Here is a 58413-nt window from a genome sequence, read left to right on the forward strand (position 1 = left end):
GTAACCATAAACTAACATTTCCAGAACGTTGCAGGGAGGTTTTTTAACAACCTAAAGAGCACCTATACAGAACGTTCTCTAATGGTTATTTTTAGGTTGTATTTATATAACCATAAGGCAGTTTGTGATACAGAAATATTTTATGTAAACAATTAAACAATGGATCAACAAAAACATGGATTGTTCGCTGATTATTTATTTTTATAGACTGATTGTTTTATTTATGATTAATGATGCATGAATGTATGAATATATCAAAAAATTGAGGGTAAGAGGACATTAAGAGAACATTGGGAGAACGTTATGCAAACTTAAAAACAACGCTCTATTTCTGTAAAGAAAACTTTCCAGGATAACCAAAAACAAAACTAAAAATGTGTGTTCTGAGAACCAAAAACAAACGTTACTGGAACGTTTTGGGAACCAAAAATCATTAGCTGGGTAAACTCTAAAAGCTTTCTTTCGAGGCCTTTACTTGATATTATTTTTGATCACGTGAGTGAAATAATATGTTTTTATTCTATTCGTGTTCTTTCCGATCAGCACGATGTTTTGTCCACATGTTTGACAGTATGGATTCAAGAGTAAACATACAGTCATTTCCTCACTTATTTAATAAATAATGTGTCTAAATTTCAACATCATCACATACTTTGAACTCAATAATTTCATAAATACTTTTGAATCCAGGAAATTCCTTGCTTGGATTACTTTTGTTTATTTATGAATCATGTAGTTAGCATTTTGCTTGTGCACTCACAGAAGCGTCAACGCAGAACTATAAATGCAAACCAACATGTTGACCACTGCTCAAAGCCCACACCATATATATAATGCTGAAGTATAAATCAGCCTTTGTTTTTACAGCAGCTATAAGATTATCTTTGGGAAGTGTGTAAAATGATGCTGATCTTGTTCTCTCCTCAGCTGTTTTCAGTTTATCGGTTGAATGTCGATTTCACTTTGTGAATCAGAAAATGAACTGGTATGATGCTCAGAGTTACTGCAGAGAGAATTACACCGATCTGGCCACCATCAACAACATGAAAGACACAGAAGATCTGCTGAAGATACCTGCCTCAGATACTGTCTGGATCGGACTGAAGAGGACATGGGAATGTGTTTATATGGGAAGCTTATGGAAAGTGCTATGATGCTGATTGCACTACTAGACATCCTTTCATCTGTTATAAAGGTGAGCTCAGCTGTTTTCTAACAGTGTCTGAGTAAAGTATATTAATCTGCTATAGACCATTTCAAGGAAGTGATATTTTTGTTCCTTGACCATTTCCTGCTAGTTGTCATACTCATTCAAAACAACAGCGGCGGCGCTTCATTCATAGTGACTCTAACACAATTAACACTATTAACGCTTACCCGATTGTCATAAAATGTCATTATTAAAATGTGTACCATGTTGTTCAGTGGCTGGATCATCCCTGGATGCCTGAACTAACGGAAAATAAAGTGTCTATATCTCCCAAAAGAAACTACTAATGGACGATGAACCGCTGCAATGAAGCTGAGACAACTGGATATGTGCATTACTAAAAACTGTAGCACATATTTTATCTCTGGTAGATGAACGACGCTTATGCCAACTAATTAAGATTGAGAGACTATAAGATCACATAGACTTAAAAATGAAGAACATAAGCAATTTATCACTCAAAAGGCAACAATATACAGTGGGGCAAAAAAGTATTTAGTCAGCCACCAATTGTGCAAGTTCTCCCACTTAAAAACATGAAAGAGGCCTGTAATTTTCATCATAGTTACACTTGAGAAAATGAGAAAAAAAAAAATCCAGAAAATCACATTGTAGGATTTTTAATGAATTTATTTGCAAATTATGGGGAAAATAAGTATTTGGTCAATAACAAAAGTTTATCTCAATACTTTGTTATATACCCTTTGTTGGCAATGACAGAGGTCAAACGTTTTCTGTAAGTCTTCACAAGGTTTTCACACACTGTTGCTGGTATTTTGGCCGTTCCTCCATGCAGATCTCCTCTAGAGCAGTGATGTTTCGGGGCTGTTGCTGGGCAACACGGACTTTCAACTCCCTCCAAAGATTTTTTATGGGGTTGAGATCTGGAGACTGGCTAGAGCCACTCCAGGACCTTGAAATGCTTCTTACTGAAGCCACTCCTTCGTTGCCTGTGCGGTGTGTTTGGGATCATTGTCATGCTGAAAGACCCAGCCACGCTTCATCTTCAATGCCCTTGCTGATGGAAGGAGGTTTTCACTCAAAATCTCACCGATACATGGCCCCATTCATTCTTTCCTTTACACGGATCAGTCGTTCTGGTCCCTTTGCAGAAAAACAGCCCCAAAGCATGATGTTTCCACCCCCATGCTAGTATGGTGTTCTTTGGATGCAACTCAGCATTCTAGTTGAGTTTTTACCAAAAAGTTATATTTTGGTTTCATCTGACCATATGACGTTCTCCCAATCCTCTTCTGGATCATCCAAATGCTCTCTAGCAAACTTCAGACGGGCCTGGACACGTCTGGCACTGCAGGATTTGAGTCCCTGGCTGCGTAGTGTGTTACTATTGGTAGATTTTGTTCCTTTGGTCCCAGCTCTCTGCAGGTCATTCACTAGGTCCCCCGTGTGGTTCTGGGATTTTTGCTCACCGTTCTTGTGATCATTTTGACCCCACGGGGTGAGATCTTCGTGTGGAGCCCCAGATCGAGGGAGATTATCAGTGGTCTTGTATGGCTTCCATTTCCTAATAATTGCTCCCACAGTTGATTTCTTCACACCAAGCTGCTTACCTATTGCAGATTCAGTCTTCCCAGCCTGGTGCAGGTCTACAATTTTGTTTCTGGTGTCCTTTTGACAGCTCTTTGGTCTTGGCCATAGTGGAGTTTGGAGTGTGACTGTTTGAGGTTGTGGACAGGTGCCATTAATACAGGTAACGAGTGGAGGACAGAGGAGCCTCTTAAAAGAAGAAGTTACAGGTCTGTGAGAGCCAGAAATCTTGCTTGTTTGTAGGTGACCAAATACTTATTTTCCCCCATAATTTGCAAATAAATTCATAAAAATCCTACAATGTGATTTTCTGGATTTTTTTTATTTTAATTTTGTCTCTCACAGTTGAAGTGTACCTATGATGAAAATTACAGGCCTCTCTCATCTTTTTAAGTGGGAGAACTTTCACAATTGGTGGCTGACTAAATACTTTTTTGCCCCACTGTATCCAAGTTCTCAGAGTAGCAGAAATGGACAAGAAAAGTCCTCATGTGTAGATGCTCAGTATCAACAACATGTCTGGATAAGTCACTTTAAAGGATCTGGTAATGATGGTCAGTAGCGTTCTAATTCTTTTGTTATTGTTTACAACCTTGAAATGGTCTAAAACACTGTTCATAAACACACATTTTTTTTGATAAAACATGAATGCAGTTGCTTGTCTTTCTCATGCACACACACAAAAAAGTTGCAGTTTCCCCAAAAAGTATTTGCTGACTTCTGTACACTTATTACTAGGGATTTGTCCCTGAAGCTGAAAATCATATTTGGAAAGGCACAAATAATGACTTCTGAAATTCATCTGAATAATAGAAAAAATATTCGATTGACTGATTATACAAGAAGTACAAGTTTAAAGCTACATTTTAAATAAACATCCAAAATCGCAACAACTGTATTAGTCGGTGAATCCAATTTTAGTAGTGTAAAACTTATGAATGAAAGTGTGCACAGTATGATTTATAATTGGATAAGAGTGGTCTCGACTTCATTTACAATTGTGATTAATTGTGGAGTCGAGACCTCGGAGACCGTGGATCTTGACGGGAGAAACAATTGAGTGCAATGATGATTTTACAGTGGAGATCATCAATCCACCTCTTGAAGGAATATTCTGGGTTCAATACAAGTTGAGCTCAGTCAACAGAATTTGTGGCAAAAAAATATTTTTGACTTCTCCCTCCTTTTCTATAAAAAAATAAAAATCTGGGCCTGTATTCACAAAAAGCGTCTTAAGGCTAAAAGTAGCTCCTAATCTGGCAATTTAGGAGCAACTCTTAAAATTAGGGGCATATCACTCTGAATTTTAGGACTAGTACAATTTTAATCTAAAAGTATTTCAAGAAGCATTTTAATGCTGAAAGTACAACACAACATCTTAGAAGTCCCCTTAGGACTGCTAAATCTCTAAGCAGGAGGGCACAAGGGGCAAACAGGCAGTCCAAGGGGGGCACAGAGGGCAAACAGGCAGTCCACGGGGGGCACATAGGGCAAACAGGCAGTCCAAGGGGGGCACAGGGGCAAACAGACAGTCCAAGGGGGGCACAGAGGGCAAACAGACAGTCCAAGGGGGTCACAGGACAGGGACTGAGTCAGCAGGCCTGGGAGATGGCCACAGGACAGGGAATTTGTCAGGAGGCCTGGGAGGCGGCCATAGGACAGGGACTGAGTCAGGAGGCCTCGGAGGCCTGGGAGGCAGCCACAGGACAGGGACTGAGACAGGATGCCTGGGAGGTGGCCACAGGACAGAGAGACTGGGTCAGGAGGCTCGGGAGGTGGCCACAGGGCCACAGTCATGGAGAACTCCGAGGGCGGAGCCATGGAAGATTCAGGTGGCGGAGCCATGGAGGGCTGAGCCGAGGAAGACTCAGGTGGCAGAGCCATGGAAGGCTCAGGAGGTAGAGCCGTAGAAGGTTCCAGAGACAGGGCCGTGGTAGGCTGAGTCATGGAGAACTCTAGGGGTAGAGCAGTAGAAGGCGGAGTCATGGAAGGCTCAGGCGGTGGAGCCGTAGAAGGCTCTTGAGACGGAGCCATGGAAGGCGGAGCCGTGGAAGGTTCTGAAGATGGAGCCTTGGAAGGCTCAGGAGGCAGAGCCGGTGGAAGGTTCTGAAGGCAGAGTCGTGGAAGGCTCTGGAGGCGGGGTCCTGGGAGGCTCGAGAGGCCGAGCCCTGGAAGGCTTGAGAGGCCGAGCCCTGGAAGGCTCGGGAGGCGGAGCCCTGGGAGGCTCAGGAGGCGGAGCCCTGGGAGGCTCGGGAGGCGGGGCCCTGGGAGGCTCGAGAGGCGGAGCCCTGGGAGACTTCGAGAGGTGCTAGCTCTGGGGCCGGTCGAGGCTACAGGCTGACTCTGGGACGGTCGAGGCTACAGTGCTGGCTCACTGGCCGTGGCAGGTGTGGGCTCTGGCTCGCTGACCATGGCAGGCGTAGACTGGGGAGCAGAAGCCTTTCCTCTTCTCCTCCTCCTCCGTGCAGACGAAGCTGGCAGCGCTGGCTCTGGGACGGACGAGGCTGCCAACACTGGCTCTGGAACGGACCGAGGCTGGCAACACTGGCTCTGGGACGGATGAGACTTCCCCTGAAGAACACCACCAAGGAATACTCAGGGAAGTCTGCCACATTTGCCAGCTCCAGAAACTCACGAACTTGATCCTCCACTGGGCGATCCTCCTGCTTGAGGTAGAGAAGCCTGTAGTTTGCCTGGTGCACTGCTAGATCCATAACGTGGTCGGTCGTTCTGTTATGAATCAGACGAAGGCAGACGAGGAGTGAGGATCTAAATGCAGTTCATTTTAATGAAGGAATAAACGGTGAAGAGGACAACTAAAAATAAAACAACACAGGGAACAAACAAAATATTTACTGAGGGAAAAACAAAGTATAAACATGAAAAACATCCACGGAGGGCACGGGCAGGAACACAATCAAGGATCAACCATAACATTCATTAGACGACTCGACAATGAATGAACAAACAACAGGGTTTAAATACAGAAGGATGATGATTAAATTAAACTCAGGTGAGAACAATGACAGTGATGAGGGCAGGGGATTATGGGAAGTGTAGTTCAGGACAGGTGACAGGGGATAAACACTGAGCAGACAACGGGGATCGTGACAATAACAGTCTGAGTTGAGTCCGAGTCCAAAAGGTGCCAAGTCGGACTCAAGACTGAGTCCAAAACAGGCGGATTCCGACTTGAGTCCAAAAGGGCAGAATCAGACTCAAAGAGTCCAAAAAAGGCAGAGTCCAAAAGGGACTGAGTCAGACTCAAGACCGAGTCCAAGTCTGATTCGATAAAGTGCCTTACTCTAGCTATTTATTCTACTTCTTTTCACTACTTCTGCAAGTGTAATTTAACTAAATAATGATGTCCTCCACATTATGTTGAAATATGTGCGCACAAATCAGACTTGAGTATATCATAAAAATTCCTGATAGATAGACTCACGGGACTTTTTTCTGTAATAATAACTTCATAATAATGATAATAATAATAATTCATAATAATATAAATGAACAATAATAATATTATTAGGCTATTAATAGGCATATTTTATATATAGAAACAATAAAACATTTTTTTTTATTATTAAATTAAAAGTTTTACTTAATTTCGATGCACTTCGGGTTTAAGCACCGCCCACATCGGTTCTGTCCGAATACAGATACAGACAATGGCTTGGTGTCCTAACAGAGTAACAACAGGTGGAGTTCAGCACATTCACTGACAAACACAATGTGTCTTATCTACTGTTTTAGCATTTCAACTAAATTCTTTATGTATTTGCTTGAAACGTGAAATATGTATTTCTGAACAATGTGCATCAGCAGTCAAAAGCCTTGAGAGGGTTCTAGATCATTTAAAAGTGCCACATACAGTTAATTATCCTAGTCAATACTGGTTTTCCAGCCCGATGGACTTCTGCAAAAGCACATGCACAAAGGCTACAGCTGTTCAGTAATTATGCATTTTAAAAATCACTCGTTTCCAAATCCCAACAATCTTCCCAGACATTAAGTTTGCTATCAGGGTATCATCTGTGGAACATGATATAAGGTCATGCAGTATGTTAGTCTCAGTCACCATTCACTTTCAGTGCATCTTTCCATACAGTGAATGCAAGTGTTGACTCTGGAAACGTTTTCTCCTCTCGCATTATTGTTCGGTTTATCAATATGCCTATGAACAAGGGCAGGAGAAATAATGGCAATTCATTTGTCCTATACAAGTGGAATACTAAAAGTTCTAAGAACACTAGATAATGAATCTGGGACGGTCATTAATGTAAACGCTGTTATAATCCAAAAACACATTAAAAATACACAAGCTTGAAATGACATGAATTATACAAGACCTAGCATTAGCCTTTAATTTAATACTTTACATTCTAAATTCAGAATAAGTGCCTTATAGATCAAATGACAAATGGATTTAAATATTACCCAATTCAAGATTAGATGAATTATCCAGAGACACAGGGCTAATGTAACTGGCACCTACACAAGACAAAGTAGAAACCGTGCAAACAGAGCCGGCATTATAAACTATTGAAATTGATGAACGGTCCTTGGACCCTTAAAGGGTAACTAAACCCTAAACCAACTTTTTTTAGTTAATGATCTGTAAGCATGGGGCTTTATTAGTACTGGTCATTGATTCAAGTAATTTTTTTGACATTTGTGTATAAAGTGTTTTAATTCTACACTATATGGTGTAAAAACGTCTGAGTGCTGCCCTCTTCAGGTTGAACGGTGGCTACTGCAGTTGAATTTTCCTATTGACTGTTGCGGTACTTCGTGACGTAAGCAGGTTCCAGCTCACCACGGCAGATTCATGTACATGTCGTCTTGCGACCGTGTGAGGAATAATAATAATATCTGACAGCAGCTGTCAATTAATCCCCCCCCCCGCTCAGCCCCGCACTCGGTTCGTTCCCTCCATCCCCCCTGGGGTCTGCCCACTTTTCCTGGATTTTCAAATATTTCTAGTGGGTGGAGTCAGACTATAAGCAGGTGTTTAGTTACCCTTTAAGCACAACCTACTTTCATAGCAGTGTGAATACAAACACATTAAGGTTCACATCAGCTCTGTGGCAGATGTTTCAGGCTGAAAACCAAGAGAGGGTTAATAGTAAGAGTGTAAAACACCCTTACGTTACACAAAAAGGCTTCCCTTCTAGAAGAGCCGGTTAGAACTGGAGGCATTTGCCCGACAGAGTAAATCATGGACAAAGTTGCATCTGTATTCAATAAATTGAGACAGATTGCGATCAGAAGTGTTTGAACAGTCACACTAGTACAATGGGTTTGGATAGTGGTTAAGTGCCACAATACTCAACCCCAAAAAAGGGGGGGGCGTGGCAGTTTTAAAGGGACAGATGATAAAGTTGAATGAAAGTGCAAGTTGAACACCCACCACAAACACCTGTGCCACAAGTTTAATTTACCAGAAGCAAGAGGAACACAAGCTTTGAGCAAACCATGGTTTATTATACGCATCAAGAATCTACAGATCAGTTGCAGAATGTGTCCTGCCTCATACTACTGACAACACTGGGTAAAGATGCACCAGAAGAGGGCTCTTAAGCATCCTGTCCAAAGAGTTATACTGAACACTCATGGCTGAAGAGCTGGTCAATAGAATCAGATCCTACAAGGAAAGTCCTGCCTCAAACCACCACTGACAGATGCTGTAGAATTGGTCTGGGTTAAGTCAACATTACCAGGCCCACCAAGCTCTGCCTTCAGGAGCATCAACCAAGGTGGCATTGCTTTCAGAAGCATACTGGTTCAGGGTAGCGTTGCCCTCAGCAGCATCATGGACCAAGGTGGCATTGCTTTCAGAAGCATACTGGGTCAGGGTAGCGTTGCCCTCAGGAGCATCATGGACCAAGGTGGCATTGTTTTCAGAAGCATACTGGTTCAGGGTAGCGTTGCCCTCAGCAGCATCATGGACCAAGGTTGCATTGCCATGGGTCCAGGTCTCATTGGCAGAGGAATCAGGACCTTAATTTAAAAATCACAATGAGATGTCTTCAAACCAGGACTTATTAAAATACAAAGTGCAGTGTAATCTTTATCCTGGGAGTTACTGACTGTAGGGGAAAATTAAACCCAGCACATCAGATGGAAGGAACAAATACACACCTTTATCTTCTCGGACAACTCGCCTAACAGCACTCCAGGATGAGTCAATAGAAGAACCATGTTCAACTGAAGAACCAAGAGCTGAAAACACAGAAGCTTGTAAACACAAATGTGGCATAACAGAATCAGTTTCAATATTACTCCCTGATAGCACACATTAAATCACCCAGATGTCCATTTGATGTGCATGTTTACATCTGGAGAGGTTTGGGTTTACATGGTTTGCTCATCTGCAATACACTTCCTCTTGGAAGTCAAGACTCCAATGTCTTGTACACATTTGTGATTTAAATGCAGAACAGCTCTTCACATGTTTAGTAGAACACAATGAGATCTGGTACTGCTTCAGACACAAAAATAAACTCACCATTCCACAGCAACTGATGACAAAGAGCCAGAACAATGGCAATTTTAACAGCACTCATGTTTGACCACAAGATGAACTACTATGAAAACCAATCCAGCTATACTGAAGTTTCAGTCAAACCAGGACTTTTATAGCCCAACAGAGAAATATTTGCATCACCTGGATGCCTCGTTAACTCATCCAGATCACCACTAATTAATGAGAGCCTTAATTGAAGTGTCACTTATTGTTATCCCATTTCTCTAACCTGAACTGATAGAAATATGATGATGACCCACAGTTAACAGCTCATGTATATGACTTTATTTATGCTGATTTGTTTCCTGTGGAGCATGTGTGTATTCTCTGTCTATGTTCTCAATGCTCATAAATTGTATGTTTTGCTTACTGCACATTTCCTGCAGCTTTACAGGAAATCATGCATAAACATTTATTATTAATGAAACTGTCATATCTATAATGTCTCAGAGTGATCATTGTGTAGTTGGATTAAATATGATTGTGAATTGTGTATAAGTAATGAAATAATAATTGTATTAATAACCCCAGTGAGCAGCTGAAGGTGACTGAAGGAACACAAATCTCCATAAGATGTTGATTAATGGAGAAAATGGAGAATTAGTGTAGATTTAATACAGTTATAGATCATGATAGATGTTTCTGGTTCCAGCAGACCTGACTAAAGCAGTCTAATTGTAAGATGAAGGTTAAATTAGGTGTACACTTGGCTAAATAGATGATTCTTTCATCGTCATCAGTCCCTTAGTCTTTAGACCGTTGGGGCACCACATGATCTTGCAGCTATTATCACTCTCCACGCCTCTCTGTCCTCGGCCTTTCTCATTGCGTCGCATTGTTTCAAACCCGTCCATTCATTGATGTTGCCCTCCCATCTCTTCCTTTGGCCACCTCTTCTTCTTCCTAATGGCACAGTCCCCTGCAGGATTGTCTTCGCAAGACCATTGGAACGTATGACGTGTCCAAACCACCTCAACTTTCGCCTTTTCCTCACTTCTTCGTTTGTGATGTGGTCCATGTAAGAGATGGCGAGGAGAACGCGAAAGCATCTCATCACTGTTGCCTGTATTTGCTTTTCAATTTCAGCTGTCAGGGTCCAGAACTCAGAATCAGAATCAGCTTTATTGCCAAGTATGCTTACACATACAAGGAATTTGTCTTGGTGACAGGAGCTTCCAGTGTACAACAATACAAACAATACCAAAAACAGCAGCAAGACATAGGTAATAATACAAATTAAAAAAACTCACATCCAGAACTGACCAACCAAGCTGCATGATGATCTGCAGGAGTTGATACGCGTACTCGGCTTGCTGCGGAGACCAGGCCTCCAGTCCTCGGCATCGCCTGATGCCGGTGCCCGGGGGAGGGGATGTCGTAAGCGGTGTGCGAGGAAGCAAAAATGCGGCAAGAGGGTGGGGGTCCATGCTTGGCTAAAAACAAACCCTAGCCGGCCGGCTTTCCCGTCTATTCTGCTCTCAAATATTTGCTCCCTGGACAATAAACTGGACTACATCCGACTCCAGCAGGATACGCAGCATGAGCTTAGAGACTGCTGCGTCTTTGTTTTCACGGAGACGTGGCTCAGCGACCGAGTTCTGGACAGAGGCATTCAGCTAGACGGGCTCACCTCGTTTCGTGTTAAAAGAAATGCAGCTCTGTGCGGTAAGACTCGCACTTGTGTGTTTACATCAACACAGAATTGTGCAATAACTCTATGTTAGTCTCTAGTTACTGCTCATCGCTGTTGGAGCTTGTGACTGTTAGATGCAGACCTTTTAAATTACCACGGGAATTCACCACTGTTTGCATAACCGGAGTTTACTGTATGGGGCTATGTGCAAACTGCAGAACGCTCACCCTGACGGACTGTTTATTGTCGCCGAAGATTTCAACCAGGTGAATCTCAAGACAGTGCTCCCTAAATTCCATCAGTATGTGGAAGTTGCAACAAGAGGCGCAAACATGCTTGATCTTGTTTATACAAACATCCCAGGTGCGTACCGGGCGGAGCCCCGCCCCCACTTCAGCTACTCAGACCACATCTCTGTTATGCTAATTCCAGCATGCAGAACGTTCTTCAGATGCACAAAACCGCCTCAGAAGCAGGTGAAAACCTGGCCAGCAGGAGCATCTCTGCTCTTCAGGACTGTTTTGAGTGTACTGCGGAGGTGCATGTGTAGCCGGTCGATTTAGACATTTGAGTTTAATTTTATATATTTTTTATGTGCAAGGAGAAATGTTGTTTAAACTGTTAACTTCAGCAAAACTTGTGTTCAATTCATTATTTTCAATAGTTCGGATCGGGAGTTGTATGTGGGGCCTTAATTAGTGGGACACCGAAGGAAATTATATCGCTTGAGAAGACAGCAGCTTCAGGCTAACTATTGGGTTAACTTGATGGGTCAAAAGTGTGATCACCCAGTTAAAGCAACAATTCAGGTAAGCTGGGAGAGAGAGATGGCAAGTCCTCAAAGTTTTGGATGGACAGGGGAGGCATTGGCCCAGGAAATGTCTATACATGATAAGAACTTTTGTCCAGGAGTACTGTGGCCATCAGTTCCTGTATGGCAATTGGAGGTTCCAAAGATTGATTTAGAGATACTTAGGATTAAGTCAGAGAATCCTGAATCAGATTTGGTGCATGAATTTCACTGTCATATAATAGAGAGATATCAGGAGCACATATTAATCTTTACTGATGGTTCAAAAGATCAGGAAACAGGTGCTACAGGAGCAGCTTTTGTTGTTCAGAAGTGGAATACCCAAGTTTGTAAGAGAACCTCAAATTTCCTAAGTGTGTTTTCAGTGGAATTATATGCAATCCTGATGGCAGTGCAATGGACTGAGCAGATTCAGAACCATAAAGTGTTGCTATGTAGTGACTCTGTGTCAGCTATTAATAGTATGGGGAAAGGGACCTCAAAGAGTCGACAAGACCTTGTATATGATATTCTTCTGGCAATTAGAGATGTGAAAAGGAGAGAAGTAGAAATATCATTTGTATGGGTCCCAGCTCATGTAGGTATTGCAACAAATGAAAAGGTTGATAAGTTGGCCAAGGAAGCTGCTCAAAAGGAAACAATAGATATAAACTTAAATCTGTCCAAAGCGGAGGGTAAAAGTATTGTGTGGCAGGGAACAATTTTGAAATGGCAACAGTTCTGGGAGCAAGAAAATAAAGGTAGGCACCTATTCTCTATTTCTAGTAGGGTAACTGATTCAGTTAAGGTTTGTAAAGGAGGAGAGGTTAGACGTAAGGAAGAGGTTATTATTTCTAGAATGAGGATTGGGCACACGTTTCTGAACAGCACTTTATTTATTTTAGGAAAACACCAGAGTGGCTTGTGTTCATGTCAAGAACCTGAGACAGTGAGTCATGTTTTGTTTTTTTGTAGAAAATATGACCACCAAAGACAAGATCTGCTCAGAGAAATGCGAGTAATTGGCTTGGAAGAAGTATCTCTAAAAAATATTTTAGAAGTAGGGTCAAGCACAAGGGGAAAGCAGTGTCTTTTTAAATTTCTTAAAGATACTGGATTGTATAATAGGATATAGTGCACTTAGGTGCTAATAACATAGATGGCAGCAATGCAACTTATTGGATGCCGGCTGCCGTAAAACCCCAAAGAAGAAGAAGAAGAAGAAGAAATTATATCGCGTCTCCTTTAAGCGTTTGCGCGCAGACGCATAGTGTATGAGGACGGAGAAGCAGGGGTAATTTTTCTCTCTCATATTTGTGTTGCATTTACTGTTTTCTTGTAATGTAATCACTATATTTATGATGTTAAAACGCTGTTAAGGGTTTATGTCATATTGTGTATCAGTGTGATTCGTTTATTTTCCTTGAAAGTGGCTCTTTTAACCGTGTTAAAGCGCTTCATTTTCACGTGTATCCTTCAATGCAGGAATGAGAGAGTAGGCCTTCCGATGTCTGTATGCTAATATTGCCTCACTACTCTGTTAAAGGTATGATGTTTGTGATTATTAATTTGACTGTTTATTATGTAATTTGTGAACTTAATTTGATAGTTGTGTACCTCAGTATATATTAGGCTATATTCATACTAATTGCCTTGAGGTATATTTTCATGCAATGAGACTTGTGGGAAAAACTTTATTATACGCACAGTAGTTCAACAATCAAATTCTGATGCACTTAAGAGTTTACAGTACATTTATTAGTGCATTTCTGAGAATTTACAGTATATTTGTATGTTAATGTTTACAAATATGTTCCATTTATGTTTTCTGTGTGTACAGTCCTGTTATGTGGGGTAATTCAGCGTCGACATTTACACATTAAATGACATGTATTGCCATTGTTAAAGCTGCGTCGCAGACGATAGTGTATGGGTTAGGGTTCCCCGCCCCGGGAAGCAGACCCCGATCTATCCTGGTAAGATTTTTGTGGTTGGCTAACAGCGACTTTATTCTACGAGTAGTCATCATGGCTCAGTGTGCGCGCACTATCTCAAGTGTGATAAGATCTCATCTTACCGTCCAGTAAGTTTATTAAATGTATTATATTTATATAAATTCATTTTGCATTTCGAATCCATTCGCCCTTCGATTATATCTAAAGATCCAGATCAAACAGGTTTAATTTGTAATAGATATTTGTTATCCAATCATACACAACCAGAGTTTTATTTAATATAATCTACACTCCCTCTGTCCCAAATACCAAAATAGCCCTGAACAAGATTAGATGACAAAAAGGCATTTGACAGGGTGGAGTGGAAATAACTTTTTATACTTTGGAGAAATTTGGATTTGGCAAATCAACAGATGATCAACACCACCAACAGTTTGTAGATCCATCGGAGAATCACTAAGGCTATCTGAGAGATGAGAGAGATGGATGAATTTGTGTGTTGGAGCATGTGCTGTGATGGACAGGTAAAAGCTATGCACACCTGTAGCGTAACCCCGCCCTATTATCAGTGGAAAACCACCTGGACCGTGAGATATCTTTGGAATTAAGTTTTGGCAGATTTGCTCTCATAATACTTCAATTTTAGGATCATTTTCTTGAATTAATGAATGAACGTTACATTTATAAATCACCTTTTCAGACACTACACTCAAAGCGCTTTACACAGTGAACGGGACTCTCCTCAACCACCATCAGTGTGCAGCATCCACCTGGATGATTGACAGCAGCCACAGTGCACCAGTACACTCACCACACACAGCTATTGGTAGAGAACAGAGAGGGGAGTGATACAGCCAATTAGTGGATGGGGATTATTAGGAAGCCATGATTGATAAGGGCCAATGGGGGGATTTTTAATGACCACAGAGAGTCAGGACCTCGGTTTAACATCTCATCCGAAGGACAGTGCCTTTTTACAGTATAGTGTTCCCGTCAGTATACTGGGGCATTAGGACCCTCACAGTCTGCAGGGTAAGCACCCCCTGCTGGACTCCCTAATACCATTTCTATCAGGAAGACTCGCAGACTTAAGTGAAATTTAAGATGACATTTATTTGATGAATATAAAACATAAATGTAATGTTTCTCTTTGGCTTAAGCCCCGTCTGGCGGTCTGAAGAATTTGTACTCAGAAATGTCATATCCTGCCGGAGATAGGAGGCAGGGGCGAGGAGCCTATCCCTGTGCAGGACGGACTCAACAGGTGGTGGTGGGGTGGAGGAGGTTGCCATGTTAGCACACTGAAACAGCAATGTGACAGATTGTGAGCAGACTTATTAAGCAATGGCTTACATGTGATTGGCTGGAAATGACCCAGCTAATGGTGCGATGATGTACAGCTGCTAGTCTTCCCGCTAGAACTGCACTTACATTTCCAGTTGCAACCTTAGTTTTCCCAGGAGGTCTCCCATCCAGGTACTGACCAGACTCAGCCCAGTGGGAAACCAGTCTTGAGCTACAGGGTGATATTACTACTTTGGGCCAACTCCAAAATGCGGTGACACATCTAGACATGGTTAGGGTTGGGGAATGTATTTTTTATTTTCTCCCATTTACTCCCCAATCTGGAACGCCCAACTCCCAATGTGCTCTAAGTCCTCATGGTGGTGTAGTGACTTGCGGAGTGTGGCGGAGGATGAATCTCAGTTGCCTCCGCATCTGAGACCGCCAATCTTATCACGTGGCTTGTTGAGCGTGTTACCGTGGAGTCATAGCGAGTGTGGAGGCTTCACGCTATTCTCCACGGCATCCACGCACAACTCACCACACGTCCCACCGAGAGCGAGAACCACATTATAGCGACCACGAGGAGGTTACCCCATGTGACTCTACCCTCCCTAGCAACCGGGCCAATTTGGTTGCTAAGGAGACCTGGTTGGAGTCACTCAGCACGCCCTGGATTCAAACTCACGACTCCAGGTGTGATAGTCAGCATCAATACTCACTGAGATACCCAGGCCTCCAGATTGGGGAATTTTTAAACGTAACCCTTTTATTCAATCAGATTAGTCCCATTGAGGTTTGAATCTCTTTTACGAGAGAGACCTGGCCAAGAAAGGCAGCAACAATCTATAGTATACCACATATATAAATACATAAATCATCAACATCATATAAAACAACATATAATAACACAATCATTAATAACAGTTTCAATCAAAAGATTGTAATTCCTTGGACTGAACAATAATTTCACATTCACTCAGAGTAATAAGATCTTGAAGTTTAAAATTGTTCCTTTAAAGGTCTTATGAACATAATTTATTATTCTAATTCATTGCGTACAGTCCATTTACACAACCAACTTCTTATAAATGTGCTGTTGATTTTGTCTTTGTCCAACCAAACCTTCACCTAATAAATAAACAAACAAACAAACAGAAACAAACACATTGAGTGCAGAATAAGTTGCGTGCGTCTCTTAAGCGCAGGGCTGCAGGTGCAGTGTTAGCCCCCTGGCTGTGCAGCTGCAGCAGGCGCTGGAACTCCTCTGGCATGGCATGCATGCGCGCGCTCGGGACTCTCTGGTCGTAGTAATGATACGGAACCGCGCGCTGCTGCAAGTCGCTGTCGAATGGCCAGAATCAGTAACGCCGCACCTGTTCGCGACAGCTCTAACGCCACGCTAATCAACATAAACCCTGTGGAGAGGCGGACCTCCTTCAGGCCACGCCCCTTCCAGAAATGGTCCAGTGTCCGCAGGTAGTCAGGGCTGAAGAACACGACTGGTTGCTGAGGTCTGATTGGCCGAAGGACTTTGAGAGAGTTAATTGACAGTTGAGTGTTGAACGTGTAGGCGAAGGCGGGAAGAATGAGGGTGGCGTTGCCATAAATACTGACACGCTCAACAAATGGACCAGGATTCTTCTGCAGTTTACTGTAACTACACACACACACACATCATCATCAAGATTATCAACATTTTACAGAAAATCCCATTGTATCCAGTGTACTAGATATCTGCTGCTAACTAGTGGACGTTTCCAGGCATTTCTGGAAAATACTAAAAAATGCCCGCTTTTAGAGGCTCTAATCGATAGCTAAGCTAATGGAAAAGGCTGACAACCGATTAATGGGCCAACAGTTTTTTCAAATTGATTTACTGAATGTTAGAAGATTGTCTTAGTCTTTTCTTACTATAATGGGCACAAACATGAAGGCAGCAAGGTTTTGTACGTAGTGTAGGACTTTAAACTATAAACAAAACACACAAGGGACTCTTATTTTGAAATGACAGAGACTTGGCTCCATTACAATGCTTCATAATGAAGTATTTGCCAAATTAAGTAGAATTTAAAGCCTATATATCCAGCAGATGAAGGCTTAGTGTATGTATATATCACCAGCTAAGGTTTATTGAGGAATATGTTTTATTATTATTCAAAAGATATGAAGTTGGAGACACGATGTTTGTGCCGACAGGGCGCTTTTTATAATGTTGTGCTGTTCTGTGCATCCATCCATCAATCTTCAACCGCTTATCCTAAGTCGGGTCACGGGGCAGCCGCTCCAGCAGGGGCCCCAAATTCCCTATCCCGAGACACATTAACCAGCTCTGACTGGGGACCCCGAGGCATTCCCAGGCCAGTGTAGAGATGTAATCTCTCCACCTAATCCTGGGTCTTCCCCGAGGCCTCCTCTCAGCTGGATGTGCCTGAAACACCTCCCTAGGGTGGCACTCCAGGGGCATCCTTACCAGATGCCCAAACCACCTCAACTGACTCCTTTTCGACGCAAAGGAGCAGCGCTCTACTCCGAGCTCCTCATGTCCTCGCTATATAAAAACACTTGATTATCTAATCAGAATAGTCCAGAGAAGAACAAATAAAAACTATCGGCAACTATCGGCTTATTTTTGCCGATAACCGATAGTTCCAAAAAGCAACTATCGGCACAGATTAATCGGTATAACCGATTATCGTCTACCTCTATTTTGTATTGCATGCACTGGTCTTTTCGTTGTTTGCTGACAATAATGACTATATTGTTACTGATATTTTAAAATGAGTATTTGCCGAATATACAGTATATCAAATACATATGATACAGCAGGCTTTTGAGCAGTGGCGGCGCTAGGGAGTGGCCAGGGGTTGCCGTGGCCACCATGGAGCGAAGCATGGCCACCCCATTGCCCAACCCCCACAGTCCGACGATATAAGAATGCTGCCCGAACATTTCTGTGCCACCCACCACAGACTGATCGCTTGACCTGCCTGGCCACCCCTTTGAAAATCTCCTGGCTCCACTCTGCTTTTAGTGGGTTACATTCCAATAGTGGGTAGGGGTTGTCCCCGTCCTTTTCTGCATAACCTGCCGGCACGTGCCAGTGCAATGCCCAGGAGTCCTCTGATAATACCGCTTCAGTGACTTTTTGGGGGCACATGACTTTCAGTTGTCATAGAAACGCACATGTGAACATAACTCATGCCTTAAATCTATTTGAAATAACATTATTTTAGAAATACTGTATGTGCAACCCAAGTAACGTACTTCAATGTTCTTTAAGTATTTTAAAAGACCCAAGTACAAATTCCTGCCGATAATTGTGACTTGTGTAATTCTGAGGAATGATTAGCATTGGCGTAAAATAATGAGAGGTTAGCTTGTACGGTCTGTGCGGTGTGTAGGATCAAACTGAACACATTTCTTCCTTTATTCGAGGTGATTTACGTGTATGTATGTGTTTGTGTTCACTGACTCTGTGCGGATCTGACTGGGGTTAATGGTGATCAGATCTGTCTTCAGTCCAACATCGCTGTCATTAACAGAAGCCAAATTAAACCTGAAACAGAGACAGAGAGGATCTACATTTATAATGAGAATATGGGATTTAACTGCATTCAGAAGACATTAGCTCATAACTCTTTAGGAATATTGTAGATTAAATGCTGAAATATGTGGATCGTGGAGAGTAGCATGAGTCTCCACATGCTGCGAAGTCTCCATGGTAACGTGCTCAGCGAGTCACGGATCAGATGCTGGATTGACGGTCTCAGAAGCGTGGCTTACTGAGACTTGTTCTCCACCACCGGATTGAGGCTAATTGGGGAGAAAATGGAGAAAATATATATATATATATATATATATATTTTTTTTTTAATTCTAATAACTATATCAATGTTGTTAAAACTCTGATTGAAATCTGTCCGATATGTTCTCCACAAAATATAATTGAAAGCAATTGTTGAAACAGGACTTCTGCATCAATGCGTCCGGTCATTACGCTTAACCACTTTGACGCTTACTTAGGTATTTACCCTTCACTCACTTCAAAATCACGAAGTTCTAGCGCCTGTTTTAACACAAACGTATGTATTTTAATGGGCCATATAGTTGGACATTTAAGAAGAACAAGCTCTTTAAGATTCTGTCTTTCTTTCAGTGAATAGTATTTATTACTATTGCATAGCAACAGCAGATAGCTGCTTGAAAAGACAAATGTTGTCATGCCCTGCAGCAGATAAGAGAGTTCACCGCCTCTAGGCAAAAATAAAATTGACAAATGTTTAACTGTTGACACACAGTTACCACAAGCTCTGAGGTAGTTAACATATGCTTCTGTTGGAACCACCATCCATGTTATTTCAACTTAATTTGAAAATGATCATGTTCGGGCATCTGGATATCTCAGCGAGTATTGACTGAGTGACTCGTCGGGTCTCCTTAGCAACCAAATTGGCCCGGTTGCTAGGGAGGGTAGAGTCACATGGGGTAACCTCCTCGTGGTCACTATAATGTGGTTCTCGGTGGGGCGTGTGGTGAGTTGTGCGCGGATGCTGTGGAGAATAGCGTGAAGCCTCCACACGCCACGCCTCCACGGTAACAGCTCAACAAGTCACATGATAAGATGCCGGATTGACGGTTTCAGGCAATTGAGATTCGGTCCTCCGCCACCCGGATTGAGGAGAGTCACTACGCCACCACGTGGACTTTGAGCGCATTGGGAATTGGGCGCTCCCAAATTGGGGAGAAAAATAAATAAAAAATGGTGTTTTACAGCAGAATTTCTGTTGCAGAACTACACTACCCATAATCCTTATGTGAGATTGACCAATCAGAGAAAGAGCTCTGCAGCTCCGCCCACTCCCATAATGACACAATGGAGTCGCTCTCCCGACACTCTTAAACTACTTAAATATTTAGATATATATATATGTGAATATTTAGAAATATATTGTCTATAATAACTTTTATATTTTCCCATCGCTTTTAATTCGATTAAGTCATTCGTAATGCTTCATGGGATTGTAGTTCATTCCCTCATTTAAAAGAACACTTAGAGTTTAAATACTGCAGAGTTTGATTAAATACATGACCATCAACAACAAAAGATAAGGGAGCTGATTTGTCCTCCCTTTGGAACGTTTTATTATCTTGTTATCTTAACTATGCACAATCATGAGGTTAGTTGAATACATTTATTAGCATTTAGCAGACTTGAGACCCATTGATCGGTCGGTTTGTTTACCGTATGACAAAGTCTGCGTTGTCAATCATCTGCCCACAGCTGCTGTTCTTCAGAATCCCTCCACTGCCCACCACAGCACAGCGACCCAAGCCACGCCCACTCCAGGGGAAGTCCTGCCGACACACACACACACACACAAATCAAGTCATTAGTCATGTATCTACCTCAAACAGGGATCATTAAATATTAAAATCAAGCCACAAACCTCAGGCAACATGGTTTGAAGCGCCGCATCCACTGTGTGTGTGCGCTTTGAGTTTGTTTCATATGGGATCTTTTGATTGACAGCTGTGTTAGCGTTTGGTCAGGTATAATGATCCTGTGGCGTACAACACATCTTCAGTCTCATTCTGGATAAACACACAGACACACACTTTACCAAGATTCATTTGACATCATAATTCAGCTCTGTAAACATCTTTATCACTTTCATCACTATACAACAATTACCATCATCTACATTCACCGATTTATTGTGTGAACACTTCACTGCTCATCTAGTGGCAGCTCAGCACCTGATAGATCTTATTTCATACATCAGAGACGTGTTTGAAGAGTCCTCACCGGTTTAGTTCCTGTTCGGTTGTGTTTGATTTGTACGGGCAGCTCATGAGATCCGAGAGATCCTGCTTGAATCTCTCGATGTTTATACTGCAGACAGAAACACAGAGATTTAATGAAGCACTTTATAATCTGAGATCAAGAACGCTTGTTCTTCACGCACCTCTTGCTCGGTTTGATGAGGAAGAACTTATGCCTGAGATTGGCACAGTGCAGCTGGCTAAACAGCGCTTGGCATCGCATCTCTGGAAGAAGAAGAATGTTTTAGTGTTATTAATGTGTTTCATGGGTTCTGATGACGATGCTTCATGATTTTTTGCAAGAAGGCTCCCGGATCAACATCCCTTCCAAACCACTCATCATCATAAACATACTTGTAATCGAGCGTAATAATAGTTTGATATGAATGTTGATCTTGGAGCATGTCCAACCAGCTGTTAAACATGTCACTCAGAAACATTCAGGGAAACTGACTCATGTACATAAAATCACCAACACATCAGATTCAAAGTCATTGAGCAAATCACTCCTAAAACTGAAGTTAGTTCTGAACAAAAGAACAAATCTTAATGTTTCATTTTTAAAAGTGAACAAATACTTTTGGAGCCACTGAAGTGTTCTGATACCATTACCAAACATACAGCTGAATTTTCATCAAAATCATTTAATGCACACAGAAGATTTAAGGAACTTCCTGTTTCACATTTTTGCCCTTAATGTATTGCATTGCCATGGCAACACCATTCTATATATCAAACATCTGTTCACAGTTAATGTCTTGGCATGATGCTGCCTACGTTTCACATGATTCCCCTAGGAGGAGTATTCAAAAGTTCAGGGCCTTCAATTTAAAAATAATGCACATTCAATCAAAATGGCTGACTTCATGTTGGGCGGAGCTAGTGACTGTAATTTTGAAAGTTGTCCGCTTGATGAGAACAATATCTGTAGCAAGTCTGGTGACCGTAGAAGAAACTGATCCAACCACTTTTGTCAAAAGCCGCAGAGCTTCCCAGCCACGTCCATGTGTTCACTTTTGCCCAGGCCTAATGGTCGATCACTCTGACGCAGTGCAAAATATCATGAAAATTCAAGCATGCCAAGTAGCTCAAAAACATGTGAATATGCATAAAGAATAATAATGATTTAATGCGTTGCCATAGCAACACTTCTTAAGATATCAAGAACGCCTTCAGAAATGTAAACATTACTGTAATAAAATCTGAAGCAATTCAGGTTAACATAAGAGCGATAATTCAAAATCTGTTAAAAGCCAGTTGGTGGCGCAATCGATCGCGACCCACAATAGCCACATCAATGTAATCCACCCGACTAGCCAAATATTTGGCTCAATTTTTATGTAAATCACGCAATGCACGCAGAAAATATAAGGCACTTCCTTTTCCCCATTTTTTGACTTTATTGCGTCGCCATGGCAACGCTGCTCGATATATGAAAAATCAGTTCATAATTTAGCATTGTCAATGTCTCGGCATGATGTCACACACATTTGGTAGGAGGAGTATTTCAAATTCCAGAGCATACACGTTTCAAACCATCCAAAAGACTAAGAAGAAGAATCCTTAGAAGCACAAGAGGGCCTCCGCACTTCAGAAACACTCTGTGTGAACTCATCAGACCTCACACACACTGGAAGCACTTTACAAACACATACAACATAAATGACAACACGTCTTGAACTCCACAGAACAACACTTTACACCTTAATGATATTATTATATATCATACTATAACACAATTTTAAGATTTAGGAATTTTGTTACGTGATATTAAATGATGCAGTTTGAAAGGAAAGGTGTGCATGAGTGTGATCGTTCGATCAGTTATTACACACTATATAATTAATGATATGTGAAGGCATCGTGTTCTCACCGGCTGCTGTGTGTGTCGGTTGTGTTGAAGATCACACACACACACTGAGAGATGATCAACACCAACAACAGTTTGAAAATCCATCGAAGAACCTCCAAGAGAGCCATTATTAAACTAGCACACCTGACGGACAGATGAGTGTGTGAGTGATGCACACACACCTGTGCGAGACCCCACCCCTCACCTGTAATACCTCATTGACGCATGTAAAGGAGCACAAAATGTCATAAGATCCTGAAACTCAATGTTTGCAGATGAATTTCACACATTTCTTCAGGAGTGACTCATCAGGTATATTGCTGCAGATTTAATGAGATTGAACTGGTGTTGCCAGGAGCGACCATACCTGATCAGAGGTCAAATGTATATGTTTTATGATGAATGTGTAATTTTAAGAGAATCCGTGAGATGGAGATTCAGCTGCTCTGAGTTTCAGGAGGTTTTTCTGGTTGATCAGAATTTTTCTGTGAACTTGAAGCTGTTGCTCAACTCATTGAAGTCAGACAGGAAACACAGTAATAAAACATGTTATCGTCTTATGATAAAGAAAAAAGCAACTTGTGTGTTTGTTCAGAGTGTTGCAACTCATTTCAACAGGAAGCTTTGGGTAAGGGTCTGAAATTACTTTTGTGTGTCAACACATCAGTATTCTTAACAGCAATGATCATTAATGGGAACGGCGGAAACTGAAACATTGTTTCAATATAAAACACAAATCTTACCAGCACCACTGAGTCCTACTGCTGCATCCATGAGCAGGACGCGTAAAGGCGTTATAGATTATATATAGATTATAGATTAGTTATAGATGACATTGTCTGATTTATTCAGCATTATAATAACATCTGACAGAGTGACACCAAGTCCGACTCAACTTTGACAGTTTTTCATGACATATTTATGAATTCATTTTAACATTAAGATGACGTTAGTAAGCGTGACTCGTCCCTTATCTCAAGAATCAGTCTATATTAAATAACGTCTGTTCAATAATGCAATCTTAATATTAAACAGTTCTTCTGTCTCTTTATATAATCTCACTGACCCCATGTTCAGTGGGCAGTGTGCGGGCACTGTGGGGGCACTGTGGGGGCAGTGCCATCTGTTGCAGGGCTCCCTGTTCTTCTATTCTAATCTTATATATTTGTAAAAGTCATGTTTGTAAGTCTAACGCTTATATTTCCCATTAACACACTAAAGCTGAAGATATAAATAACCATCTTCAGACAGTTCTGTATATATCCCCAAAATATTACAAATATTCATCTGGCACCTAAAACTAATGAACAGCCTAAATCTGTCTGTCCACCACAGTGGTATTATTTTCAAATAAATGTCCCCATTTATGCCTAATGATTGTGTTTTTAACATCTCGTGTGACTCAGCGTCCACATGTGTGCATGTTGTATTTTGTCTTCACTGAAACACATACTTGAAATGAATTCAAACCGCTGAATACTAGCGCTTCTACAGGCGCCGACCAACACGAAGTGCCTCTGGGAAGAAACCTCTTTAAGTTTTCTGATTGAAACCAGTTTGGTTGTAAAGACAAGCGTCTCTAGTTTCGCTTGATGTGCCGCTTTAAATAATCCATTCATTTATCGCCGTCAGCTGCTCATAACATGACGCCCACATACGTGGAAATGAGGACCAGGTTCCCTCAAAAGTTGAGAAACTGTTATTTTGTTCCTGGGGTCCCTCTGCGTTTCTCAGCTCTTTTGGCTTGAGTACGGCTCTGAGTAGTGATTTAAGTGTTCAGCGTGCTTCACAGGGGTCTTTATGTGCTCATGAATCCTCTCCTCATCCACTGTGGCCCATCAACATGTACTGCTCCATAGGCAGAGTCGTGTAGATATATAGATAGGCCACATTCCCATGATTCCCTAACAATAGGACTGTACAGTCTGGTTTCTCCAGGGCTTCTGTGTGTAGTTCCATTGTTATCTTCACATATTTTGCTACCCTGAATTCACAGTCATGTGGCTCTTGTCCTTCAGAGTTAATTCCTGTTGACATGTTTAGCCCTGTGGCGGTGTAGGTGTTTCAACATTTCAGCGATCTTTAGTTGTCTTACTGTTGAAAATGTGAAGGCTGCTGAGTTTAGGTATGTCAGCACTCCATGCAAGGTGTTTACTATGATGATAATAATAATCTTATGTACTGAGGTGTGTCGCTCATGGCAATGTTGCCCGTCAGCTTCTGTTGTCTATGAAAGGGTAGCAGTCATCATATCCCTCAGGGGTTGTGTTAATTCCACATAGTTTGGTACATGGTTCCAACATTTGCTGAAATGTTTGTTTTTACCATGTGACAATATGTTTGCCAGGAAGGCAACTGTTCTTCGTGCCACTTTTTCCTTTTTAACTTTGTACCCAATCTGAAATTCAGAAATGACAGAATACTTGGTATTTAATACTGTGATAAGTTATTTTAGTAAAGCTAAGAGCATTCACCCACTTCCTTAAACCCCTTTCAAACCTTCTTATTCATGTTTCTAGTGCGGTGAGGTCCTTGCCACTGGTCTTGATACCGCTCAGTCCTCAATCCGTAATAATTTGGTATCAGTAAACAGATATTTTCTTTTTCAGGAGGATCACCAGAGAACCGACACAGCCAATGGAACATCTACAAAAGATGGCCGACGCCTTTCGCTCTTCTCCATTGGTGAGAACTGAAGTCGCCAGTGTCCCGATATGGCGCTGACATCTTGGGACTTGAGTCATGCGAGTTGCGATTTCGGGACCAGTCCTGCGAGTAGTGAGCAGGAAGTAAAGCCACGAAATCAAGGCCCCGCCTCCCTCTCGCTGAATCAATCGCAAGCACACTCCTTTTGACTTATGACGGTGTGAAATAATTAATTATAGAAATTTAGATATTAAATTTAAAGCTCCAATCTCCTCAGTCCTCCCAAGATCCCGAAAAAAGTCAGTTGGTGCTTCAGTGACTACTTGGCCAGAGAACCTGTCAATCACAGCTGTCAATCATGATGTCACAGCACCATTTTTATAGCATCAAATAACTAAAAACAAACTTATTTTGAAAGTGGTGGTGGCATAGTGGCTAAAGCACAGGGCTGTTAATCAGATGGTCGCTGGTTTGATCCCCACAATCACCACCATTGTGTCCTTGAGTAAGACACTTAACTCCAGGTTGCTCCGGGGATTGTCCCTGTAATAAGTGCACTGTAAGTCACTTTGGATTAAAGCGCCTGCCAAATGCATAAATGTAAAATGTAAAACAACACTTGAAATGACATCAACGTGATAGTTTCTGTCATTTACTGTAGTTTCTATCTTTGGAAAAAAGATATGTGAAGTGTAATTTAATTGTTTAGTTGGTCTCACGTCCCGTTGAATAACATGAGGCGGCAGCGTTTATGACCTATAGTAGCACCAGTCACCGGGGCGATCGAGACGTTTTGGCTTCACTTTTGAGGGCTTGTGTGGCACACTTGTCTTATCTGTATTATTCTGTACACAGGCATTGAACCCCATTGATGCCGCTAATTTAGACACGGGCATTGAACCCCATTGACGGCGTAATTTAGACACGGGCATTGAACCCCATTGACGGCAGTTAATTTAGACACGGGCATTGAACCCCATTGATGGCATTAATTTAGACACGGGCATTGAACCCCACTGATGGCATTAATTTAGACACGGGCATTGAACCCCATTGACGGCATTAATTTAGACAAGGGCATTGAACCCCATTGACGGCGTTAATTTAGACACGGGCATTGAACCCCATTGATGGCATTAATTTAGACACGGGCATTGAACCCCATTGACAGCATTAATTTAGACACGGGCATTGAACTCCATTGATGGCATTAATTTAGACACGGGCATTGAACCCCACTGACGGCGTTAATTTAGACACGGGCATTGAACCCCACTGATGGTGTTAATTTAGACACGGGCATTGAACCCCATTGATGGCATTGATTTAGACACGGGCATTGAACCCCATTGATGGCATTAATTTAGACACTGGCATTGAACCCCACTTATGGCGTTAATTTAGAAACGGGCATTGAACCCCACTGACGGCATTAATTTAGACACGGGCATTGAACCCCACTGATGGCATTGATTTAGACACGGGCATTGAACCCCATTGATGGCGTTAATTTAGAAATGGACATTGAACCCCACTGACGGCATTAATTTAGACACGGGCATTGAACCCCACTTATGGCGTTAATTTAGACACGGGCATTGAACCCCACTGATGGCATTAATTTAGACACGAGCATTGAACCCCACTTATGGCGTTAATTTAGACACGGGCATTGAACCCCACTGACGGCATTAATTTAGACACGGGCATTGAACCCCACTGATGGCGTTAATTTAGACACGGGCATTGAATCTCACTGACGGCATTAATTTAGACACGGGCATTGAACCCCACTGATGGCGTTAATTTAGACACGGGCATTGAAACTCACTGACGGCATTAATTTAGACACGGGCATTGAACCCCACTGATGGGGTTAATTTAGACACGGGCATTGAGCCCCATTGATGCCGTTAATTTAGACACGGGCATTAAACTACACTGACGGCATTAATTTAGACACGGGCATTGAACCCCACTGATGGCGTTAATTTAGACACGGGCATTGAACCCCACTGACGGCATTAATTTAGACACGGCCATTGAACCCCACTGACGGCGTTAATTTAGACACGGGCATTGATGGGTATACAGCAGTAATGAGTGCAGGAGGATATATCAGATCAATCACATCATTTTCAGTCTTCTTTGTCTCCGGATTTCCTCCTGCAGTATTAGTAACTTCTATACAATCATAATTCAGCCGGGAACTCAGTCTAAGTGAGTTTGCAGGGTTTTTTTGTATCAGTTGTGAGAAAAATCTCGCTAATTATGGTCCCTTCCTCAGATAATATGGGAGGAGCCAGAAGGTAACTTCTATCTGGTGTCCCCAGATTCACAGTATTTGAGTGACCTGTATATTCCCTCCCCGTCAAACAGTAGAGTACACCCGAGCAACTGACTCAATCTGTCGCAACCCTTGAGTTTGATTGCACCGTTAGGTTACCACTCTCGGGATTTATTGTGACAGAGACACCCCAAGTTGAAAACACACGCTTAGTGAGCGTTCCACTCACTCTTCAGCCGCAAAAACACAATGTCCCTACCAATTTAATCTATTTTATTGCTAAGTGCGTTCAAGGAGACGGAAACTCAGCGTCCCGGGACTCTTCAGACACTCCTGTAATCCGGTCCTGGCTCCACTGTTCCAAACAGGCCTCCCAGGTCTTTGTCTAAACTATGCAGATTTTGATTTAACAGGCTCTGGTCACCTTTTTAAATGGGCCCATGTATGGGTATCAATCAGCCACCGCGTCCTGGTGTCGTTTTCAATCACTGCGCATCACGTCGGGGTCACCAAATTCTGTCGTGTTCTTTTTTGAGGAGACAAAGTCAAGTTTTCAAGGTAAAAATTTTATTTATTAACAAGAAAGAATAAGTACAAAAATCATTCAGCCAGCTGGAGTCTGCTTCACCCGTAAGCGTAACCCAGGGCAGTATTTATATAATATTTCAATATCGCTGTTCTGTTATATTTGATATAGTTCTGTAGTTACTACGGTGATGAACAACATATATTAAAGTGAATAATGTCAACAGTAAGGGATCAAAAAGACGTGCCGGTATTTTACCATAAATGTAACGGTTTTTAACAATGTGTCAAACATGACTAACGGACAACGGACACTATCCGATTCCTTCCACACGGCCGCGCTGTGATGCAGAGAAGCATTTATTTAATGTTTCATCATTGCAATAGGCTGGCTCAGTATTTACAGATGACATGAATATAAAGTGGTTTTCAGTCGTGCTGGAACGAGATTTTCCTGTAACCCTGCAGAGATTTATAACAGTAACAGAGTTCAGATTCTCACTTTATTTATTTACACAAAGCAACAAATAATTAAAAGCGATTTGTAAAAATGTTAAGAGTACTAAAGTTATTTCAGGACTAATGCTTATAAAAACCTGTGATTATATTATTGTATAAAATCAAGTAAAAATAGTCCAGATATAAAAATCCTTAAAAGAGTGAATTTGACAAAGTCCATCTGTAACAATATGTACAACATTAACATCTGATATTTAATTTACAGAGTAAATGCACAAACACACTCACACACGCACACACTCTCACGCACGCACACGCATGCACACACAAGGCTTTCAAGGGTCAACAAATGACACCATGATGTATCGTGTTCCTCTGGTTGTGGGCAGCCCCTCGTGATAATGCGTCAAACGGCCGGGATGCATAAACGACCAGCCCTTCCTTGGAGACTCCACCGTACAGTCGTAACGCAGAAACTTGCAGCCTCCCCCCTGATACACACACACACACACACACACACACACACACACACACACACACACACACACACACACACACACACACACACACACACACACACACACACGTACACATTGAAAAAACAAACAACTCACTCAAACAAACCTGAATGTCTACTTTCGTCTGCAGTGTGTGTGTGTGTGTGTGTGTGTGTGAGACCTGGTAATAGTTGCCTTTGCTGTTGAGAGCGATGTTAATGGTGAATGTGGAGGAGTCGTGATGTGGGCGGAGTGACGGCTGCTCATCAGGACGATAACAGACCACAAAGTTCATCACGGCCTGAGCCTGCAACACAAAATAATTGTTACTTATATACAAACAAATATAACTAATAAACTAGTCCAGGTTACCAATAACCGGAACAACAGCACCACAGTTTCAACATCAGCAGCATTCACTTTCTTAAAGTGATTTATTAAGTGTAGGCGGGGCTTCACTGCTGTTTGAACGCAAACGTTAACACTATAAGCACCATGAGGTTACTGGTGTTCAGACACCTCTGAATGTGGTTAACATGGACAAGTCTCAAAACGTTTGGACCCGTTTACACCCTCTTTAAACGTTCAAAACGTTTCAAACAAATCTTATTACCAGGTGTAAACACGGCCTAAAGGTGTGTTTTTATGTGCACCTTTGAGTCACCTTTGGAGAGTATCCTGGGTAGAGTTTTTCAGTAACAGGAACGATGTAATTTTTGAGAAATCTGATTCATGTGAATATCTACTGCTGGGACATTCTCATAACCACCTGCCAACCGTTTGTCCTGAGAGAGAGAGAGACCGACAGGTGAGCTACTGTCAAACACAAGTAAACACACACACACGGTGAGGTGACTGACCGTGTTTTTTACCCCTGACCACTGGCCGAAATGCTCCATTGTTTCAACGAGCTCGTCGCACATTCTGTCAGAGAATGCAGGAAACCAGTACACATCTGGACACGGCTGACACACACATACAGAGACACACACTTTAACTGTGTAATCATTTCCCAATGTGCTCTAAGTCCTCGTGGTGGTGTAGTGACACGCCTCAATCCGGGTGGCGGAGGACGAATCTCAGTTGTCTCCGTGTCTGACACCATCAATCCGCGCATCTTATCACGTGACTTGTTGAGTGCGTTACCATGGAGTCGTAGCGCATGTGGATGCTTCACGCTATTCTCCGCGGCATCCACGCACAACTCACCACACGCCCCACCGAGAGCGAGAACCACATTATAGCGACCACGCAGGAGGTTACCCCATGTGACTCTACCCTCCCTAGCAACCGGCCCAATTTGGTTGCCAAGGAGACCTGACTGGAGTCACTCAGCACGCCCTGGATTCAAACTCACGACTCCAGGTGTGATAGTCAGCATCAATACTCACTGAGATACCCAGACCCCCAACTTTAAGCTAATCATCACTATTACACCTGCTCAAACTCATCTCACCTGTTGAACATCATCATCATCCTCAAAAATCCTGGAATAGTTCTCATGGATATATTTCTCCCTCCAGTCCTGAAACACACACAGACACAGGTTAGTGTTAGTTCAGGTGTTTACGTGTTCAATGGCAGTGAGAGACTCACCGCTGGGTTGTCAAATATCTGCCACATGTCTGGATACAGACGACTGATGTTATAGTTACTGGAGGAGACCAGACGACCAAACTCATCTCTGTTTGATACAAACATGAACACACACAAACACTCGGATGATTAACCGAAAGCACAATATGATAATTATGATTGGGGTTGATATATATATATATATATATATAAAATGCTCCCACCTGCTCATGGACGCTCTTACAGAACGTCATGTCGGGATCTTTTCCCTCCTGCTGATAGAGAGAAACCGCGAGCCAGACGCCGTGCGCAGCGCTCTCCACCTAATCAGATACACCTGAGTGATGTACGGGACGCTCCACAGACCACTGCAACACAGAGAGAGAGAGAGACACGTAAGATTTACACACACTCGACACATTCATAAACATACATGGAGAATATACTCACACTCGCTTGCTCTGCACGATGTCGATGTAATCCTCAGATCGGGAATAAAAGCCCTCAGGACTCAAAGCACCCCAGAAGTTTGACCAGAGCTTCCCGTGATCGGGACAACATGGGCGCTATCACACCCCTGACACACACAAACACACAAAGAGGACACATGATTTCCAGCCACGCTTAAAATATGAGACCACTGAGAGAACAATCTAATTCTATGCCATTTCATTCCTGATTTAAAAAACGGACACCGTAACACTCTGGTGAAAAAGGCTGACCTCCACTCACCAAACAGGATTGGAAGGTTAACAGACTGGATGCCCATCCAGGCTCCATTTCTACCTTACTGGATTGCTGCTGTCTTGCCACTGTTCTGTTGTGGATTATCTCGTGGAAATTACAGGGGTTCATAATGCTTCTATTTCCCTGGACTCCTGCCTCATGGTCACAAATATGTATTACTCCTGATCCATTCTCCTATCACTCCAGATCCATTCTCCTATCACACCAGATCCATTCTCCTATCACACCAGATCCATTCTCCTATCACTCCAGATCCATTCCTCTATCACTCCTGATCCATTCTCCTATCACTCCTGATCCATTCTCCTATCACTCCTGATCCATTCTCCTATCACTCCAGATCCATTCTTCTATCACTCCTGATCCATTCTCCTATCACTCCAGATCCATTCTTCTATCACTCCTGATCCATTCTCCTATCACTCCTGATCCATTCTCCTATCACTCCTGATCCATTCTCCTATCACTCCAGATCCATTCTTCTATCACTCCTGATCCATTCTTCTATCACTCCTGATCCATTCTCCTATCACTCCCGATCCATTCTTCTATCACTCCCGATCCATTCTTCTATCACTCCAGATCCAAATGTCAGATCCATTCTTCTATCACTCCAGATCCATTCTTCTACAGGTGAAACTCGAAAATTTAGAATATCATGCAAAAGTTCATTAATTTCAGTAATTCAACTTAAAAGGTGAAACTAATATATTATATAGACTCATTACAAGCAAAGTAAGATATTTCAAGCCTTTATGTGATATAATTTTGATGATTATGGCTTACAGCTTATGAAAACCCCAAATTCAGAATTTCAGAAAATTAGAATATTGTGAAAAGGTTCAGTATTGTAGGCTCAAAGTGTCACACTCTAATCAGCTAAACACCTGCAAAGGGTTCCTGAGCCTTTAAATGGTCTCTCAGTCTGGTTCAGTTGAATTCACAATCATGGGGAAGACTGCTGACCTGACAGTTGTGCAGAAAACCATCACTGACACCCTCCACAAGGAGGGAAAGCCTCAAAAGGTAATTGCAAAAGAAGTTGGATGTTCTCAAAGTGCTGTATCAAAGCACATTAATAGAAAGTTAAGTGGAAGGGAAAAGTGTGGAAGAAAAAGGTGCACAAGCAGCAGGGATGACCGTAGCCTGGAGAGGATTGTCAGGAAAAGGCCACTCAAATGTGTGGGGGAGCTTCACAAGGAGTGGACTGAGGCTGGAGTTACTGCATCAAGAGCCACCACACACAGACGGGTCTTGGACATGGGCTTCAAATGTCAAACGTCTTACCTGGGCTAAAGAAAAAAGAACTGGTCTGTTGCTCAGTGGTCCAAAGTCCTCTTTTCTGATGAGAGCAAATTTTGCATCTCATTTGGAAACCAAGGTCCCAGAATCTGGAGGAAGAATGGAGAGGCACACAATCCAAGATGCTTGAAGTCCAGTGTGAAGTTTCCACAGTCTGTGTTGGTTTGGGAAGCCATGTCATCGGCTGGTGTTGGTCCACTGTGCTTTATTAAGTCCAGTGTCAACGCAGCCGTCTACCGGACATTTTAGAGCACTACATGCTTCCTTCAGCAGACAAGCTTTATGGAGATGCTGACTTCATTTTCCAGCAGGACTTGGCACCTGCCCACACTGCCAAAAGTACCAAAACCTGGTTCAATGACCATGGTATTACTGTGCTTGATTGGCCAGCAAACTCGCTTGACCTGAACCCCATAGAGAATCTATGGGGCATTGCAAGAGAAAGATGAGACACATGAGACCAAACAATGTAGAAGAGCTGAAGGCCGCTATTGAAGCATCTTGGTCTTCCATAACACCTCAGCAGTGCCACAGGCTGATAGCATCCATGCCACGCGCATTGAGGCAGTAATTAATGCAAAAGGGGCCCAAACCAAGTACTGAGTACATATGCATGATTATACTTTTCAGAGGGCCGACATTTCTGTATTTAAAATCCTTTTTTTATTGATTTCATGTAATATTCTAATTTTCTGAGATTCTGAATTTGGGGTTTTCATAAGCTGTAAGCCATAATCATCAAAATTATATCAAATAAAGGCTTGAAATATCTTACTTTGCTTGTAATGAGTCTATATAATATATTAGTTTCACCTTTTAAGTTGAATTACTGAAATTAATGAACTTTTGCACGATATTCTAATTTTTCGAGTTTCACCTGTATCACTCCTGATCCATTCTCCTATCACTCCAGATCCATTCTCCTATCACTCCAGATCCATTCTCCTATCACTCCAGATCCATTCTCCTATCACTCCTGATCCATTCTTCTATCACTCCAGATCCATTCTCCTATCACTCCTGATATATTCCTGTATCACTCCCGATCCATTCTCCTATCACTCCAGATCCATTCTCCTATCACTCCAGATCCATTCTCCTATCACTCCAGATCCATTCTCCTATCACTCCTGATCCATTCTTCTATCACTCCTGATCCATTCTCCTATCACTCCAGATCCATTCCTGTATCACTCCCGATCCATTCCTGTATCACTCCCGATCCATTCCTGTATCACTCCCGATCCATTCTCCTATCACTCCCGATCCATTCCTGTATCGCTCCAGATCCATTCTCCTATCACTCCTGATCCATTCTCCAATACTCACTGAGATACCCAGACCCCCCAACTTTAAGCTAATCATCACTATTACACCTGCTCAAACTCATCTCACCTGTTGAACATCATCATCATCCTCAAAAATCCTGGAATAGTTCTCATGGATATATTTCTCCCTCCAGTCCTGAAACACACACAGACACAGGTTAGTGTTAGTTCAGGTGTTTACGTGTTCAATGGCAGTGAGAGACTCACCGCTGGGTTGTCAAATATCTGCCACATGTCTGGATACAGACGACTGATGTTATAGTTACTGGAGGAGACCAGACGACCAAACTCATCTCTGTTTGATACAAACATGAACACACACAAACACTCGGGATGATTAACCGAAAGCACAATATGATAATTATGATTGGGGTTGATATATATATATATATATATATAAATGCTCCCACCTGCTCATGGACGCTCTTACAGAACGCCATGTCGGGATCTTTTCCCTCCTGCTGATAGAGAGAAACCGCAGCCAGACGCTATGCAGCGTCTCTCCATGAATCAGATACACCTGAGTGATGTACGGGACGTTCCACAGACCACTGCAACACAGAGAGAGAGAGAGACACGTAAGATTTACACACACTCGACACATTCATAAACATACATGGAGAATATACTCACACTCGTTTGCTCTGCACGATGTCGATGTAATCCTCAGATCGGGAATAAAAATCCATTCTCCTATCACTCCAGATCCATTCTCCTATCACTCCAGATCCATTCTTCTATCACTCCTGATCCATTCTTCTATCACTCCTGATCCATTCTTCTATCACTCCAGATCCATTCTTCTATCACTCCTGATCCATTCTTCTATCACTCCAGATCCATTCTCCTATCACTCCCGATCCATTCTCCTATCACTCCCGATCCATTCTCCTATCACTCCTGATCCATTCTCCTATCACTCCAGATCCATTCTTCTATCACTCCTGATCCATTCTCCTATCACTCCAGATCCATTCTTCTATCACTCCAGATCCATTCTCCTATCACACCAGATCCATTCTCCTATCACACCAGATCCATTCTCCTATCACTCCAGATCCATTCCTCTATCACTCCTGATCCATTCTCCTATCACTCCTGATCCATTCTCCTATCACTCCTGATCCATTCTCCTATCACTCCAGATCCATTCTTCTATCACTCCTGATCCATTCTCCTATCACTCCAGATCCATTCTTCTATCACTCCTGATCCATTCTCCTATCACTCCTGATCCATTCTCCTATCACTCCTGATCCATTCTCCTATCACTCCAGATCCATTCTTCTATCACTCCTGATCCATTCTTCTATCACTCCTGATCCATTCTCCTATCACTCCCGATCCATTCTTCTATCACTCCCGATCCATTCTTCTATCACTCCAGATCCAAATGTCAGATCCATTCTTCTATCACTCCAGATCCATTCTTCTACAGGTGAAACTCGAAAATTTAGAATATCATGCAAAAGTTCATTAATTTCAGTAATTCAACTTAAAAGGTGAAACTAATATATTATATAGACTCATTACAAGCAAAGTAAGATATTTCAAGCCTTTATGTGATATAATTTTGATGATTATGGCTTACAGCTTATGAAAACCCCAAATTCAGAATTTCAGAAAATTAGAATATTGTGAAAAGGTTCAGTATTGTAGGCTCAAAGTGTCACACTCTAATCAGCTAAACACCTGCAAAGGGTTCCTGAGCCTTTAAATGGTCTCTCAGTCTGGTTCAGTTGAATTCACAATCATGGGGAAGACTGCTGACCTGACAGTTGTGCAGAAAACCATCACTGACACCCTCCACAAGGAGGGAAAGCCTCAAAAGGTAATTGCAAAAGAAGTTGGATGTTCTCAAAGTGCTGTATCAAAGCACATTAATAGAAAGTTAAGTGGAAGGGAAAAGTGTGGAAGAAAAAGGTGCACAAGCAGCAGGGATGACCGTAGCCTGGAGAGGATTGTCAGGAAAAGGCCACTCAAATGTGTGGGGAGCTTCACAAGGAGTGGACTGAGGCTGGAGTTACTGCATCAAGAGCCACCACACACAGACGGGTCTTGGACATGGGCTTCAAATGTCAAACGCCTTACCTGGGCTAAAGAAAAAAGAACTGGTCTGTTGCTCAGTGGTCCAAAGTCCTCTTTTCTGATGAGAGCAAATTTTGCATCTCATTTGGAAACCAAGGTCCCAGAATCTGGAGGAAGAATGGAGAGGCACACAATCCAAGATGCTTGAAGTCCAGTGTGAAGTTTCCACAGTCTGTGTTGGTTTGGGAAGCCATGTCATCGGCTGGTGTTGGTCCACTGTGCTTTATTAAGTCCAGTGTCAACGCAGCCGCCTACCGGGACATTTTAGAGCACTACATGCTTCCTTCAGCAGACAAGCTTTATGGAGATGCTGACTTCATTTTCCAGCAGGACTTGGCACCTGCCCACACTGCCAAAAGTACCAAAACCTGGTTCAATGACCATGGTATTATTGTGCTTGATTGGCCAGCAAACTCGCTTGATCTGAACCCCATAGAGAATCTATGGGGCATTGCAAGAGAAAGATGAGACACATGAGACCAAACAATGTAGAAGAGCTGAAGGCCGCTATTGAAGCATCTTGGTCTTCCATAACACCTCAGCAGTGCCACAGGCTGATAGCATCCATGCCACGCCGCATTGAGGCAGTAATTAATGCAAAGGGGCCCAAACCAAGTACTGAGTACATATGCATGATTATACTTTTCAGAGGGCCGACATTTCTGTATTTAAAATCCTTTTTTTATTGATTTCATGTAATATTCTAATTTTCTGAGATTCTGAATTTGGGGTTTTCATAAGCTGTAAGCCATAATCATCAAAATTATATCAAATAAAGGCTTGAAATATCTTACTTTGCTTGTAATGAGTCTATATAATATATTAGTTTCACCTTTTAAGTTGAATTACTGAAATTAATGAACTTTTGCACGATATTCTAATTTTTCGAGTTTCACCTGTATCACTCCTGATCCATTCTCCTATCACTCCAGATCCATTCTCCTATCACTCCAGATCCATTCTCCTATCACTCCAGATCCATTCTCCTATCACTCCTGATCCATTCTTCTATCACTCCAGATCCATTCTCCTATCACTCCTGATATATTCCTGTATCACTCCCGATCCATTCTCCTATCACTCCAGATCCATTCTCCTATCACTCCAGATCCATTCTCCTATCACTCCAGATCCATTCTCCTATCACTCCTGATCCATTCTTCTATCACTCCTGATCCATTCTCCTATCACTCCAGATCCATTCCTGTATCACTCCCGATCCATTCCTGTATCACTCCCGATCCATTCCTGTATCACTCCCGATCCATTCTCCTATCACTCCCGATCCATTCCTGTATCGCCCAGATCCATTCTCCTATCACTCCTGATCCATTCTCCAATACTCACTGAGATACCCAGACCCCCCAACTTTAAGCTAATCATCACTATTACACCTGCTCAAACTCATCTCACCTGTTGAACATCATCATCATCCTCAAAAATCCTGGAATAGTTCTCATGGATATATTTCTCCCTCCAGTCCTGAAACACACACAGACACAGGTTAGTGTTAGTTCAGGTGTTTACGTGTTCAATGGCAGTGAGAGACTCACCGCTGGGTTGTCAAATATCTGCCACATGTCTGGATACAGACGACTGATGTTATAGTTACTGGAGGAGACCAGACGACCAAACTCATCTCTGTTTGATACAAACATGAACACACACAAACACTCGGGATGATTAACCGAAAGCACAATATGATAATTATGATTGGGGTTGATATATATATATATAATATATATAAAATGCTCCCACCTGCTCGCATGGACGCTCTTACAGAACGTCATGTCGGGATCTTTTCCCTCCTGCTGATAGAGAGAAACCGCAGCCAGACGCTTGCGCAGCGCTCTCCATGAATCAGATACACCTGAGTGATGTACGGGACGTTCCACAGACCACTGCAACACAGAGAGAGAGAGACACGTAAGATTTACACACACTCGACACATTCATAAACATACATGGAGAATATACTCACACTCGTTTGCTCTGCACGATGTCGATGTAATCCTCAGATCGGGAATAAAAATCCATTCTCCTATCACTCCAGATCCATTCTCCTATCACTCCAGATCCATTCTTCTATCACTCCTGATCCATTCTTCTATCACTCCTGATCCATTCTTCTATCACTCCAGATCCATTCTTCTATCACTCCTGATCCATTCTTCTATCACTCCAGATCCATTCTCCTATCACTCCCGATCCATTCTCCTATCACTCCCGATCCATTCTCCTATCACTCCTGATATATTCCTGTATCACTCCCGATACATTCTCCTATCACTCCTGATCCATTCTCCTATCACTCCTGATCCATTCCTGTATCACTCCAGATCCATTCTCCTATCACTCCAGATCCATTCCTGTATCACTCCAGATCCATTCCTGTATCACTCCAGATCCATTCCTGTATCACTCCCGATCCATTCCTGTATCACTCCCGATCCATTCTCCTATCACTCCCGATCCATTCTCCTATCACTCCTGATATATTCCTGTATCACTCCCGATCCATTCTCCTATCACTCCAGATCCATTCTCCTATCACTCCTGATCCATTCTCCTATCACTCCAGATCCATTCTTCTATCACTCCAGATCCATTCTCCTATCACTCCAGATCCATTCTCCTATCACTCCTGATCCATTCTCCTATCACTCCTGATCCATTCTCCTATCACTCCTGATATATTCCTGTATCACTCCCGATCCATTCTCCTATCACTCCAGATCCATTCTCCTATCACTCCAGATCCATTCTCCTATCACTCCTGATCCATTCTCCTATCACTCCTGATCCATTCTCCTATCACTCCAGATCCATTCTTCTATCACTCCAGATCCATTCTCCTATCACTCCTGATCCATTCTCCTATCACTCCTGATCCATTCTCCTATCACTCCTGATATATTCCTGTATCACTCCTGATCCATTCTCCTATCACTCCAGATCCATTCTCCTATCACTCCAGATCCATTCTCCTATCACTCCTGATCCATTCTCCTATCACTCCTGATGTATTCCTGTATCACTCCTGTACAAAGTGAAATGTTTACACTATAGAATCATGTACTGTGATTGGTTTGCCGTTCACTCACTTGTTCTCTTCAATGAGAATTTGTAAAACATCTAGATTAGTCAGTGCAACGTCCGAGTCTATACTGAAGAAATAATCACAGGTCACATCCTTCTTACACACCTCCCTGAAAAACACACACAAACCGTGCCAGAATCATGGGAAAGACCGATTCATACAGTGAATTCAGCATAAACATAAGATTGAAAGAGAATGTTGTGCATTTGTTTACACTGCCATGGTTCTGGCCTGGTCCTGCCGAAGGTTTTCCTCCGGTCCAATTATTTTCGCCACGGGGAACAGTGAGCGATGAAGTGTCCAGAACCGCTGCGCATGCTGCTCGTGATAGACCACCTGCACACACACGCGCACACACACACGTGCATGAGGAGTCGGGCTGCTTGAAGATTATCGTAAGTGCATGCCTGTACATGTCACCGTGTTTCTCAATCACATTTGTGGACACGTACTGCATTTAGCATGAAATTACCATGTGTAGAACTACATGTGTCTACAGAGCACACCATTGTGCTACTAACATTGTTATGTATGGAGTCAAGCACGTGTGTGTGTGTACATTGTTGTGTATGAAGAGTCGTAAGCGTGCGTATGGGTAGTTCAGTATTGCGAGTCTCTCCAGAAATTCTTCTAGAAATGGAGTCGGCTGCTCGATAAATACAGCGATATGGACCAGCGGCATCTCCTCATCCTACACAAAAACACACAACATTACAACTACAAAAAATACACAATAACATTACACAATACATTTCCATTACATGATATGTTTTATGTTAGTTCTGAGTAGCAGGACACTCACAGACAGCGGATTCATATCGAGAAGTCCCTCATCACAGATTCCGCAGCCGTGCTCATATGTCCACGCCGTCGGCACGTAATTACCCAGATAATTCAGCTGCAGCTACACGAGACATGTGAACATCTGCTTAATGAACGAGGGGTTACACTTAACACAGGGATTACTGTGCAGCACGGTTACGTTACCTTTGCCGGCCCGTTGCCGTGGATAATGACAGGAAGTGTGTCATAGGCCACGTTCCGAGCCCGGACTCGAGATTTCTCAAACTTCATGACCACTTCATCTGGAAAAACACACATACATTACACAAAGAGCAACACTCAAAACTGTGTGTGTGTGTGTGTGTGTGTGTGAGAGTGTGAGAGAGTGTGTGTATATGAGTGTGAGTGTGTGTGTGTGTCTGTGTGTGTGAGTGTGTGTGTGAATGTGTGTGTGTGTTGTGTGTGTGTATATATGAGTGAGTGAGTGTGTGTATATGAGTGTGTGTATATATGAGTGTGTGTGTGTATATGAGTGTGTATGTATGTGTGTGTGTGAGTGTGTGTGTGTATATGAGTGTGTGTGTGTGTTTGTGTGAGTGTGTGTATATGAGTGTGTGGGGAGCGGTAGTGTAGCAGTTAGCGTGCTGCGCTATGAACCTGGCGACCCGAGTTCGATTCCCGCTCATGGCTAACACCAGTGACGATTATCTGAACCGGTCCCGGGCCTCCCCTAGGTGGACTCAGCCTAAAATGAGTACCTGGTGCGGTGTGTAAAACATCGCTACTGTGGAGACAAGGGCGTGGTGCTGGCCACCCACCCCCTCGTGAACCGTTCCGGCCTTCAGAGGTGCTCGCTAACAGCTCTTGCCCCTACAGTCTGTTCAGGCTAAATGGGGGATCTTTGTGTGTGTGTGAGTGTGAGTGAGTGTGTGAGTGAGTGTGTGAGTGTGTGTGTGAGTGTGTGAGTGTGTGTGTGAGTGTGTGTGTGAGTGTGTGAGTGTGTGTGTGAGTGAGTGTGTGAGAGTGTATATGAGTGTGTGTGTGTGTGTGTGTGTGTGTGTGTGTGTGAGAGTGTATATGAGTGTGTGTGTGTACCTATAGCTCCATTAAGGTTCTGAAATATGTGGGATTTGTGGTCCAGCGTAATGTTGAACTTTCTCTGGAAAAGTGAAACTGTGTTTAGCATGAACAGTCACGTAACATCCACACAACTCAATGTAAACATTCAATTCACCATTTCCAGATTCCAATCGGGAATATTTCAGACATAATGTACCATTTAGAAAGCAAGACCGTTTTCAAGAGAGGTCGACAGCAGCGGATTTTGCCGATACGATAACTAAGATAGTGGGAAAGACCGACAGCCGATTAATCAGCCGCTAGTTTTTAAATTGATTTATAAAATGTCAAAATGTTTTATTTTGTAATGATGAAAACATCGGCAACGATCGCCACAGATATTTGCTGATAACGACAGCTTCAAAAGCAACAATCGGCACCGATTAATCGTGTTCCTCTAGATTTCATCCAGGTGGATGCTGCACACTGGTGGTGGTTGAGGAGATTCCCCTATACTATGTAAAGCGCTTTGAGTGCCTAGAAAAAGCCTATATAAATGCAAGGAATTATTATTATTATTATTTCAATACCAAATTCAAAAGCACAGAAAATACAAACTGCGTGTACGGCGAGTCAGCCCAAAATGTGCTTTTTGTTCACTATTGCACCAGCTATGTGCTACGTCTCCACGGTAACGTGCTCAACAAGTCACGTGATAAGAGGCGCAGATTGATGGTCTCAGACACATTGGGATTTGGGCGTTCCAGATTGGGGATACAAAAATACAGTTAGAGGTAACAGTTCAGCTAATAGACACACACACACACCCTCTGCTCTTGGTCCAGGTAGATGAGTGTGTAAAACAGCTGGCCATCATCGTCTCTGTATGTCCACTGCCGCACAATGCCGTAAATCTCAGGAACGTATCCGATAAAACCTACACGCGACAAACACAGTGACACGGCATCAGCGGTCATGAGTTGTGCGGCTTCACACAATCTCTTCTCTTACCTCCAGAGTTGAGGTAGCGTTTGCCGCTATGCACCGCCGGTATTTTGAAGCAAGTCTTTGGTCCGCCAGCAGAATCCCTCCGCAGAGAAAACCACACGATGAGCAAATCCAGAAAACTTCCTGCGCAGCTCGCCGGACCGCTGGCTAAAATCACATCATAACTGCACGCACGCCATTAAAACTTTAGTTTGCGCCGTCGAAACACGTGTAGGACAAACGCTCTTATGGTGGAAGTCCCACCGAATCGCCCGCTAGAAAGTGTTTGTGTGTACTCACCTGTCTACCTAACATGACGACGGTGTTTCGCTTTGTCTTAGTGTTTCTCTAGCTCTTGCTTCAGCCAGCGGACCTTCTGCCCACCCCCAACAGTCCTGGCCACATCACCCCCTCCACTCCTCGCCCAGACCCAGGACCTGCACACAAACACACATGTGAGATGAGCTAACGGAGCCGCACAGGAGATCTGGAGGGTGAACGGTGTAGTTGAACTGTCTGATTGTCCTCATGAACCTCATGTAGCCGCCGGTCAGTTCTGTAGCTGCGGTGATCACCAACAGCCCGCCTGCACACATGTTTTAAACATCTGTATTTCCCTTCTTGTAATTAGCCAGGTTACTTCTAGTTATATATAGGTCTTTATTGCATGACCACGGTAGCGTAAGGTGGGAGGGAGACTGAGAGTTTGGGATGGGTGTGTGTGTTAAAGCATATCTTGAGTATTTAACCCTTGTGTGACCTTCGGGACATTTTTGTGTTTTTCATTTGTGTTTTTTCGATCATTTTGGCTGTTAATGCCAACGGCATATATTTTACCCAAGGTGTGTATTTTTGGGGGGAATGTTGATATTTCAACCTCAGTTCCTATAACACATCTATAACACATCTATAACACACTGAGTACACAAAACAGTTTCCCTCGGACCTTCAGGTCAAAAATGTCCCCATTGAAACCCATTAAAACTGCAATATTTGATCCCAGTGCCATTCAACATTTACATTTTTTATATTTTCCACCAGATGGCGCCATTTTCCTCATGTTTATCCTGTTGAGCAAATACAAGCTTTTCCCCTATTCACTGTTTACTGTATTATAGTGTGTGTGTGTGTGTGACTGTGTGTGTGTGTATATGTGTGTGTGTGTGTGTGTATATGTGTGTGAGTGTGTTGATAAGTGTGTGTTGAGAAGTGTGTGCGTGTGTGTGTGTGTGTGTGTTGAGAAGTGTGTGTGCGTGTTGAGAAGTGTGTGTGAGAGAGTGAGAGTGTGTGTGTGTGTTGAGAAGTGTGCGTGTGTCTGTGCGCGTGTGAGAGAGTGAGAGTGTGTGTTGAGAAGTGTGTGCGTGTTGAGAAGTGTGTGTGTGTGTGTGTGCGCGTGTGTGTGAGAGTGACAGTGTGTGTGTGTGTTGAGAAGTGTGTGCGTGTGTGTGTGTGTGTGTTGAGAAGTGTGTGTGCGTGTTAAGTGTGTGTGTGTGTGTGTGTGTGTGTGTGTGTGTGTGTGTGAGAGAGAGAGAGTTTAGCTGCTTTTGTGATATACCAGGACAATTTTGTAAGTTATAAACTGGTAATCACAAGGTTATTATGTTATAAATGTGATTTATGAGGACATTTCTAGTGTCCCCATAATTCAAATCGCTTAAAAATCATACTAAACAATGTTTTATTGAAAATGTAAAAATGCAGAAAGTTTTCTGTGAGGGTTAGGTTTAGGGTAGGGTTAGGTTTAGAGGATAGAATCTATAGTTTGCACAGTATAAAAGTCATTATGTCTATGGAAAGTCCTCATAATGATAGGTAGACCAACATGTGTGTATATGTGTGTGTGTGTGTGTGTGTTGAGAAGTGTGTGTGCGCTGAGAAGTGTGTGTGCGCGTGTGTGTGTGTGTGTAAAAACAACATTAGCATTATATAAACAAACTGACATTTAAAGGGTTAAATCTTGAAAATGTATGAATATTTGGTAGTTAGGTAAAAAATATAATATTACTATGTCAGTTTTTTGACATGGACATTTTTGTCCTCAAAGGAACTCCGAGTAACTTTTTTAAATTGACTCACAAGTGTTACTAATTTTAAATAAAAATACCATGATTAAATATATATATATAAAAATAAAACATATTCACTGTATCAAAGTACAGCCATATGCATATAAACCACTGAAATATGACTATTTAAACAACTTTACAGCTCTAATAATACATGAGTTTGAACATGTCTGCCTTTTAAACCTCCACAGATGAAACCCCATTGACTTCTATTGGAAGAGTCACACAGGAACACACACTTAAAGAACAGGAGGGACATATTAACATTATAATTAACATTATGACAATAATGCTGTCGATTGAAATTCATTTATTTTAATTTTCAGGGTAAATTAATCTGGTCAAATAAAGTTTAACTAATAAAAACAGAAAAACTTCCTTCTCTGGTCAAACTCCAGATGACAGAAGCTCCTGCAGGAGATCCAGAATGTTCTCCATCATTATCACTACAGATCAAGTTCCGTCAGAGTCAGGACAGAATTGGGTTCGACTGACATTGAGACAAACTAACTGCCGATAGTGACTGTGATGTGAACAATCTTGTACCTGGTGTTCCGGGTCGCGGTTCGGTCCGGCCGAGCTGAAGGAAGCTCAGAATCAGCGCCAGAATCACGCGCACTGCCGTCATCGCGCTCGCTTGCTCCGGTTCTACCGGTTCGGTTCAGTTGACCCGCTGGTCGAGCGCAGAACTCCCCGAACTGGAACGTTGGGGTCAGCCTGAAGAAACGCCCCATTTTCACCCCGTCGCCGTATGAGCGAGCAGCAGAATATGACGGACAGAGAAGCAACCAATGGGAAGAGAGAACGCAGGAGTGACCAATCAGAATCAGAAAAATAAAGCAAATCTTTAGAAATATCAGAGCCCTCGGCTACAGAAACACTGTGTGTGTGTGTGTGTGTGTGTGTGTGTGTGTGTGTGTGTGTGTGAAAGAGTGTGTGTGTGAGAGAAAGTGTGTGTGTGAGTGAGAGTGTGTGTGTGTGTGTGTGTGTGAGAGAAAGTGTGTGTGTGGAGTGAGAGTGTGTGTGTGTGAGAGAAAGTGTGTGTGTGTGTGAGTGAGAGTGTGTGTGTGTGTGTGTGTGTGTGTGTGTGTGTGTGTGTGTGTGTGTGTGTGTGTGTGTGTGATAAGAGCTCTGCCCGTCACACCCAACATCAACTATCACTTTTTGTAAGTTTTCAACATATTTAGTTGTTGTGGTTATGGCCAAAGCACAAATAAATAACCAAACAAGAACAAAAGGTGCCAGAAGTAACTTGTGATCAATCATAATAATACGCTAATAAGAATAAATATAGAATATATAGAATATATGGGGACACTATACAATAAGGTTCCAATCATTATTTATCATGAACCATGAAAAAATAATAATAATATATATTCAAAATGTTATTTTTTTGTTAATGTTAATAACAAAACAATTGTTCATTGTTAATTAATTTTAGTTCATAGTACATTAACTAATGTTGACACATATATTCTTTTAGTTAACAATGTTTTATATATTAAAAGTATTGCTCATTGTGAGATGTTTCCTACTGTAATTAAAGGGACAGTACACCCAAAACTGAGAATTCTGTCATCATTTACTCAGCCTCATGTCATCTTAGATCTGTGTGACTTTCTTTCTTCTGAAGACACGGATTAAACCACTGGAGTTTTATGGATTACTTTTATGCTGCCTTTATGTGCTTTTTGGAGCTTAAAAGTCTAGTCACCATTCACTTGCATTGTATGGACCTACAGAGCTGAAATATTCTTCTAGAAATTCACACACATCTAGGATGACATGAGAGTGAGTAAACGATGATGCAATTTTGCAATTTTCCCCGTCTACCTGGATGAAGGAGGGACAACCTACATGCCGTGAATGGCAATCGTGCCAAATTAACAAAATATTTCAAAAAAGAGGCCAACGCGGAGCTGCAGTGGGAGAGAGAGAAAAGACACTTACTTACATGTCTGGGGCCAGTTCTCTGATCTGCCGTAGCTTGGTCCTCGGCCACTCCTCCAACCTCTAATGGATCTGACAGCCGCCTCCCAGGCGTGATTGGAGGCAGACCTCTGGCCCCTGCCAGATGGAACACCTCACCTGCTTTTGGTGGACAGTAGGAGTCTCCCCGCCCCTGGCAGCTGTAACAGCTCCAGGCGGTTGGTTGAAGCCCCTCCTCCCTCACGGTCGGCACGGTTCCTCCAAGATCCAGTCGGCCGGGCTCCTCCGTCCTCCGGCAGATGGATGTGGGCAGGGCTTCTAGACATTTCTGCAGCATTACAAACAGGCCTTTGTGTTTATCTTCAGTTCTTTCCTCATATTTGAGCAGGAAGTACACAGCTCTAGAGATGGAGCATGATGCTCGCTTATCATTCAGAACATGCAAAACAACAAGTCCACATGGACTGAGCATTTATTCTTCATGTCTGGGGCCATTAAGAGAAGAGCAAACAGAAACTGTAACAGTGTCAGATAAGACAAAGGGTTACAGAGTATTGACTTTTATTTTTAATTTATTGCTCTTTGGAGACATTGGACAAAATTTGATGTGCATCCTCAAAAGGTTTAGTTAAGTTTGGACTTTGTGTAGAATATTGGTAGATTAGCTTATCGTTATATTGCCTTTAACTCTGAAGTGATTTGATGAATAAAAATAGTTTTGATAAATTTATGTCAGGCGGTCTGTAGATGAAGTTTGATGGGTGATTCATGCGATTGGCATCTTTCGGAAGGGGACACAACGGCGCTCTTGGGGTGTCCGCTAACATCCCTGTGAATGCCCGCCAAGAGAGACAGGCCATTAGATGGTTCAGTATTGTGACCTGCCATCGGATTATAATGAGCCGCCTGTCTACCTGTTGTGTAGTCTCTGGCTGCTTATATCGGAAATGCACAATTGAATTATACTGACCACAAGTATTAAGTTCCTTTCAATAATTATGAATGTGAATCACATACAAGTTTTTGCATTCAGTGTAAAAGAACAAATCATTTGATGATCTTGTCTAAAACACTGGTGAAATTGGCTGCATGCGCCTCAGTTCATACCCAAGATTAGTGGATGGGTGTATGGGACTAACCACAGTCTCTACACTATGCTTTTGTCCCCTAAATGTAATGATGACCAACACTAAAGGGTAATCGTGAACATTCCTGTGTACACACCTTACCTTTACCAGGGGCTTGTATCCAAAGCCTCGGAATGAATCAAGCTTTGGTAAATGGAGGTCTGATTACAACCTGAATCCACCAAGGCTTGATATGTACCCCCCTTTATACTCTCCTTCTCGATCTGGGGTGGCCTGTGGCACATCGGACCCAGACTAAGGTCTTCAGTAGTGGGTCATAGGTCCTGGAAATGCCCCAGACCACCACAGCTCCAGCATACTGGCCCAGACTTCACACCCACAACGCTCCCACAACCGTTTTGGGGAATTAATTCCCTGTTTCCAGGGAGCAGGAACAGGAAGGGGAGGTGGAGGAAAGGGAGAAAGAGTGAGAGAGAGAGATAGAGAAAAGGACTCCATCCCCCGGATATGCCCCTATATGGTCCTCAGCCATCTGGATTGCCTCCTCCAGCGATGCCTGACGGTGGCATTGGACCCACTCTGCCATCCAAAGGTGGCCGACCTCACTCATCATCAGTGTACTGAAATGCTGGTGGTGCTGTTTCAGGCTGCGGCCGACCCGTTGCAGGATGGCTTTCTTCAAATCGCCATACTCCAGGAGTTTGGCAACCGGAGTTGTTGTACCACGAGTTGGGCTTCCCGGACAGCAGCGGTAGCAGATGGACCACCCACTGTGAGCCTCCTCCTTGGGCAGAAAGCTCTGCAACACCTGCCGCCATCAGCTTGGGCCTGGATATGCACCTTGAAATGCTCCTCCTGCTCCATCTGCAGCTCCATGAGGGCATGGTGTTGCGCTTGGTGAATGCTGGCATGGGACTTGAAGAATTCTTCCAGCGGCAAGGACATCATGGCAGCATATCCTTCCTCCTTCCTGGGTTTCAGCACCACAGTGACAAGTTCTTTCAACTCTCTCAATGAAGAGGGAGACAGAAATTAAGTTGTTTTTTATTGCTCACACAAACTTAAAAAGCTTGGCATCTGCTGTTCAACGACAACACACCTAACATACTGCTGCATGTAAATCTCTCCTCTGTGACTGAAGTAAACAAACACTGTAAATATATAAATATATTTCTAAATGAGATTTTCTTTAGTTGCTCAATCAGATTAAAGGTTTGTAACTGCAGTTTTACTGGAATACTGTGTTGAGTTTTTGTTGGTCATGATCTTAATTCATATATCTGAGAAAAGAAAGCTTTGAAAGAAATATAATTTGAGTGTCCTGTCTTTTGTCTGACTGTGATCTCTGAATTAGTTTCTTGTCAGTATCACTGCTTACTGAAAACATGCTTTCTGAAATAGAACATTAAGCACTGATTCCGGTCTATGAGCAACCTTCCTACATGCAGTGTTCAAGAGTGGAAGATCAGACACTTACCTAGAAGTAGAGCTGCATGGGTGTTATAGCAAAAAATTATAAAATTAAATAGGAAACATAGTAAATGTAAAGTAAATTAAAATCTAATAAACACAGATGTTCAGAGCCGAGGGGAATGAGAGGCCAGTGGGATTCGACAGAACACCAGGCAAGGCAAGGCTGGGGACTTGGGCTAAGGCAATGGAAATGGCAAAGGGGAACTCTGACAAGGGTAAGGCAACAGGGGACTCTGATGAGGAAACAGGGGACTCTGGCATAGGCTAGGCAACAGGGGACACTGGCATATTCTAGGCAACAGGAGACTCAGATGTGCTAGGCAAAGGGTGCCTCTGGCATAGGCTGAAGCATCAGGGGACTCAGGCAGGTAAGGTAGATGTGACTGGCATGAAGTCAAGTAAGCTAGGGACTCAGGCCAGGTCAAACCCTCTGACAAGGGTAAGGCTACAGGGGACTCTGATGAGGAAACAGGGGACTCTGGCGTAGCATGGCAACAGGGGACTCACGTGTAGGCTAGGGCAACAGGGGACACTGGCGTAGTCTAGGCAATAGTGGACTCAGATGTGCTAGGCAAAGGGTGGCTCTGGTGTAGGTGAAGCATCAGGGGACTCAAGGCAGCTGGGGACTCCGCCACAGGTCAAGGCAGCAGGGGACTCCGCCGTGAGGTCAAGGCAGCTGGGGACCCTGCTAAGCTGGGGACTCCTGAGCTGTGCGCTCTGTCACAAGTTCAAGGCAGCTGGGGACTCTGCTGCCAGGTCAAGGCAGCTGGGGACTCCAGCCAGGTCAAGGCAGCTGGGGACTCAAGCCAGGTCAAGGCAGCTGGGGACTCAAGCCAGGTCAAGGCAGCTGGGGACTCAAGCCAGGTCAAGGCAGCTGGGGACTCGCCGCCAGGTCAAGGCAGCTGGGGACTCCAGCCAGGTCAAGGCAGCTGGGGACTCAAGCCAGGTCAAGGTAGCTGGGGACTCAGACGAGATCAATGCAGCTGGGGACTCAGACAAGTTAAAGGCAGACGGGATTCAGGTGAGGTCAAGGCAGCTGGGGACTATGCCACGAGGACTTTCAGGACAACTGGAGCAGAGAGCTGAGGGGTCTCTATCACAGCAACCTTCTGGACCCAGAGCATGCACGTTCTGTGCAGTGAGTGGACAGTGGGGAAGGCATCCCTTTAATTACAGCAGGAACAAATGCTATTCTTCCCCTCCAAGATCCTTCTCAACCTCCCCACCTCTGGGGAGAGAGCACTAAGACTTGAAGACACAATATAATTTAAAGACTCTTATAAGATTTCCCTTATAGATTTTTGATGTACCAACCAGAACATAGACTAATTTTTGTGAAAGACTAATAAGGACTAAGAGGCCAACCTTCAAAAGTGCAAACTATAGTTCAGTATAGACATGGATCCCTGGACAGAGTCAGCAGTTTACTCTGCTGGGTACATCATGTGGTCAAGTTTTCTGGAATGAAGCTCTTATAACAAGTTCAGGATTAGAACTAAGATGCAGTTTCATGATAACCAAAACTTAACAAGAAACCAAAACAGGAAAATAGAGACAAGGAACCAGAAAACTCTAAAAATGAACACATTACACAAAGCTAGACAAAGCAATATGAGCAAACATTGGGGTACAAATACACACACAGATTAATAAAGAAAAGAGACACAGCTGGAAACAATAAGGGAGGGAACAAGGAAGGGAGACAAAACAAGAACATCAAAATAAGAGTCCTAGACTTGTAGTGGCCAATAGGGGAAAGTCTCATCCTTAAGAGTAAACTTTGTAACTACGCCATTATAGGAGCAAAAAGCATCTTTCTCCTGCTGATGGTGATTCAAAAGTAACCGTGGTATTCTGAAATCTTTTTCTTTTTTCAAGCAACATTAAATTTGAAATATTTCATTATATTGTTGATATTTTCCAGTGCCATGTCTCATAAAAGCATGGTAGAAACTATATATATACACATATTATTCTATTTTTTATTATGTGTGAAGATTAGACTTCACCACATGTGTTTGCATGTCATGTAATTAGATTTTCAAAGGATAGATTGGTCTAAAATATAACACCCAAGTTCTTCACTATAGGAGACGGTGTAACAGTACATCCATCGAGAGTTGTTATATTTTAGTGGCTTATTTTGAATCATTATTACCTCTGTTTTGTTGGAATTGAGTTGAAGGACATTTCTGTCCATCCAATCTTTGATTTCATTGATACATTCTGCTAATTTGGAGACTTGTGAATTTTCGTTGGTTTTAGAAGAAATATAAAGTTGTGTATCGTCGGCATAACAGTGGAAACTTATTCCATGATTCCTGTCAGAGGACTTCTTGTCTTTCTGAACAATGTGCATCAGCAGTCAAAAGCCTTGTGAGGGTTCTAGATCATTTAAAAGTGCCACATACAGTTAATTATCCTAGTCAATACTGGTTTTCCAGCCCGATGGACTTCTGCAAAAGCACATGCACAAAGGCTATAGCTGTTCAGTAATTATGCATTTTAAAAATCACTCGCTTCCAAATCCCAACAATCTTCCCAGACATTAAGTTTGCTATCAGGGTATCATCTGTGGAACATGATATAAGGTCATGCAGTATGTTAGTCTCAGTCACCATTCACTTTCAGTGCATCTTTTTCCATACAGTGAATGCAAGTGTCGACTCTGGAAACGTTCTCTACTCACATTATTGTTCGGTTTATCAATATGTCTATGAACAAGGGCAGGAGAAATAATGGCAATTCATTTGTCCTATACAAGTGGAATACTAAAAGTAGTAAGAACACTAGATAATGAATCTGGGCCGGTCATTAATGTAAACACAGTTATAATCCAAAAACACATTAAAAAAAATACACAAGCTTGAAATGACATGAATTATACAAGACCTAGCATTAGCCTTTAATACATCACAATATGTACTCTAAATACTTATCAATTAACAAATTGATTTAAATATTACCCAATTTAAGATTAATGATTGAATTAAGATTAGATTTGTTACACAGAGCGGTGTCGATCGATATACTGTGTCACAAAATGGGGACAGAGTGAGCATACACACAGGGCTAATGTAACTGGCACCAACACAAACCAGAACAAAAGTAGAAACTGCAAAACAGAGCCGCATTATAAATGCTTGAAATAAACTCAATTTGGGGGTTGGTTTTAAAACACAAACTGCTGTGCAACAAGTTTAATTTACCAGAAGCAAAAAGGAACACAAGCTTGGAGCAAATCATGGTTTATTAAACAAGAATCTACAGATCAGTTGCACAATGTGTCCTGCCTCATTCTACTGACATCACTGGGTAAAGATGCACCAGAAGAGGGCTCTTAAGCATCCTGTCCAAAGAGTTATACTGAACACTCATGGCTGAAGAGCTGCTCAATAGAATCAGATCCTACAAGGAAAGTCCTGCCTCAAACCACCACTGACAGATGCTGTAGAATTGGTCTGGGTTAAGTCAACATACACCCGAGCTCTGTCTTCAGGAGCATCGACCAAGGTGGCATTGTTTTCAGAAGCATACTGGGTCAAGGTGGCATTGCCATCAGGAGCATCATGGACCAAGGTGGCATTGCCATGGGTCCAGGTAGCATTGGCAGATGAATCAGGGGCTTAATTTAAGTCACAATAAGAAGTTTCTTCAAACCAGGACTTATTAAAATATAAAAATGCAGTGCAATCTTTTACTGACAGTAGGGGAAATTAAACCCAGCACATCAGATGGAAGAAAGAAATACACACCTTTATCTTCTCGGACAACTCGCCTAACAGCACTCCAGGATGAGTCAATAGAAGAACCATGTTCAACTGAAGAACCAAGAGCTGAAAACACAGAAGCTTGTAAACACAAATGTGGCATAACAGAATCAGTTTCAATATTACTCCCTGATAGCACACATTAAATCACCCAGATGTCCATTTGATGTGCACGCTTACATCTGGAGAGGTTTGGGTTTACATGGTTTGCTCATCTGCAATACACTTCCTCTTGGAAGTCAAAAGACTCCGATGTCTTGTACACATTTGTGATTTAAATGCAGAACAGCTCTTCACATGTTTAGTAGAACACAATGAGATCTGGTACTGCTTCAGACACAAAAATAAACTCACCATTCCACAGCAACTGATGACAAAGAGCCAGAACAATGGCAATTTTAACAGCACTCATGTTTGACCACAAGATGAACTACTATGAAAACCAATCCAGCTATACTGAAGTTTCAGTCAAACCAGGACTTTTATAGCCCAACAGAGAAATATTTGCATCACCTGGATGCCTCGTTAACTCATCCAGATCACCACTAATTAATGAGAGCCTTAATTGAAGTGTCACTTATTGTTATCCCATTTCTCTAACCTGAACTGATAGAAATATGATGATGACCCACAGTTAACAGCTCATGTATATGACTTTATTTATGTTGATTTGTTTCCTGTGGAGCATGTGTGTATTCTCTGTCTATGTTCTCAATGCTCATGAATTGTATGTTTTGCTTACTGCACATTTCATGAATTTATAGTGGATATTGTCTACACAGTCTGAATATACAGAGTTGATTTGACAGTGAGTTCTAAAGATCAGATTTGACAAACAAGTGTTTAAAGCAGTGCACACTGTTCCCAACAAACAACAACGCAAATAATGGAGCTGATATTGGAAGTGTTCATTTGTTGTGATGCAGTTTAGATCGTGTTAGTGAGCTGCTGCACTTCTGTCAGGTTCAATACTGTTAGCATGAGACTTTATATGCCAGTTTATCATTGTAGTAGCATCAGTTTCAGATTCATCCACCCTTATAGAACACCAAAAATAATGAACATGCAATGGAAGTCAAGTCATGTTTATTTGTATAGCTTTCACAACACACATCGCTTCAAAGCAGCTTTACAGGAAATCATGAATTTACAGAAAATAATATTTGAGCATTGAGCAGCTGAAGGCTACTCACTGATGTTGATTAATGGAGAAAAATAAACTTGGGAGAAACCAGACTCACTGTGGGGGCCCGTTCCCTCTGACTGACTCCACCCTAACCCTAAACCAGACTCACTGTGGGGGCCAGTTCCCTCTGACTAACCCCACCCTAACCCTAAACCAGACACACTGTGGGGGCCAGTTCCCTCTGACTAACCCCACCCTAACCCTAAACCAGACTCACTGTGGGGGCCAGTTCCCCTCTGACCAACCCCCACCCTAACCCTAAACCAGACTCACTGTGGGGGCCAGTTCCCTCTGACCAACCCCACCCTAACCCTAAACCAGACTCACTGTGAGGGCCAGTTCCCCTCTGACTAACCCCACCCAAACCATAAACCAGACTCACTGTGGGGGCCAGTTCCCTCTGACTAACCCCACCCTAACCCTAAACCAGACTCACTGTGGGGGCCAGTTCCCTCTGACTAACCCCACCCTAACCCTAAACCAGACTCACTGTGGGGCCAGTTCCCTCTGACTAACCCCCACCCTAACCCTAAACCAGACTCACTGTGGGGGCCAGTTCCCTCTGACTAACCCCACCCCTAACCCTAAACCAGACTCACTGTGGGGGCCAGTTCCTCTGACTAACCCCACCCTAACCCTAAACCAGACTCACTGTGGGGGCCAGTTCCCTCTGACTAACCCCACCTTAACCCTAAACCAGACTCACTGTGGGGGCCAGTTCCCCTCTGACTAACCCCACCCTAACCCTAAACCAGACTCACTGTGGGGGCCAGTTCCCTCTGACTAACCCCACCCTAACCCTAAACCAGACTCACTGTGGGGGCCTGCTCCTCTGACTAACCCCACCCTAACCCTAAACCAGACTCACTGTGGGGGCCCGTTCCCTCTGACTAACATCATGAATATAAAGCATGTTTTCTATGCACCTGCATTTGCATATCTAAAATAGAATGCAAATTTAGTGTGACTACATCTTTAGCTCTAGGCTGTTTATTGTTGCTAAGCAACTTGCCAGTTTGGCATATTTATATATGTGTGTTCACGTACCTAGAAGAGGTGAATGAATCAGACAACACAAGCAATCCCAGACACCAGTGATGTTGAACAGACGGGGATTATGATGCAAGATTGGAGTAAGGATTGAGATCTGGGCTCCATCAGAAACTGTACAAGTGAAACAGAAGTTCTCCTGGATCACGTTACACAGACTCCCTCAATGAACACTTTTTGCATGTAAACATGTAGAATGAATCTTGTGGTGACAAGGAGGAAGAAAAACATGTAAATTTTGCAGCATGTACATGAGATGGGAGGGATTATGTTATGTAATTCTATGTTACTTTATAACATGACACATATCTTTGGCAGAAGAAACATTTAGACTGTATGTACCAACAGTAACACAGAAATATGTTTCATCATTTATAAATACTAATCAACTATATTGCACACAAGTTATAACATCATTGCTTTAAATATGATTCATTCGCTTAGCTGTCAGGAATAATATGTTTAAAGCAAAAGTCTGTGATACCAACATTATATATATATATATATATAAGTTAAATCCATTTAACTAAAATGATCAGCTCAAGAAGGAAACACTTGAATGACATAATGTTGTTTATATCATTTAAAGATATAAAAGTATCCACGCCACAGTAACAGACTTAAAATCTGTCCTTCATGTTACTTTAAACCAATGTAAAAGTTTAAATATTAAAACTTTAGAGAGCAGAATAATGGTATAAAAATGTATTTTGTCTTCAAGGATGTTTAAGTTCATGTTTGTGCTTGATGAACCTCAACAGATGAATGAGTGATCTAGAATGATGTATAGTCAATGTAATGATGAATAATACTGAATAATATGATCATGTGAGCAATCAACTGAAGCTTGTTCATGTTTGTCTGTTTCCCTCAGAAATGGAGAGAGTTGCATTTATTTCTCTTCTGCTCACAGGTGAGTGTGTGTTTAAACCTCTTATAGAATTATAACTCTTGGATCAGCAAGCCCAGAACACTTAAACAAGCACATAACAACATACTGACAAACACCCAGAACGCTTAAACAACCACATAGCAACATACTGACAAACACCCAGACAAGCACATAGCAACATACTGACAAACACCCAGAACGCTTAAACAAGCGCATAACAACATACTGACAAACACCCAGAACGCTTTTAAACAAGCACATAGCAACACAACTGATTTAACACCCAGAACGCTTAAACAAGCGCATAGCAACACACTGACGAACACCCAGAACACTTAAACAAGCACATAACAACATACTGACAAACACCCAGAACGCTTAAACAAGCACATAGCAACACACTGACGAACACCCAGAACGCTTAAACAAGCACATAGCAACACACTGACAAACACCCAGAACGCTTAAACAAGCACATAGCAACACACTGACAAACACCCAGAACGCTTAAACAAGCGCATAACAACATACTGACAAACACCCAGAACGCTTAAACAAGCACATAGCAACACACTGACGAACACCCAGAACGCTTAAACAAGCACATAGCAACACACTGACGAACACCCAGAAAGCTTAAACAAGCACATAGCAACACACTGACGAACACCCAGAACGCTTAAACAAGCACATAGCAACACACTGACAAACACCCAGAACGCTTAAACAAGCACATAGCAACACACTGACAAACACCCAGAACGCTTAAACAAGCACATAGCAACACACTGACAAACACCCAGAACACTTAAACAAGCACATAGCAACACACTGACAAACACCCAGAACGCTTAAACAAGCACATAGCAACACACTGACAAACACCCAGAACGCTTAAACAAGCACATAGCAACACACTGACAAACACCCAGAACGCTTAAACAAGCACATAGCAACACACTGACGTAACACCCAGAACGCTTTAAACAAGCACATAGCAACACACTGACGAACACCCAGAACGCTTAAACAAGCACATAGCAACACACTGACGAACACCCAGAACGCTTAAACAAGCACATAGCAACACACTGACAAACACCCAGAACGCTTAAACAAGCACATAGCAACACACTGACAAACACCCAGAACACTTAAACAAGCACATAGCAACACACTGACAAACACCCAGAACGCTTAAACAAGCACATAGCAACACACTGACAAACACCCAGAACGCTTAAACAAGCACATAGCAACACACTAACAAACACCCAGAACGCTTAAACAAGCACATAGCAACACACTGACAAACACCCAGAACACTTAAACAAGCACATAGCAACATACTAACAAACGTCTAGGTTACGGATGTAACCTCCGTTCCCTGATGGAGGGAACGAGACGTTGTGTCGAAGAAGAGACACTAGTGGTCTCTCTTGAGTGCCGAATATACCTCTGATCTATGAAAAAAGGCCAATGAGAAGTTGGCAGACAGAATTTGCATGTCCTCACTCGACATATGGGTATAAAGGCGGAGAAATGCGCCTGTTTCATTCAGGATTTTTCTGAGGAGCCGAAATGGTCTGGCCACAACAGTGGCTCGGCTCAGCGACGTGGCTGAGAGGACACAATGTCTTGTTCCCTCCATCAGGGAACGAAGGTTACATCCGTGAACCTAGACGCTCCCCGCCTGTTGCTCACTTCGGCTAGTGTCGAAGAAGCTTACACTAGGGGTCCAATTTAAATCACGCCATGCGCTGAGCCGCGGTCAAATCAAATCAAATCACTTTATTGTCACACTACCATGTACACAAGTGCAACAGTAGGTGAAATTCTTGTGTGCAGTTCCGAGCAACATAGCAGTCATGACAGTGACGAGACATATACCAATTACAGTAAACAACATACTTACACAACACAATTGAGATATTGAGAGAGAGAGAGAGAGAACTCGCTCACGCTGTGCCACAGCTGAGCACAAACGAGCCCTGCATAATGAGTGACAGAACTAAACATTCAGACATAGCCTAGTTTAGATCTGTGATTATTAGTCTGATTTTATTTTAGATTTCGCCTTCCAAAGATTATAAAAACAATATTTATACATAAGCCGCATTCTGTCTAGCACAACTTCCTTCCCTTCACAGCGTGCACTGACATTTCTCCCTAAAACTCAAACTTAACGCCAGAATCAGCACGATCGGTGATTGATGTAAAATGGTTCTGTTGCTAAATTGTGGACGCTATTAATAATAAAAAGAGCGCAAGAGATACTGTTCTCCAAGGCGCTATGCCCAAAACACACACGCAAAGAGACGAAGCAAACTATAGGCTACTTTGGGTTTCATGCGCCTAAACGATCAACTATACACAAAAATATGTCAAAACGAATCGGCTTGGAGATTCACTTAAACACAGTTTATGTCTTAAATGGACGTAGTTATGGAAATAGTTGGGAGAAAATATGCTGCATCAGGAGCCTATTAGATCTCAACTCGGTCTTAAAGGGGAAGCGGTCTATTAAACATGTGACGATTGAGCCAGTACTGCGAATCAAACAACAAAAGGCAAAGAGAAAATCACTTACAGCTCTTGAATGAATAACTTCTGCATTAATAAGCATTAATCTATCTATGATAAACTATGCAGTGTTATTTTACAATTGATTACTTTATTAGATTTCTTTTTAGACCACACCTGAACAGTAATGTTAGTAGACCTTCCTGAAATAAAATCACTGTGCCTATATAACGTTTATATTTGTGTAATATATATATATATATATATAACAAAAGGAACCGTTAAGAATACAGTTGAAGTACCGGATCGATAAGCAGTATCGGTAAGATAGTAATACCATTAAAACCTTAACGATACCCATCCCTAGTTATGCCTGTGCTTCTCTTGGATGCTCTGAATATTGGATTAGGTGTCTGGATTGCC

The 58413-nt window shown here is 42.5% G+C and overlaps 2 pseudogenes; both read right to left on the reverse strand.

Annotated features, from left to right (window-relative positions):
* Positions 1 to 8474: 8474 nt before the first annotated feature.
* Positions 8475 to 22755, reverse strand: LOC127641777 (alpha-N-acetylneuraminide alpha-2,8-sialyltransferase-like; annotated as a pseudogene).
* Positions 22756 to 27931: 5176 nt separating this feature from the next.
* On the reverse strand, positions 27932 to 44704 carry LOC127641778 (multifunctional procollagen lysine hydroxylase and glycosyltransferase LH3-like; annotated as a pseudogene).
* Positions 44705 to 58413: the final 13709 nt, after the last annotated feature.

The sequence above is a fragment of the Xyrauchen texanus genome, unplaced genomic scaffold, assembly GCF_025860055.1.
Source record: "Xyrauchen texanus isolate HMW12.3.18 unplaced genomic scaffold, RBS_HiC_50CHRs HiC_scaffold_162, whole genome shotgun sequence".
NCBI classification, from domain to species: Eukaryota; Metazoa; Chordata; class Actinopteri; order Cypriniformes; family Catostomidae; genus Xyrauchen; species Xyrauchen texanus.